Here is a 67783-nt window from a genome sequence, read left to right as displayed (position 1 = left end):
GCTGAGGGTTTCGGAGAAGGGTGTGGGCCTTGGAATGCCAGGGCCGGGTGACCACTCTGCCGTTGGAACGCCCTGGGGAGTTACCTTCCCTGAAGTTCTCTTAGCCCAAACAGCCGCCCTGTGATCTAAGAGATGTATGCATTGTCCCTTAGGCTATGTCTAGTAGAACACGCAGATGAGCATATTTTATCTTTCCCATAAATCCTCTCAATTTCAGTAAGACCCCTTGTCACACATCACGTGCTGAGGAACAGTGATAAGGGTATCCTGAAGGACCAATAAAAGCGGGAGCAAAGAAGAGCAAAGGGTCTTCATCTCTGAGCATTGACCCCCTTGCCTTCTCCTCTCTTTCACGGCAAAGTTTGGAGTAATCTTTCATCCGCCGGTACAGGGATTGCTGGCCATTCCTGGCAGAAGTGTTTTCTTTTATTATTTAAATTCAATTAGGCAACAGAAAGTACATCATTAGTTTCAGATGTAGAGTTCAATAATTTATCAGTTCCATATAACACCCAGTGCTCATTCACATCATGTACCCTCCTGCTACTGATTTTAATTATTTGCATTTCTCCCCCACCATTTCTTTTGGTATAACTAAGGTTTGTCAGTTTTGTTTAGCTTTTCAAGAAATTGGTTCCTAGCATTGTTAATCTTTCTTATTCATTTTCTCATTTATATATCATGTATGTATGCTCTGATATTTGTTATTTCTTTTCCTCTGCTGCTTGGGACTTAGTTTGTTCTTTATCTAGGTCTTTGAATCATAAAGTGAGGTCATTTAAGCTCTTTAATTTTTCTTAATGTAGGCATTTACTGCTATAAACTTCCCTCTTAGAGCTGCTTTTGCAACATCCCATAAGTTTTGATAGGCAGCGTTTCCACTATAATTTGATTCAAGATTTTTTTAATTTCCTTTTTGGTTTCTTCTTTCACCCACCAGCAGTTCATGAGTGCATGGTTTAATTCCCACATATTTGTAAATATCTCAGATATCTGTATCCTTACATTCATGCAGCATTATTTACAACAGCTAGGACATGGAAACAGCCCAGGATCCATTGTAAGATGAATTAATAATGTTGGCATATTCATACAATGGAATTCAACAAATAAAAAAAGGAAGACATCTTTCCTTTGCTAAAACATGGATCAATCCCAAAGGCACTATGCTAAATGAAATAATGAAACAGAGAAAGACAACTAGTGTGTGATATCACTTATATGTGAAATACAAAAATCTGAACTCAAAGAAAGAGAGAGTAGTTTGATGTTTGTCTGTGGTTGGAGTTTGGAGAAATGAGCAGATGCTGATATAAACCTACAAACATTCAGTTCTAAGACAAATGAGTTCTGAGCATAATGTACAACATGGTCATTATGGTTAACTATATTGTGTTGTAGACTTGCATGTCGCTAACAGAGTGCATAGTAAATGTTCTTACAACAAAAATAAATGGTAACTATGTGACGTGATGGATGTATTCACTAACCTATTGTGTGATCATTTCACAGTGTACATGTATATGAAATCACCAGTCATAATTTTATGTCAATTATATTTCAATAAAACTGGATACATGAAGAAAAAATATTCCTATGTCTCTGTATTCTATTCAAATTTCAAATGTCACTTCATTCCAGTAGAACGCTCCCCATAAAAAAAGTAATAAAATACAGTACCAGGATGAAAACCATTATGAATAATGCACTGGGAAGGTCAATCAATAGAAAAACAGTATCTACATGAGGATGCCATGAAGATGGCACCAGTGATACAACAGTTCTTAGCTCCATCAATCAGTGAGTTAGATACAAGCTTCCTAGTCTCTCTGAGTCACCTGGAAAGAATATCTTTTATTTTTTTGTTATTTTCTTAGACTAGGAATGTGATCTACAGGCAAGTGGTGGGGAGGATATATTTACATTTGGAGGAAAGCTTGACCTTGTGGAGTAGAATTTCCATAACTGCCCCATAGACACATAATTCAGTCTCACTGTTAGCTCTGAGATCATTCCACTGCTGAAGGTGGAAATGGAAACGAAACCTTCCAAATTGAAATTTACACTAGTGTAGACTGTTTGCAGAGATGGTCCCACATCCCCGTCTTTCTCCGTAGCCATGTCTTTGGAAATGTGTGCAGTACCTTCTAGGCTGGATTAGGATGTTTTATGTGCTGTGGCCAGCAAGATGTGATGGGAGTGACAGTGGACCTAAGAGCCTTGGTACATTTCTACTGCTCTATCTTGGAACTCTGCCTCCAAAAAGTGAATTAAACCAGGTGGGCTGCCAGAGCAAGTGAGGACATGTGGAGCAGAGCCCAGTTGTTCAAGCCAAAGCCACCCTGGATCAGCCACAGCTAAATAGCCAAGCCCCAATTATATTAGAATGCCCTGGTGAAAGCAGCAGAGCCCCCTCAGCTGACACACAACTGTCTGAAGACTCTTGAGATCAGCAGAGATTAGAACAACTCATAACCATACAAGTCCACTTGATACTAGAGACATTATACCAAGCCATTTGCTTTTAGGATGGCTTGTTATGCAGCAACATTCTTGATCATTCTGTTTTTGAAGTTTGCTTTGGATACCTGCTGAAAAGAGATTCTAGGGGAACCAGGGTGCTTCAGTTGGTTGAATGTCCAACTCATGGTTTCAACTAAGGTCATGAACTCAGGGTCAAGGGATGAAGCTCTACTTTAAGCTCCATGCTCTGCCAGCACTCTGTTCGAGATTCACTTCCTCTTTCTCCACCTCTGTCCCCCACTCATCTCTCTCTCTCTCTTAAATAAATAAGTAAATCTGAAGCCAAAAAAGTGACTCTAATGAGAATCCTGTTCAGGTATCAAGTAGAGTTTGGAAGGACATGCATTTTTGTGAAGAAAAATGGTGACCCAGAATCACATATCTAGGCAGGAATTCAAGGTCTCTGTGTCCTTCAGAGACATCTTGATTTTAGCCCAATGAGACTCGTTTTTGTCTTTGATCTCCAGGACTGAAAGACTGTAAATTTGTTTCTTTTAAACCCTCAGTGTGGTATTGATGATAGCAGCAATAGAAAAGTGACAAAGATTTCTCCAATAAAGTTTTCTTTGATGTAACTGAATTTAAGCCTCTAAATTCAGTCACTTAGCTTCCTTGGTTAAGGACATTTTGTGTTGAAACCCTACCTTAAGAAGAAGAAAGATCTAAAGTCAGTTTGGAGATATACAGCCCATTTAGCTGGTAGAGAGAAGTTCTCTTTGCATAGATGTCAATGTGGTTCTGTCTTTGAGGCCTCTGGGCATTAAGATAGGAAAAGCAATTCATTGTGAACATTAAGGCCACCTGTTCTACTCTAAATTTGTCTAAATTTCTACATTCCTAGAATTTCATGTGAATGCGAATGTTTGTACTTTTCATTTCTTTACCCTCCAAGTTTCTCTCAAGCTTTCTTTCAACACAAGAAATAGGTTACAATGAATTATAATGATGGTTTGAGTCTTATGCATGTACATATACACATCTGAGTGTATTTTCTTGAAATAAATATGTACATGAATACACATATATTTACATACACACAACCCTTAGCCTTGAACATTCTTTGGACCCAACAGAGTATTTCCACACATTTCATCATTCCTCACAACATCCCTTGAAGTTATGTTTATGATTCCATATTGTGTTCAGAAAGAAACAAAGGCTGGAGGGATTACACCCTAGCAATTGCATAATGAAGTAGTTAGAACTTACCGTGGGCCTTCTGGAAATGCAATCATGTAGTGTGTCCCCATGAGTTTTCAATGACTCTTTCAATTCCTGAAGTTGTGCACTTTAAATATGTATATACGTAAATATATATTTCACATGTAACAGTGCTCCAATAAAATACTTAAGACTACGTATGTTTTGGGCGCCTGGGTGGCTCAGTTGGTTAAGTGACTGCCTTCGGCTCAGGTCATGATCCTGGAGTCCCAGGATCGAGTCCCACATCGGGCTCCCTGCTCAGCAGGGAGTCTGCTTCTCCCACTGACCCTCTTCCCTCTCATGCTCTCTATCTCTCATTCTCTCTCTCTCAAATAAATAAATAAAAATCTTAAAAAAAAAGACTACGTATGTTTTATTTACTTTAAATATGTTTAGTTTATTGTATGTCATTGTATTTCAAGAAAGTGTTTAAGAGAAGAAAATCTGTGAAAACTACTCAATGAATTCAGCAGGATATAGAGTGAATATACAGAAATTGATTGCATTTATATACACTAATCACAAACTCTCAGAAAGAGAAATTAAGAAAACAATCCCATTTACAACTGCATCAACACGAATAAAATATCTAAGAATAAATTTAAACAAGATGGCTATCCTAAGACCCAGCAATTGCACTACTGGGTATTTACCCCAAAGATACAGATGTATTGAAAAGAAGGGCCACATGCACCCCAATGTTCATAGCAACAATGCCCACAATAGCCAAACTGTGGAAGGAGCTGAGATGTCTTTCAACAGATGAATGGTTGGATAAAGGAGATGTGGTTCATATATACAATGGAATATTACTCAGCCATCAGAAAGGATGAATCCTACCATTTACATCCAGGTGGATGGAACTGGAGGGTATTATGCTAAGTGAAATAAGTCAAGCAGAGAAAGACAATTATCATATGGTTTCACTCATATGTGGAATATAAGGAAGAGTGCAGAGGATCATAGGGACAGGGAGGGAAAACTGAATGGGAAGAAATCAGAAAGGGAGACAAATCATGAGAGACTCTGGACTCTAGGAAACAAACTGAGGGTTGCTGAAAGGGAGGTGGGTGGGGAGATGGGGGTAACTGGGTGATGGGCATTAAGGAGGGCATGTGATGTGATGAGCCCTGGGTGTTATATGCAACTAATGAATCATTGAACATTACATCAAAAACTAATGATGTACTATATGTTGGTTAATTGAATTTAAATAAAAAAAGAAAGGAAAAAAACCCAAGAAGGCCAAACACCCATACACTGAAAACTATAAGATACTGCTGAAAGAAAATGAAGTTGTCACAAATACATGGAAAAATATTCCATGCTCATTGATGGGAAGAATTAATACTGTTTAAATGTCTATACTACCCAAAGCAATCTGTGGATTCAGTGTAATTCCTGTCAAAATTCCAATGGCATTCTTTTACAAAAATAGAACAAATAATCCTACAACTTTTATGGAATCACAAAGACCCTGAATACCCAAAGCAATCATGAGAAAGAAGACCAAAACTGGAGACATCATGCACCCTGATTTCAAATTATATTATAAAATTATGGTAACTAAAACATCATGATATTGGCATAAAAAAACAAACAAACAGATGAATGGAACATAGTAAAGATCCCAGAAATAAACCCACAGATATGTGGTTCATTCATTTACGACAAAGGAGGCAGGATATACAATATGGAAAGAACAGTCTCTTCAATAAATGGTATTGAAATAAACAGGACAGTCACAAGCAAAAGAATGAAACCCGACCACTATCTTCAACACCATAGGCAAAAATTAACTCAAAATGGATTAAAGACTTGAACGTAAGACCCAAAGTCATAAAACTCCTAGAAGAAAACATACTGGTCTTGACACCGATTTTTAGGACTTGACACCAAAAGCAAGGGAACAAAAGCAAAAATACACAGGGTCATCTCAAACTAAAAACTGCACGGCAAAGGAAACCATCAACAAAATGAAAAGGCAACCTCCTGAATGGAAGAGAATATTTACAAATCATATATCTGATAAGGGGTAAATATATAAAGAACTCATACAATTCAATAGCAGCAAACAAACAAACAAACAATCTCATTAAAGAATGGGCAGGGTGTCTGAAGAGACATATTTTCCAGTGAAGACAAACGGATGACCAACAGGTTCATGAAAAGATTCTCAACATCACTACTCACCAGGGAAATGTAAATCCGAAACACAATGAGATATCACCTCACGCGTCTTGGAATGGTCAATATCAAAAAGACAAGAAACAATAAGTGTTGGTGAGGATGTGGAGAAAAGGGAACCCTGTGCACTGTTGGTGGGGATGTAAATTGGGGCAACCACTGTGGAAAACAATGTGGAGGTTCCTTGAAACATAAAAAATAGAACTACCATATGATCTATCAATTCCATGTCTGAGCATTTATCTGAGAAAACAATCACACACAAGACAGAAAACAACAAATGTTGGAGAGGTTGCAGAGAAAGGGGAACACTCTTACGCTGTTGGTGGGAATGCAAACTGGTAAATCCACTGTGGAAAACAGTATGGAAGTTCCTCGAAAAGTTGAAAATAGAGTTACCCTACAACCCAGCAACTCCACTACTGGCATTTACCCCAAAGATACAAATGCAGTGATCCAAAGGGGCATCTGCACCCCAAGGTTCATAGAAACAATGTCCACAATAGCCAAACTGTGGAAAGAGCCAAGATGTCCACTGAAAGATGAATAGATAAAGAAGATGTGAGATATATATATATATATATACATATATATATATATATATATATATATATACACGATAGAATATTACTCAGCCATCAGAAAGGGTGAATATTTACCATTTACATCCAGGTGGATGGAACTGGAGGGTATTTTACTGAGCAAAATAAGTCAATTAGAGAAAGACAATTATCATATAGTTTCACTCATATGTGGAATATAAGACACAACACAGAGGATCATAAGGGAAAGAGGGAAAACTCAACGGGAAGTCATCAAGGGGGGAGAAAAACCGAGAGACTCTTAACTATAGGAAACAAACTGAGGGCTGCTGGAAGGGAGGTTGGTGGGGGGAATGGGATAATTGGGTGATGGGCATTAAGGAAAGCACATGATGTGATGAGCCCTGGGTGTTATACACAATTGATTAATTGTTGAACACTACATCTGAGACTAATGATGTACTGTATGTTAGCTAATTGAATTTAAATTATAAAAAAAGAAACCTGAAAAGAAAAAGAAAACAAAAACACAAAATTGAAAAGATGTACACAGCCCCATTTCATTGTAGCATAATTACAATAACCAAGACATGGAAACAACCTATACGTTCATCAGTGGATGAATGGGTAAAGAAAGTGTGCTACACTGGGTGATGCATGGAAGTGTTGAATCACTATATTGTACACCTGAAAATAATGGAACACATTATGTTAACTATACTGGAATTAAAATAAAATAAACCAGAAAGTATCATATATCTACATAGGAATTCTAAGGATAAGAAGTCTAGTGAAATTATCCTTGTCATATATATCTACATAGTTATATATATAATGGAATATACTCAGCATAAAAGTGAATGAAGTTTTGGCATTTGTGACAGCATGGATGGACCTTGGGGGCATTATGCTCAGTGAAATAAGTCAGACAGAGGAAGATAAATACCATATACTGGTATTTATTTATGTGTGGAATCTTAAAATAGGAACAAAACCAAACCAAGCTTGTGGATATGCAGAACACATCGGCAGTAGTCTGAGCTAGAGCATGGGGAGTGGGTGAAATGGGTGAAAGTGTGAAAAGGTACAAATTTCCTGTTATAAATTGAGTAAGTCATGGGGATGTCATGTCCAGCATGGTGACTCTAGCTAACAAAACTGTATTGTACACTTCAAAGTAGCTAGGAGAGGGGATCTTGACAACTATCATCACGAGAGAAAGTTTGTAATTGTATATTGAGATGGATGATAGCTGAACTTGTTATGATCATCCTGCAATATCAACAGCTTCTGAGTCATTGGATTGTACAACTAAAACTAATGCAACATGATGTCAATTATATTTTAACAAAATCAACAACAAATAATAATAATAACAAGGGACAGTCCATCCACACATTGGCTCAGAGCTGAGTCACAAGTATCTTAGGCCCAGATGAGTGTCACAGGCATTCTTAGCCTATAGCATCGTTATCCATAAGCAGAGGCTTAAGGGGGATGATGATAAAATCTACATTATCCAGAAAAGCAGTTAAGGAGTAAAATAGAATGACAGCAGACCCACCCTGCAAACTGTGATTTCATATTTTCCTCTATGATGAAATTCTATAAATGGCTTTAGATGTGAAGAGTAGTTTTATTCATATGAGGAAAACAACTCATGGTTAATCCTTCAGGAAGTCTAGTGAAATTTTACTTCACATGATATATGTCAAAAAAAGTAATCATCTTTAAGAAATCAAAGTGGTCCTATAAAAGATATGGAAGTTTTCAAATATTTCTGATCCAAGGTTGGGAAGAACTGTGGGAACTTATGAAAATGGATAAAGGGAAAAACTGTATCTATATCAGACAGAGCAGAAAGCTTAGAAAATGGAGTTTTCTGAAATTGTAAAGAGAAGTTGAATTCTAAGAAATGGAAATTTTTGGAAATACATAGGAGTAAATTCTATTTCACAAAAATAAAAAATTGTGGCTTTGAGCCCTGCAGTCAAGGCACTTCTTCACCACCAGGACAACTGTGCCTTTTATAGTTGCCCTCCTCCTTTCAGAGCCTCCTTTATGTCTCTGTTCCTCAGGCTGTAGATGAAGGGGTTCAGCATGGGTGTCACCACCGTGTACATCACCGAGGCTACTGCACCTGAGTGGGAGCTCTGGGGAGCAGCAGAGCTAAGGTACACTCCTAGGCTCATACAATAAAATAAGGAGACAATGGAGACGTGAGATGCACAGGTGGAAAATGCTTTATGCTTTCCCTGAGCTGACGAGATTCTACAAATTAATAAAATTATGAGTGAAAGGGGACAGATCACGACTAACACCAAGGAAATAGAAACAATTATTAGACATTGTTATTAACAAATATATGCCAATAAATTAAGCAACCTGGAAGAAATGGATGCCTTCCTGGAAACCTATAAACTGCCAAGACTGAAACAGAAAGAAACTGACAACCTGAATAGACAATAACCAGTAACAAGATTGAAGCAGTGATCAAAAACCTCCCAAAACACAAGAGTCCAGGGCCTGATGGATTCCCTCGGGAATTCTACCAAACATTCAAAGAAGAAATAATACCTATTCTCCTGAAGCTGTTTCAAAAAATAGAAACAGAAGGAGAGCTTCCAGACTCATTCTATAAGGCCGGCATTATCTAGATCCCCAAACCAGGCAAAGACCCCATCAAAAACAGTAATTTCAGACCGATATCCCTGATGAATACGGACGCCAAAATCCTCAACAAAATCCTAGATAATAGCATTCAACAGTACATTATAAGGATCATCCACCACGACCAAGTGGGATTTATCCCTGGGATGCGAGGGTGGTTCAACATTCACAAATCAATCAGTGTGATAGAACACATTAATAAGAGGAGAGAGAAGAACCATATGGTCTTCTCAACTGATGCAGAAAAAGCATTTGACAAAATACAGCATTCTTTCCAGATTAAAACTCTTCAGAGTATAGGGATAGAGGGAACATTCTTCAAGCTCATAAAAACCATCTATGAAAAGCCCACAGCGAATATCATTCTCAATGGAGAAAAGCTGAGAGCTTTTCCCTTAAGATCAGGAACACGACAAGGAGGCCCACTCTCGCCACTATTGCTCAACATGGTACTAGAAGTCTTAGCATCAGCAATCAGACAACAAAAAGAAATAAGAGGTATTCAAACTGGCAAAGAAGAAGTAAAACTCTCTCTCTTTGCAGATGACATGATACTTTATGTGGAAAATCCAAAAGACTCCACCCCCAAATTACTAGAACTCATACAGCAATTCTGTAATGTGGCAGGATATAAAATCAATGCAAAGAACAATGTAAACGTAGAAAGAGAAATCAGGAAATCAATTCCATTTACAATAGCACAAAAAAACCATAAGATACCTAGGAATAAACCTAACCGAAGAGGTAAAAGGTCTGTACTCTAGAAACTACAGAACACTTATGAAAGAATTTGCAGAAGATGCAAAAAGATGGAAAAATATCCCATGCTCATGGATTAGAAAAATAAACATTGTTAAAATGTCTATGCTGCCCAGAGCAATCTACAGTTTCAACACCATCCCAATCAAAATACCAATGGCATTTTTCAAAGAGCTGGAACAAATAATGTTAAAATTTGTATGGAACCAGAAAAGACCCCGAATCATCAAGGAAATGTTGAAAAAGAAAAACAAAGCTGGGGGCATCACGTTGCCTGATTTCATGCTATATTACAAAGCTGTGATCACCAAGACAGCATGGTATTGGCACAAAAACAGACACATAGATCAATGGAACAGAATAGAGTGCCCAGCTATGGACCCTCAACTCTGTGGTCAACTAAATTTCGACAAAGCAGGAAAAACATGCAATGTAAAAAAGACAGCCTCTTCAATAAATGGTGCTAGGAAAATTGGACAGCTATATACAGAAGAATGAAATGCTACCATTTACTTACCCCATACCCAAAGATAAACTCTAAAGGGATGAAAGACCTCAGTGTGAGACAGGAATCCATGAAAATCTAGAGGATAACATAGACAGTAACCTTCTTGACATTGACTACAGCAACTTCTTTCAAAACACATCTCCAAAGGCAAGGGGAACAAAAGCAAAAATGAACTTTTGGGACTTCATCAAGGTAAAAAACTTCTGCACAGCAAAGCAAACAGTCAACACAACTAAAAGGCAACCCATAGAATGGAAGAAGATATTTGCAAATGACACTACAGACAAAGCATTGATTTCCAAGATTTATAAAGAACTTCTCAAACTCAACACCCAAAAAACAAATAATTAAGTCAAAAAATGGGCAGAAGGCATGAACAGACACTTCTCCAAAGAAGATATACAAATGGCTTACAAATACATGAAAAAAATTTCAACATCATTAGCCATCAGGGAAATTCAAATCAAAACCACTTTGAGATATGACCTTACACAAGTTAGAATGGCAAAAATGGACAAGGCAGAAAACAACAAATGTTGGAGAGGTTGTGGAAAAAGGGGAACCCTCTTACACTGTTGGTGGGAAAGCAAGTTGATATAGCCACTTTGGAAAACAGTATGGAGGTTCCTCAAAAAACTAAAAATAGGGCTACCCTATGACCCAGCAATTGCACTACTGGGTATTTACCCCAAAGACACAGATGTAGTGAAAAGAAGGGCCATATTCACCCCAATGTTCATAGCAGCAATGTCCGCAATAGCCAAACTGTGGAAAGAGCCGAGAAGCCCTTCCTCAGATGAATGGATAAAGAAGATGTGGTCCATATAGACAGTGGAATATTACTCAGCCGTCAGAAAGGATGAATAGCCACCATTTGCATTTACATGGATCAAACTGGAGGAGATGATGCTAAGTGAAATAAGTCAAGCAGAGAAAGTCAATTACCATATGGTTTCACTTATTTGTGGAACATAAGGAATAGCACAGAGGACATTAGGAGAAGGAAGGGAAAACTGAAGGGGGGGAATCAGCAGGGGAGACAAACCCTGAAAGACTATGGACTCAGGGAAACAATCTGTGGGTTTCAGAGGGGAGGGGGTGGGAGGATGGGTTAGCCCAGTGATGGGTATTAAGGAGGGCACGTACTGCATGGAGCACTGGGGGTTGTACGAAAACAATGAATCATGGATCACTGCATTGAAAACTGGTGATGATTGTATGGTGACTAACATAACATAATAAAATAAAATTTAAAAAAAGATTTATTTATTTATTTGATGGGGGGAGGGAACGGGCAGAGAGAGGGAGAGGGAAACTCAAGCAGACTCCACACTGAGCACAGGGCCTGACACAAGGTTGGATCTCATGACCCTGAGGTCGTGACCTGAGCCTAAACATAGAGTATGGCACTCAAAGGACTGTGCCACCCAGGCGCCCCACCCTAATTTTTTTTTTTACATTAAGTCACTCATTCTACTTTAAATTTTATTTTATATTATGTTCAACTAACTTGTGTCAAAATTACTAGATTCTGGGCGCCTGGGTGGCTCAGTTGGTTAAGCGACTGCCTTCGGCTCAGGTCATGATCCTGGAGTCCCGGGATCGAGTCCCACATCGGGCTCCCTGCTCGGCAGGGAGTCTGCTTCTCCCTCTGACCCTCTTCCCTCTCGTGCTCTCTCTCTCTCATTCTCTCTCTCTCAAATAAAAAAAAAATTACTAGATTCTTCCTATTTCACGTTCATGCAAACATTCCTTTTCATTTCAATATTCTGCAAATTTCTCTCAGATTTTCTTTCAACATAATAGATGGAATTATAAACCAGTGTGTGTATGTTTGCACACATTTGTGTAAGCATGTTTATTTGAAAGAAAGATGTGCATGAGTGCACACACTTACATACATACCCACACTCCACACCCTCAAATGTTTTCTTTGGACATGACAAAGTGTATCCAACCCTTTATTCCTCACAACATGCATTTCAATTTCCACATTACCTTCAGCAATAAGGAAACAGATGTCCAGGTGAATTACGTTTTTAACAACATAAAAATGCAGATTAAGTGCACGTGCGTTCCCGGGATTCGCGTTGCGGTAGCCATGGACGCTTTGGATCGAGTTGTAAAGCCCAAAACGAAAAGAGCCAAGAGATTCCTTGAGAAGAGAGAACTGAAACTCAGTGAAAATATTAAAAATGCTATGCTGATTAAAGGGGGAAATGCAAATTCCATGGTGACACAAGTACTTAAAGATGTGTATGCACTGAAAAAACCGTATGGAGTTCTGTATAAAAAGAAAAACATTACAAGACCATTTGAGGATGAGACATTGGAATTCTTTTCAAAGAAGTCAGATTGTTCTTTACTTATGTTTGGCTCCCATAATAAGACGCGGCCAAATAATCTAGTAATAGGTCGTATGTATGACTACCATGTGCTGGATATGATTGAGTTGGGTATCAAGAAGATTGTCTCTCTAAAAGATATTAAGAATAGTAAATGTCCCGAGGGAACAAAACCCATGTTAATCTTTGCTGGTGAGATTTTGATGTAACAGAAGACTACAGAAGGCTAAAAAGTCTTCTTAGTGATTTCTTCAGAGGCCCCACAGTACCAAATATCCGCCTGGCTGGTTTAGAGTATGTTCTGCACTTCACTGCATTGAATGGGAAGATTTACTTTCGAAGCTATAAGTTGCTGTTGAAGAAATCTGGTTGTAGAACACCAAGGATTGAATTGGAAGACATAGGGCCCTCATTGGATCTGGTTCTGAGGAGGACACATCTGGCATCAGATGATCTTTATAAATTATCTATGAAAATGCCAAAAGCGCTCAAGGCAAAGAAGAAGAAAAATGCCTCCCATGATACTTTTGGTACAACTTATGGAAGGATTCATATGAGGAAGCAAGACCTAAGCAAACTACAAACCAGGCAAATGAAGGGGTTGAAGAAGCGACCTGCAGAAAGGATAACAGAAGACCAAGAGAAAAAGTCAAAGAGAATTAAAAAAAATGATGGAACTTAGCCAGTGACTATAATGTTATTGTAGTCTGTTTACTTAAGAGAATTATCAATCATCAGTCATTTCTAAGTTTCTTAAAGATTTTATTAAATATTTTTGTAGCATGGTAATTTAAAAAAAATGCAGATTAGACTTCCTGTGCATCTTCTTGAGTTGTTACAAATGGTCCCATACAGTATATATGTTCAAGTATGATGCCTTTAATTCAGAAAACTGTACCTTTACCATACATGTAGCTTATTGTATGTAATTAAACTCCAATAGTTCAGTTAGAATTTAAAATTCTAATGGTGTATGTCTCACACCAGATCAAAAGCACCTGTAGCTGAGTCACACTTGACAGGGGTGGGAGAAATGTGTTATAACTGGGAAGAAGGCAAAGTGTCACATATGTATATAGAAATGGCAAAATTCAATTAAGACAATTTATATTTGGTAAATTACTTTTTGAATAAACTGTAAGACGAACCTACATATTTAAATGGCATAAATATCATGTAGCAGTTGAAGAAAGATGTGAACTACAGCTCCACAAAACATCGTGGATGACCTTTAGAAATACAAAGTAGAGACTGACTAGTACACAATACATCAGAACAACTCCCCACCAGACAATGTCATTCGATTATAAAAGCATTATATGAAGACACGTGTTTTCAGAATGGCTTTTTATACAGTCCTAGTGAACAGATACACTTATAAAAGCAATCAGAACTGAGAGAAATTATAAAAACCTGCTTCTTCCCATTCTAGGCATTTGTACTGATATTTGGGAACAGAATTCATGATTACGCTGCTATTGAAGTTTCTCAGAGCAGAAGATTAATAAAGTGAATTACTTAAATGTATGGAGAAGTTGAATTCAAACAAACGGAAATTCTAGGAAATAAATAGAAGGAGCAAATTTTACTTCCAATTTGATAGAAGAATAGCAGTTTCTGGCTCTGAGGCTCTGAGCCCTGCAATCATGGGCACTTCTTCTGCCCCAGCAAGATTGGCCCTCGCATCACTGGAACCCCAATGATTCCTTTCAGAGCCCTGTTTATGTCTCTGTTCCTCGGGCTGTAGATGAAGGGGTTCAGCATGGGCGTCACCACCATGTACATCACCGAGGCTACTGCACTTGAGTGGGAGCTCTGGGGAGCAGCAGAGCTAAGGTACACTCCTAGGCTCGTACAATAAAATAAGGAGACAACAAAGAGGTGAGATGCACAGGTGGAAAATGCATTATACTTGCCCTGAGCTGATGAGATCCCAAGTATGGAGGAAACTATCTTAGAATAAGAGTAAAGCAACCCAGCAAAAGGACCTCCACCCAGCAGGACAGCTGCAAAATACATCACCAAGTTATTTAGAAAGGTGTCAGAACAAGCAAGTTGGATCATCTGATGGAATTCACAAAAAAAGTGGGGGATCTGGAAGTGTGTAGAGAAGGAAAACCACAACAGCATTAAACTTTGTAATAAGGAATTCAGGATACACATGACCCAGGACACCAGAACCAGCAGTCCACAGAGCCCAGGGTTCATGATGATCGTGTAGTGCAGGGGGTGACAGATGGCCAAACCGGTCATAGGCCATCACACTCAGTAAAAAGACGTCCAACACAGCAAAGAGTATGAAGAAATAAATCTGAGTAATGCAGCCTGCATACATGATGACTTTGCTCTCTGTCTGTATATTCATCAGCATCTTGGGGATGGTGGTAGAGGTGAAGCAGATGTCTACAAAGGACAGGTTGGAGAGGAAGAAGTACATGGGCATGCGGAGATGGGAGTCTGAGCCAACAGCCAAGACGATGAGCAGGTTCCCAAACACAGTGATCAGGTACATGGAGAGAAAAAGCCCAAATATGAGGGGCTGCATTTGTGGTTCCTCTGAAAATCCCAGAAGAAGAAACTTTGAAATTTGTGTATCATTGCCTGGTCCCAGGTGGTGGAGGTGATTTCTGGGAAAGAGAGAAACAACATGACTGATTTTCACACAAAGTTGCATTACTCACAGATTTGAAATGTTACTTTGTATTTTGTAGTCTAGAAATTCATTTTAATATGTGGGGTATGCATCTGGTCTCCTTCAGGGAATCCCATGTACCACCATAGTGATGGAATTTTTGTTCCAACCATTTTTTTGCCCAAAAGGCCATGTGTTCTATAATTTTCATTTAAAAATGTTTCCAAATTTCCAAAATATAAATTGAGTGTGGGCCATGTTTTAGGCATTGGGACCTGAGGAAGGAAGGAAGGAAGGGAGAGATTGAGAGAGTGAAGGAAAGAGAGAGAAAGAAAGAAAAGAAAGGAAATAAAGAAAAGAAAGAAAGAAAAAGAAAGAGAAAGAAAGAAAAAGAAAGAAAGAAAAAGGACAGGAAAGGAAAGGAAAGAAAAAGAATTAAAAGGCAGTGGAAGGGGAGTAATATATGGGCATTTAATAATAATAAAGGCCAATCAAAGTGGTCATCACAAATATGAAGTTTGCTAATACTGAGATATAGTTCGAGAAAACAAAAAGAAATATCTCTTTCACCCAACAGCCTGGGGTACAAACTTAACGGTGCCTTTGAGTAAGGACAGGTGAGGTTAGGCAGGGAGCTACATGACTAGGGTCACCCAGGGGTCTATATAATCAGGCTCACAAAGATTCCCAGATGTGGAAAAATAGACTTGATATTTACAAAAGCACCTTGTTTGTTCTGATGATAGTTACAAGTCCACCATTTTGTTCTAAATAGAGACCCAATATTCTCAAATCCTCCATGATATTGACAAGAGATTTACCAAGTTCCCTGGTCAGTTCCCATACATCAAAGAGAGAGACAAATCATAAGACACTCTTAATTATAGGAAACAAACTGAGGGTTGCTGGAGGGGCAGTGGGTGGGGGGATGCCATAACCAGGTAATGGACATTAAGGAGGGCACATAGGGTGAGGAGCACTGGGTGTTACACAACTGATGAATTGTTGAACTCTGCATCTGAAACTAATGATGTACTCTATGTTGGCTAATTGAATCTAAATTAAAAAATTAAAATAAATAAAAATAAAGGCTATTCTAATTTTCATTTCTTTGATTACTAATGAGGTTAAACATTTTTATTAAATGTTAGTGGCCATATAGTCAACATATAAAATCCTTTAAATCGGATGTTGTTGGTAAGAAGTGAACTAAAAAGAATGCATCAGATTCATTTTCATTTTGCTTTCTGAAACGAGACTGTAAAACTATTGATATTGAAACTACATTCACAGGGAAAATAAGGGAGAGGGTCCCGATTTTCCCATTGACTGTATCCACCTTCAGCTTCTGTCTTCGTTTGACTGGGAAGAGCTGGCCTTTGAAAATTGGCCATGCAGTAATGCAGTGCACAAGAAGCCCCGTTCTACGCTTCATCTGAGGCTCTTTGAACCTTGGCCTCCTTTCCGTCCAGCTTTGAAGCTTCATTAAAATTTATTCTTCTCTGAAGGCATCTATCATATTTTGCTTCAAATAGATACTTATCTTTCCCTTCTACTAGGTTATGAGTTTATTGAGGTCCAGTTATTTTGTCATACTCATGTTATCTCCCATAAGGAAATGGAGATAAATGTAAAGGTTTAAAAAGTAAAAAAAAAAAAAAAAAAAAGGCATGTGTTGTAATGAGCACTGGGTGTTATATGCAACTAAACAATCAGGGAACACTACATCCAAAACTAATGATATACGGTGTGGTGGCTAACTTAACATAATAAAAAAAAATCATTAATTAAAAAATAATAAAAAAAGAACGACCATAAAAGCCCTCAGTGGCAACCCATTCAGAACCCCTTCACTCCTGAGAGCTCTTTCCTTTCCATTGTTCTCTCCTTCACTTAATAAACTTCCACTTCTCTTCACCCTTTTGTTCTTGAGATTCATTCTTAGACTCCATGAGACAAGAGCCCTGAGACAAGTTACATTCTTTGTTGTTGGAACTTTTAAACTCGTGGCCAAGGGGTTACTCTGAATTTGCTGGCAGCAAAGTAAGTGTTACAGGGTTGAAGGCAGAACCTGAAGGCAGCTGTGACCCAAATACTGATACTCTTTAACTCAGGGTTTCTCTGTCTCCTTACCATGGACATTCTGGTCACACCCTGGGGTGGTGGTGTCCTGTGCATTGTAGAGTGTTTAGAGCATCTGTGGCCTCCATGCACACCTCTCCAGTGTGATAGGCAAAGCTGGCTCCAGACTGTGATCAGTGACTCCCCAGGGGACAAAAATCACACCTGATTAGAACCACACATTGAGTGTCACAATCTCAACATACTTTTTCTAGCATTGCTATGATAACAATTTAATGATAAAGAATATGAAAGACCTTCAAGAGTGTGAATAGCAGTCACTCTGTGAAATTGACATTACCACTGATAGTACATTAATTACTTAAGCAAACAAACACAGTGATCACTTGTTCTGGGCTAAGTTGAATTGGCTCTCAGGTGGTGATGGGTCAATGTTCTTGGCTTCCATTTTCTCTGACCCTGTTTTCCACTGGGATGTTGGACTCACCTGCTGGGCTGTCTGACAGGAAGGTGTCCTTCTGGAAGTCTGAATTCCTCCATGGATGGCAGATGATAGGGACTCAAGCTCTGTCCTCAGCCAAGGCAGCAGGTAGGAGTGAAACATCGGCCTCCAGCCAGAATTAGGACTCAGAACAAACAGACAAAAATCATGGCCCTTCCCGTCCAAGGTCGTACAGGATGATGAGCTGGAGACAAGGAGGTCTTCACAGATCCCTGTATTTGTTCATTAGGTACACTTCCCTCTTGTGACTCCAACCTCTAAGCACATGATTCCCAAGTGGAAAAGTTCTCTGGGCAGAAAGGACACTTTCCCTAATGAATCTCAGTTCTCAGAAGACTAGGTGAGAATCCAGTTCTTTCGTTTGTTTTACTCCCTTTCCCTGAACTTGCCCCCTTCCTGATGTGTGAATTCTCTAGCACCTTATTTCAGCTGCGAGTTTTACTTTTCTCCAAGTCTAAGACCAAGGAATATGCCTGGATTAGGTCTCTTCATCTTCAAAACATTGACATGTGGTAGGGACCCGGCCCTGCTATCTCCAGTCAGGGTCTGTTCTTCTATTCAATAAGGCGGAGAAGTGGGTTCTTCTGATAATAAACATTGGTCACTACACACATTGGCTTCAAGACACATTTGCCATGACAATTAGGAATTTCTTACTTTATACAAGTTAAGAGCTTGGATTTAGTCCCTTATTATAAAATGGTTAATAATTATAACAGATGTGTTTAGATCACTTTATGTACTATAACATGAGCTTCACAAGTCATATGGATTGTTTGACTTAATTTTTCTAGACATCTTATTACTGAGAATGTACATCTATGAACTCCATTTTACATTGTAGAAATGGTGATTGGTGCTGTCCAGTGATCTGTTCACACTGAATAGCTGAGTATATGGTTGTCCTTGAGTATCATTCTGTCAGGATGCTTCTAGTTCTCAAGCTCTGGGGCAATGGTTCTTTTTTATTAAATTTTTTATTGTTATGTTAATCACCATATATTACATCATTTGTTTTGGTGTAGTGTTCCATGATTCATTGTTTGTTCATAACACCCAGTACTCCATGCAGAATGTACCCTCTTTAATACCCATCACCAGGCTAACCCATCCCCCTACGCTCCTCCCCTCTAGAAACCTCAGTTTGTTTTTCAGAGTCCATCATCTCTCCTGGTTCGTCTCCCCCTCTGACTTACTCCCCTTCATTCTTCCTCTCCTGCTATCTTCTTCTTTTTCTTTTTTCTTAAAATATGATGCATTATTTGTTTCAGACGTACAGATCTATGATTCAACAGTCTTACACAATTCACAGCGCTCACCGTAGCACATACCCTCCTCAATGTCTATCACCCAGCCACCCCCAACCCTCCCACCCCCGACCACTCCAGCAGCCCTCAGTTTGTTCTTGAGATTAAGAATTCCTCATATCAGTGAGGTCATATGATACATGTCTTTCTCTGATTGACTTATTTCACTCAGCATAAAACCCTCCAGTTCCAACCATGTCGCTGCAAATGGCAAAATCTCATTCCTTTTGATGGCTGCATAATACTCCATTGTATATATATACCACCTCTTCTTTATCCAGTCATCTGTTGATGGACATCTTGGCTCTTTCCACAGTTTGGCTATTATGGACATTGCTACTATACACATTGGGGTGCACGTACTCCTTCGGGTCCCTACATTTGTATCTTTGGGGTAAATACCCAGTAGTGCAATTGCTGGATCGAATGGTAGCTCTAATTTCAACTGTTTGAGGAACCTCCATACTGTTTTCCAGAGTGGATGCACCAGCTTGCATTCCCACCAACAGTGTAGGAGGGTTCCCCTTTCTCCACATCCCCGCCAACATCTGTCGTTCCCTGACTTGTTAATTTTAGCCATTCTGACGGGTGTGAGGTGGTATCTCATGGAGGTTTTGATTTGGATTTCCCTGATGCCGAGCAATGTTGAGCACTTTTTCATGTGCCTGTTGGCCATTTGGATGTCTTCTTTGGAAAAATGTCTGTTCATTTCTTCTGCCCATTTCTTGATTGGATTATTTGTTCTTTGGGTGTTGAGTTGGATAAGTTCTTTATAGATTTTGGATACTAGCCCTTTATCTGATCTGTCATTTGCAAATATTTTCTCCCATTCTGTCGGTTGTCTTTTGGTTTTGTGGACTGTTTCTTTTGCTGTGCAAAAGCTTTTTATCTTGATGAAATCCCAAAGTTCATTTTTGCCCTGGCTTCCCGTGCCTTTGGTGATGTTTCTAGGAAGAAGTTGCTGCGGCTGAGTTCGAAGAGTTTGCTACCTGTGTTCTCCTTTAGGATTTTGATGGACTCCTGTCTCACGTTTAGGTCTTTCAACCATTTGGAGTCTATCTTTGTGTGTGCTGTAAGGAAATGGTCCAGTTTCATTCTTCTGCATGTGGCTGTCCAATTTTCCCAACACCGTTTGTTGAAGAGACTGTCTTTTTGCCATTGGACATTCTTTCCTGCTTTGTCAAAGATAAGTTGACCATAGCGTTGAGGGTCCATTTCTGGGCTCTCGATTCTGTTCCATTGATCTATGTGTCTGTTTTTGTGCCAGTACCATGCTGTCTTGATGATGACAGCTTTGCAATAGAGCTGGAAGTCCGGAATTGTGATGCCGCCAGCTTTGCTTTTCTTTTTCAATATTCCTCTGGCTATTCGGGGTCTCTTCTGGTTCCATACAAATTTTAGGATTATTTTTCGGTTTCTTTGAAAAAAGTGGATGGTATTTTGATGGGGATTCCATTGAATGTGTACATTGCTCTAGGTAGCATTGAGATCTTCACAATGTTGGTTCTCCCAATCCATGAGCATGGAACGTTTTTCCATTTCTTTGTGTCTTCTTCAATTTCTTTCATGAGTATTTTATAGTTATCTGAGTACAGATCCTTTGCCTCTTTGGTTAAATTTATTCCTAGGTATCTTATAGTTTTGGGTGCAATTGTGAATGGGATCGACTCCTTGACTTGTCTCTCTTCTGTCTTGTTGTTGGTGTATAGGAATGCCACTGATTTCTGTGCATTGATTTTATAGCCTGCTACTTGAATGAATTCCTGAATGAGTTCTAGCAGTTTTGGGGTGGAGTCTTTTGGGTTTTCCACATACAGTATCATATCATCTGAAAAGAGTGAGAGTTTGACTTCCTCTTAGCCGATTTGGATGCCTTTGATTTCTTTTTGTTGTCTGATTGCTGTGGCTAGGACTTCTAATACTATGTTGAATAGCAGTGGTGAGAGTGGACATCCCTGCTGCGTTCCTGACCTTAGGAGAAAAGATCTCAGCCTTTCCCCATTGAGAATGATATTCGCTGTAGGTTTTTTGTAGATGGCTTTTATGATATTGAGGTATGTACCCTCTAACCCTATACTCTGAAGAGTTTTGATCAGGAAAGGATGCTCTACTTTGTCAAATGCTTTTTCTGCATCTATTGAGAGGATCATATGATTCTTGTTCTTTCTTTTGTTAATGTATTGTATCACGTTGATTGATTTGCGGATGTTGAACCAGCCTTGCAGCCCAGGGATAAATCCCTCTTGGTCGTGGTGAATAATCCTTTTAATGTACTGTTGGATCCTTTGGCTAGTATTTTGGTCAGAATTTTTGCATCCATGTTCATCAAGGATATTGGTCTGTAATTCTTTTTGATGGGATCTTTGTCTGGTTTTGGGATCAAGGTAATGGTGGCCACATAATATGAATTTGGAAATTTTCCTTCCATTTCTATTTTTTGGAAGTTTCAGGAGAATAGGTATTAATTCTTCTTTAAATGTCTAATAGAATTCCCCTGGGAAGCCATCTGGCCCTGGGCTTTTGTTTGTTGGGAGATTTTTGATGACTACCTTAATTTCCTTAGTGGTTATAGGTCTGTTCAGGTTTTCTATTTCTTCCTGGTTCAGTTTTGGTAGTTGATACATCTCTAGGAATGGATCCATTTCTTCCAGGTTATCTAATTTGCTGGCATAGAGTTGCTCCTAATATGTTCTTATAATTGTTTGTATTTCTTTGGTGTTGGTTGTGATTTCTCCTCTTTCATTCATGATTTTGTTGATTTAGGTCATTTCTCTTTTCTTTTTGATCAGTCTGGCCAGGGGTTTATCAATCTTGTTAATTCTTTCAAAGAACCAGCTCCTAGTTTCGTTGATCTGTTCTACTGTTCTTTTGGTTTCTAGTTCATTGATTTCTGCTCTGATCTTTATTATTTCTCTTCTCCTGCTGGGTTTAGGCTTTATTTGCTGTTCTTTCTCCAGCTCCTTTAGGTGTAGGGTTAGATTGTGTATTTGAGACCTTTCTTGCTTCTTGAGAAAGGCTTGTATTGCTATATACTTTCCTCTCAGGACTGCCTTTGCTGTATCCCAAAGATTGGACAGTTGTGTTTTCATTTTCATTGGTTTCCATGAATTTTTTTAATGTTCTTTAATTTCCTGGTTGACCCATTCATTCTTTAGTAGGATGCTCTTTAGCCTCCATGTATTTGAGTTCTTTCCGACTTTCCTCTTGTGGTTGAGTTCTAGTTTCAAAGCATTGTGGTCTGAAAATATGCAGGGAATGATCCCAATCTTTTGGTACCGGTTGAGACCTGATTTGTGACCTAGGATGTGATCAATTCTGGAGAATGGTCCATGGGCACTAGAGAAGAATGTTTATTCCGTTGCTTTGGGATGGAATGTTCTGAATATATCTGTGAAGTCCATTTGGTACAGTGTGTCATTTAAAGTCTTTATTTCCTTTTTGATCTTTTGCTTAGATGATCTGTCCATTTCAGTCAGGGGTTGTTAAAGTCCCCCACTATTATTGTATTGTTGTCAATGTGTTTCTTTGCTTTTGTTATTAATCGCCTTATATAATTGGCTGTTCCCATGTTCGGGGCATAGATATTTACAATTGTTAGATCTTCTTGTTGGATAGACCCTTTAAGTAGGATAGAGTGTCCTTCCTCATCTCTTATTACAGTCTTTGTTTTAAAATCTAGTTTGTCTGATATAAGGATTGCCACCCCAGCTTTCTTTTGGTGTCCATTAGCATGGTAAATGGTTTTCCACTGCCTTGCTTGCAATCTGGCGGTGTCTTTGGGTCTAAAATGAGTCTCTTGCAGACAGCATATGGATGGGTCTTGTTTTTTAATCCAATCTGATAGTCTGTGTCTTTTGATTGGGGCATTTAGCCCATTTACATTCAGGGTAACTATTGAAAGGTATGAATTTAGTGCCATTGTATTGCCTGTAAGGTGACTGTTACTGTATGTTGTCTGTGTTCCTTTCTGATCTTTGCTGCTTTTAGGCTCTCTCTCTTTGCTTAGAGGACCCCTTTCAATATTTCTTGGAGGGCTGCTTTCGTGTTTGCAAATTCCTTTAGTTTTTGTTTGTTCTGGAAGCTTTTGATCTCTCCTTCTATTTTCAATGACAGCCTAGCTGGATATAGTATTCTTGGCTGCATATTTTTCTCGTTTAGTGCTCTGAAGATATCTTGCCAGACCTTTCTGGCCTGCCAGGTCTCTGTGGATAGGTCTGTTGCCAATCTAATGTTTCTAGCATTATAGGTTACATATCTATTCTCCCAAGCTGCTTTCAGGATTTTCTCTTTGTCTCTGAGACTCGTAAGTTTTACTATTAGATGTCGGGGTGTTGACCTATTTTTATTGATTTTGAGAGGGGTTCTCTGTGCCTCCTGGATTTTGATGCCTGTTTTCTTCCTCACATTAGGGAAGTTCTCTGCTATTATTTGCTCCAATATACCTTCTGCCCCTCTCTCTCTTTCTTCTTCTTCTGGGATCCCAATTATTCTAATGTTGCTTCGTCTTATCGAATCACTTATCTCTCGAATTCTGCCCTCGTGATCCTGTAGTTGTTTCTCCCTTTTTTTCTCAGCCTCTTTATTTTCCATCATTTGGTCTTCTATATCACTGATTCTCTCTTCTGCTTCATTATCCTAGCATTTAGTGCCCTGATTTTTGATTGCACCTCCTCAATAGCCTTTTTGATTTCGACTTGGTTAGATTTTAGTTCTTTTATTTCTCCAGAAAGGGTTTCTCTAATAACTTCCACGCTTTTTTCAAGCCCAGCTAGTATCTTTAAAGTCATGATTCTGAACTCTAGGTCCGACATCGTACTAATGTCCGTATTGAGTAGGTCCCTGGCTGACGGTACTACCTCTTGTTCTTTTTGCTGAGGTGATTTTTTTCGTCTTGTCATTTTGTCCAGAGGAGAATAGATGAATGAGAGAACAAAATGCTAATAGGTTTACAACGTCCCCAGCAAATATACTGTATACATATCAGAAAAGACCCGAAACCAGGGGAAAAGAAAGGGGAAGAAAGAAAAAAGAAAGAGAAAAAAAAGAAAAAAAAAGATAAAAACAAAAACAGAACAATACAAAAAAAGCAGAATGTGATCAAATATGATCAGGCTAGTGCATAGATCAGTGCCACACACTAGATTTTGGGCGTATTTTGGTCTGTTTGAAAAAAGTGCCTCCTAAAATTTTACAGGAAGAAAGACATATATGTACAAAATAAGGGTTGATACAATGAAGGGAGAGAAGATGACTGTAAGGATGAAAATTATAAAAGATTTTATAAAAGGACTTGATAAGATAAGAAGTTGTTTGAAAAAAGAAAGATTTAAAAAAAAAAGGAAAAAGGGAGAGAATGTGATCAGGCAGGAGACTAGAACAGAACCATACACTATTGATTTAGGGTATATTTTTATCTGTTAGAAGAAACTGTATCTCAAAATTTTAAAGAGAGAACAACTTATATATATATGCCAAAAATAAGGGTAACTACCATGAAGGGATAAAATATGACTCTAAAAATGAAAAATAAAAAATGTTTTTTTTTTAAAGAAGAGATTGATAAGATGTTGGTTGAAAAATGGAAAAAGAAAAGGAAAAAAAAAACCGTTAACAAAAATTAACTTTGATGAACTAATGAATCATGGTAAAAAAAGCCATGAATTCTATGTGCAGTATTCCCCTAGCGCTGGAGTTCTCCCGTTCTCCTTGATCGGTAAACTTGGTCTTGGCTTGCTGGCTGTTCATGCTGATCTTCTGGGGGAGGGGCCTGTTGCCGTGGTTTCCAAACGTCTTTGCTGGAGGCGGAATTGCCCCGCCCTTGTCGGTCCGGTCTAAGCAAGCTGCTCGGGTTTGATCTCAGGAGCTTTTGTTCCCTGCAAGCTCTCCCTATAGCCTTGGAGGACCAGGGCAAAAATGGTGGCCTCCCAATCTCCACCCGGAGGAGCTGAGAACTCGGGGCCCCGCTCCTCAGTGCGCCCCAGAGAAAAGCAGTCACTCCCTTGTCCCTGGTCTCCGGCCGCTCTCCGTGCTCACCCGGTCTGTGATCGAGCGTTTGTATCTCTGGCAGCCGACCCCGTGTGGAGTCTCCAAACCCAGCAGATCCCTGCGGTGCGTTCCCGTCCCGCTCCTCCCCGGGAAGGAAGGGGAGTCTCCCCGGATTTGCCGCTTGTTGGGTCCCTGCTGCAGGAGCAGTGGCCCGACTGGGCCGCGGATCACAGTTTATGGCAACCCCAAGCTGAGAGCGCGCACTTCGGCTCCGTCTCTGCAGCCGGCTTCCCCGCTCCGATACCTGGGAGCTCTGCTGCACTCAGGCTCCCCTGGTCTTTCTGTGACCCCAAGGGTCCTGAGACCACACTGTCCCGGGAGGATTCCACCCCCTGCTTAGCCACTGCAGCGATGTCCCTCCGCGGAGCCAACTTCTAAAATTTCCAATGTTGTGCTCCGCGGCTCTAGCACTTGCCAGAAGCGGCCGGCAGAGGCCCCTCCCCCGCCGTCTATCCTCCCGAATATTGCCTCGGATTCACTTCTCCGCACGTCCTACCTTCCAGTAAGTGGTCGCTTCCTTGTTCAGATAGTTTTTGCTACTCTCCTCTTCGATCTCCTGTTGAGTTCGTAGGTGTTCAGAATGGTTTGATCCCTATTCAGCTGAATTCCTGAGACCAGACGAAATCTAGGTCTCCTACTCCTCCGCCATCTTGCTCCGCCTCTTGCCGCTTATATTGTTTCTTAAATCCATAATCTGAGTGAAGTCATAAAACATTTGTCTTTCTTTGACTGACTGATTTCACTTAGCATGATACCCTCTAGATCCATCCACGTTGTTGCAAATGGCAAGATTATATTCTTTTTTTTTATGGCTGAGCAATATTCCATTGTATATGTATACCACATCTTCTTTATCCATTCATCTGTCAATTATAGTGTCTTAGGCTTTCTAATAATTGTCTTCACATAAGTTCATCTTTTATTTATAGCCTTATCAAAATATAGTTGATTACAAAATATTGCACATATCTGATATATACATGTTGGTAAGTTTGTGCATATGCCTTCACCTGTGGTATCATTGCTATAATCAAGGTAACAAACATATCTGTCACCTCCCAAAGTTTCCTTGTATTGTTCTGAGTGTTTTTCTGTGTGTGTGTGTGTGTGTGTGTGTGTGTGTGTGTGTTAAGAATACTCACAATTTATCCTCCTAACATATTTTAAAGTGTACTATACCATATTATTAACTATATCTAGTATGTTATACACCAGATCTCTATATATTATTCAACCTGCACAACAGAAACTTTATACCCATTGAGCGAAAATTCCCTATTACCTCTCTTCCCAGCCACGGACAACCTACATCCTATTCTCTGCTTCTGTGAGTTTTATGATTTTACATACTTTAACCAAGTGGAATCATGCAGAATTTGTACTTCTGTGTCTGGCTTATTTCACTTAGCATAATGTCCTCCAATTTCATTCATGTTGTCCCAGATGGCAGGATTTCTATACAGTATTTTAATGTATTTTAGGTTTACTGTCATTAATAATGATATTCTCCCAAATTATATCTCTGATATTGCTATTAAAATAGGAAGGATTTTGATTTTTTTGTATTTATAAACTATGGGCATTTTTGGATTTTATTAATAATTTTAAGTTTTTCTATAATATTTACATACTTTCTCCAAATAATATCAATTTACAACACCTACTTATCTTTAGGTCTTTTTACATTGGTATGAAATTCAATACTGCTCAAATTTATAGTAAGAGTTCTTCATTTCTTTCAAAAGTATAATCCTGGAGTTTTGTAATTTTATAAGATGTTCACCATAATTTAGGATATATAAAAATATTTTTATCAACTTAACTTACTTTTTTTTATTCCTAATCTTATTCCTTTTTTTATTCCTAATCTTATTCCTTTTTTTATTCCTAATCTTATTCCTATCTTATTCCTAGATACCTTAGAAGGTCTTTTAAAGGCATAAGTGTTTCATGATTAACAGTTAAGAAAAAGGGGCACCCAGGTGGCTCAGTCGTTAAATGTCTGCCTTCGGCTCAGGTCATGATCCCAGGGTCCTGGGATCGAGCCCTGCATCGGGCTCCCTGCTCAGGGGAAAGCCTGCTTCTCCCTCTCCCACTCCCCCTACTTGTGTTCCCTATCTCACTGTGTCTCTTTCTGTCAAATAAATAAAATCTTTAAAAAAAACAATTCAGAAAAAATAATGTTAAATCGGATCTCTGTATTCCCTAATAAATTTCTTTTTATAAAAGTTTTAATTTAAATTTTAGTTACTTAACATACAATGTAATATTAGTTTTAGACGTACAATTTAGTGATTCTAATATTTGCTTTTTTTTTTAAAGTAAGCTCTACACCCAACATGAGGCTTGAACTCATGATCCCAAGATCAAGAGTCTCATGCTCTAGTAACTAAGCCAGCCAGGTACCTACATTCCCTAATAAATTTCAATGTTTAATGTTAGGTGTGGAGCAAGAGACCATACAATCTATCAGAATAAAATAAATAAAAAACATAGATGATATAAATTTATATATGAAGATATATAATCTTTGAAAGTAATTCTCTCCAAATAAAAAGTCTAGAAATAAGAGAAGAGAAGAGAAATAAGAGAAGAAAAGATCAATAACGGGGCCATAAATTGACAAAAATTGTTAATGATAAAATGTGCCACGCAGAAAATTAGAATAGAAAAAATAATAAAAAAGAATGAAATCTTGACTTTTGCAACAACATGGATGGAACTAGAGGGTATTATGCTAAGCAAAATAAGTCAGTTAGACAAAGAAAAATATCATGATTTCACTCATATGTGGAATTTAAGAAATGAAACCATGATGTATATGGGGGAAGGGAAGGAAAAATAAATAAGATGAAAATGGAGAGGAAGGCAAGCCATGAGAGACTCTTAACTCTACAGAACAAACTGAGGGTTGCTGGAGGGAGGTGGGTGGGGGATGGGCTAGATGAGTGATGGGCATTAAGGAGGGCACTTGATGGAATGAGCACTGGGTGTTATATGTAAGTGATGAATCACTAATTCTACTCCTGAAACCAATACTACACTATATATTAACTATCTTGAATTTAAATCAAATCTTGGAAGAAAAAAAATTTATGACAATTTGAAAGACTAAAAAAAAGAAAAAAGAAAGTCTATTTCGACTGTTGTTTATCAACACCTGGGAAATTACAACTAAAGCACTTCAAGGAGAAAAAGACATAAGGGACTTTAAGTATGGAAAACACAACTATTTTTCACCGAAGATAATGGATTGGCTGCAGGTAGTGAATTGGCAGCTGAAAACCTCTGAACTGAGTATGATTTTAGTAACGCGGTTGATATAAAACACATATGTAAAACCCAGGAGCCATTTTAAAGTAACATTCAGAGGCATGAAAGTACATTTGGTGTGTTTAGTAATCATTGCTTCTATTTCATTCCAAAATGTTTTCATTACCATGGGAACTCTGAACTATTTTTGTAACTTTTCTGTAAATGTAACATTATTCAAAAATAAAAATTAGCAAAAAGAAAAAAGTGGGCGCAAGAGAAAAAAACCCTAGCAGTGTTCATATGTGCAGTTATATTACTTAGAAAATAGATCACAGGGCCACCTGGGTGGCTCAGTCAGTTAAACACCCGACTCTTGATCTCAGTTCAGGTCTCCATCTGGGCGGGGGTCGTGAGTTCAAACCCCCTGTTGGTCCCCACGCTGGGCATGGAGCCTACTTAGAAAAAAAATAGATCACAATTGTTTCACATGTTAACACAAATATAAATCTGGAATAGGGACTGGAAACTTGCAAATACACAGTAAATGAGAATGATGCATTTGTTAAATTAGCTAAAATTTCTTGTGGACCTCCATGTGTCAAACACTTGTGCCTTAGCTTATTTTAACATCATTACTATATATATATTTTTTAAGATTTTTATTTATTTATTTGACAGAGAGAGACATAGCGAGGGAGGGAACACAAGCAGGGAGAGTGGGAGAGGGAGAAGCAGGCCTTCCACCGAGCAGGGAGCCGGATGCGGGGCTCGATCCCAGGATCCTGGGATCATGACCTGAGCCAAAGGCAGACGCTTAATGACTGAGCCACCCAGGCGCCCCTCATTACTATATTTTTATTTCACAAATGAATATGTGTTTGCAGTAACGCAGTGATAATAATAAACAGGGGTAGATGCTCACTAGGCGATAGAGACAATAAAAAACCCTGTCGAGCATCATCTCCCTTAATTTAATCCTCATGTTAACCTTCTGAAGTGGGTACTACTATTCTCCTAGTTTTACAAATGTGGAAGCTGAGGCACAGAACATTACGTAACTTAATAGATCAGAGCATGTATGAACGGACTCGTAAGCGCTAACAGCGTGGAATCCCAGGGAACGTTTCTCTCTTGAATGAGTAAGTGAAGATTTTCCAGATGAAAGAAGACAGGAGTGTCTTTGATAGAGGAGAACAAAGGTGTTTGTAATGGCTCCCAAAAAACTGAGAGGAGGAGAAAATTGAGAGACACGGGAATGGAATTGTGTAGACTGTTTTAAGTAAGTGGACTCTCACCAGCATCTTATTCCCATTTGTACTGCCCAAAATGCATCCTCTGAGAGCTTTGCCTGCCCCCATACCTTTTTCCCACAGCAGACACTCTGATGGCATTGGGGCATCTCTAGTTCTGTATGTCCTTTATTCCCTGGCGGATGGATATTCAACTCAGCTCCAGGGAAGGACAAGGAGGTGGTGTCAGGTACCTATTCTCCAAAAGGGTGCAGCTGAACTTCCTCCTTCCAGGAGAGTTGAGCTGTAGATGAGATGAGGACATTGCATATTTACTATTTATAGGCCCTCGGAGGTTGGATTCTGACAATTCTCATTAAATTAATTGTGCTGTTATTACTCTATTCTCTGAACAACTTGTTTCCCATGAGTGAGGGAACCAAAATGGAAAAGAACTTCTCTTCTGCTGGGTTTGTCCTCTTGGGAGTGTCTCGGATGTTGCATACATGTATACCACCCTATGGCCCCCCTAAGTCATGGTGTTCTTTTCTCCATGTGCCTGACCTTCATTGTCTTCTTTTGTGTCAACATTTGACATGGAACTTCTTTGTCTATCAAAGGCAGAAGCAGGTGTATTTTTCAAGACTCCATGAGTCCCAAGCACTTTGACTAGGGATTGTGAACAGGGATCTGAACCACATGTAACTCCCAACAAATGTTGGGTAGTTACACAGAGGAAAGGTGGAGATTGGCCCTTGTGTTGGGTGGAGGGTAATAAAAAAAAGCTCACTATTTGGCTGCACATGTAGAATTTTCTTTGCAAAAGTCCCCCAGGTCCACTTAGTTTTTTCATCTGGAGTAAACACATTCGTGTCTTTAAGCTTACATGGCAGAATTTTTCAGGCTATATACCCAGGTAGGTTATTCAGAGCATTCTTTCCCAGGAGGAAATATTAGAGCAGAGGTTGGCAAACATTTCTGTAAAGGGCCAGAGAGTAAATATTTGGGGCGTTGTGGGCTATATGTTCTCTGTGGCAATTACTTATGTACCATGGTGCATAAGCATGTATAGACCGTATGTGCACAGGCGGGCGTGGCTGTGGGTATGAATGTCCTGTGGTTGCTGTAACAATTTACCAAGAGCTGGGTGAATTAAAACAATAGGCATGTATTCTGTCACAGTTCTGGGAGGCCAGAATTCTGAAATCAGGGCTCAGAACGGCTGTGCTACGTCCTGAGGCTCTAAGGGGAAGTCTATTCCTTGCCTTTCCTGCTTTTAGTGACTCCAAGCATTTCTGGGCTTTGTGGATGCATCATTCCAATCTCCACCTCTGTAGCTGCATGGTCTCCTCATCTCTATGTACCTCTTGCCTTTGTGTCTCCTTATAAGCACATCCGTCACTGGATATAGGATCCATCTGGGTAATCCAGGGCGATTGCATCTCGAGATCCTCAATTATATCTGTAAAGACCCCTTTTCCAAATAAGGTCACATTCACAGGTACTGGAGTTGGGATGTGGCATATCGTTTTGGGGGCCACCATTCACCCCACTACACTGTGTTCCAGTAAAACATTTTCATAAAAAAAAATGCTGTGGTTTGCATTTTGTGTATGGGCAGTGGTTTGCTTCCCCTCTTAGTAGATTTAGACATATGGAACTGATAATCTTGGAGAACATTGTAAAATTAAAGAAAAATGAAATATGGCTTATTTTATGCTAGCGGGGTTCACCTACTAGACATCAGTGATGTCTACATCATTCAGACCGTGGCTTATTTAACTCTCTCCAGACTGTGGCTTACCTAACTGTCAGACCCATCCACTCTCCTGACCCTCTTTCCAACAGAGCTGCCGCCTATGCCAATGTACCCCATTAAAGTCAACATAAAGAACTTCAAATCTTAGCTCTCAGAGAGGGCAGAGTGGAGACCCTGCCAGGAGCTGTCCTTTGGTTCTTGTGCTGATGACGCCAACAGCCTGACAAGCAATTCTCTTACTAAAGATGCCTGAGAGTAGCCCTTCTGGACCACCGGAGCCTAGAGCAAAGAACACAGATTTCCTGGGTTAAATTGTGGCAGCCTTGACCAGAGTGTGGGAGGAGAGAGGAGGGACTAGGCTGTGTAAGCCTGGTCCCTTCTACCTAACTGGTAAGATGAGTCATTCTCCATTACTGGGTAAGTGGGAGGCCAGAGAGTAATGAGTAAGAGACCCGCATGCGGTAATTTCGTCTCTGGCCTTTGACTGGAAGGTGCCCAGGTGTGCCAGAGACTGCTCAACGCGCGGGTCTGAATCAGGAGTGAATTTTGCCGTGCTTAGTGCTCAGGAATGGGTTCCTCTTTGTTTTTCCCGGGAAGACCAGGTGAGCACTATTTTCTTGGGTGCACTCTGTAATTTCCCAGTGGTTCAGCTTGTCTTTCCTCTCTGATGCCTTAGGTTTCCAGAAGCTCAGAAGCAAACCAATTTCCCCTCTATTTCCCCATGCGTTCATTTTAGCTCAGGGATGGCCCCATGCAGCGCGGGATGAGGATTAGGAAAGCAGTGTTCTGGAAGTACAAAATGTAAGTGGTGTCTCCTTGTGTTGTCCTGGGCTCCTTCCCTTAGTCCGGGCCCCTCAGCACCGATTCTTGGCCGGAAGCCCTTTCCTTGGTAGCCAGATTTTTCCTTTTTGGCTTTTCCTGAAGTTCAGAGGTGTCCCTGCAGGTGGAGTGCGCTCCCCTTCCTCTGGCGTCCTGTGTTTCCTCCAGGTTCAGGTGTAGCATCTCCAGTGGCTGCATCTTCCTCTGGGTGGAGGCGTGCATCTTTCCCTGGTCGCTTTCCTTTGCTTCTCTCTTGTTTCAGCCATACTCGGTGTCCCCAGGCCTCTCGCCGGCTCAGCCACACACCTTCAACTTTGTTTCTTTTCCTGGTCTCCCCTCGGCATAGCGCTGCACTGTTCCCCTGCAGGGGGGGAGCAGTTCAGCCTCTGGCTGAACACCTGCAGATTTCCTCCAGCCCCCAGGTGACCCGGCTGGGCCTGTCCTTTCAGTGGTGCTGGATTCCTCTTGGCTCTGCAGCATGTGGCAAAGTCCGAGCATCCCACCAAGCGCTGCTTCCCCTCCGTGCAGGACACGCACATTTGCACATTTGTGCTGCATCCTCAAGGTGTTTACCCCCCAGAGAGAGACCTGGGCATGTTTCCCCACAAATTCCTCCGCAGATCTGTGTTTCCTACTTGGGTTCCCTGCGGCACAACCCGGCGCTCTTTCCTCTGGCATTCCATTTGACAGGAGTATCTTAAACCAAAATTCTCCATTTCTGTCCCTCCTCCCATCTGCCCCCCATCAAGCCTCTATTCCTGACTCCCAACTTGGCCTTAGCTTATGTAGGAAATATCAAAAGCCTTAATGATTTCCACATCCCTCTGAATGTGGTATATCTGCTAAAAACACTAGCAATCACAGATTATGTTACCCAAGAATTTGTCCCAGACAAAATTTTTTTTCAAAGATTTTATTTATTTATTCATGAAAGACAGAGAGAGAGAGAGAGAGAGAGAGAGGCATAGGGAGAAGCAGGCTCCCAAGGAGCAGGGAGCCCGATGCGGGACTCGATCCCAGGACCCTGGGATCATGACCTGAGCTGAAGGCAGACGCTTAACCATCTGAGCCACCCAGGCACCCTCCCAGACAAAATTTTTAAAAGATTTCATTTTTAGGGCTCCTGGGTGGCTCAGTCGGTTAAGTGTCTGCTTTCTGCTGAGGTCACAATCCCAGGGTTCTGGGATCGAGTCCCATATCTGGCTCCCTGCTCAGTGGAGAGTCATCTTCTCCCTCTATCCCTGCCCCTCTATCCCCTGCTTGTGATCTCTGTCTCTCTCTCTCTCACACTCACTCTCCCCAATAAATAAAAAATAAAAGCTTAAAAAAAATATTTTAATTTTAAGTAATCTCTATACCCAAGATGGGGCTCAAAGTCACAATCCCGAGATCAAGAGTTGCATGCTCTTCCAGCTGAGCCAGCCAGACTCCCCCTGGACAACTTACAGTGTACTTTTACTATCTCATATCTAAAATATGGATTTCAGTCCATAAATCATTCATATAGTCATTGTTATTCCTTACAAATAAATGTTTAGACATTATTGAGGAACAAATTACTACAATATTATAAAATACGTTCTGTGATGAGTTTACAGATTTTTTTTAAATTTTATTATGTTATGTTAGTCAACTGGTGATGGCACCAGGTTTTTAATTTTTCATTTTAGAGACATAATCCAGGCCCTGCTTTAATACTCTGTGGCAGAAGGGAATATTCTCACCAGGAATTGCTATGCTCTCTTGCACATTGGGGAATTATGAGGGAATTCTCCCACTTGAGAGCTAAGTTCTTTCCATCTTTAGGCTACGTTAAGTCAGCATATTTATTTACACTGTCTTGGGTTGTGTACTCCATTTTTGTGAAGACCAGCTCTATTCCTGCAGACCTACCAAACATTGCAAAAGGACTTGGCTGATGGGAAGGTGTGCACCATTGCGGGCACATCAGGGCAGTGGGGAGTGAACCAGAGGGGGTGGGGGTAGACTGACGTAGTGGGCCTCATCTCTCCTCTCAGCCAAAGCATCTGAGCAAACTCCCAAGGAGATACTTCCATCCTGGGAATTGAACATCCCTTATGTTTTAGCAGAACTAATCCAGAAAATGATGACATATTAATCATGGAAAAGGAAGATTTCTGAGAATCCTATGGGTTATCTGAGATACTGGAGATTTCCTTGTATTAGTTTTCTCTTGATGCATAAAGTGGCTCAGTTGGTTAAGTGACCAATTCTTGATTTTGGCTCAGGTCATGATCTCAGGGTTGTGAGATTGAGCCTTGCATTGGGGTTGGTGCTGAGCATGGAGTCTGCTTAAGATTCTCTCTCATGGGGTGCCTGGGTGGCTCAGTTGGTTAAGTGCCTGCCTTCGGCTTGGGTCATGATCCTGGGGTCCTGGGATCCAGCCCCGTGTCAGGCTCCCTGCTCAGTGGGGAATCTGCTTCTCCCTTTCCTATCTCTCCCTCTGTCACCAGTTCTCATGCTCTCTCTCTCTCAAATAAATAAAATCTTTTTTTAAAAAAAGATTCTCTCTCTCTCTCCCTCTGCCCCTCCACCACTTTCTCTCTCCTGGGCTCTCTCTCATAATATATATATAAACAGTTCCCAAAGTAAGTGACTTAAAACACCAATGATCATTTATTATTCAACACTGTTTCTTTGCGTCAGGTTTTCAGGAGTGATTTCACTGGGAGTTCTGGTCTGAAGTTAGTCATGGCCTTGCAGTTCAAATGTTGGCTGGTGCTGCCAACACTGGAAACCCCAGCGTGGGCAGGAGGATCTGCTTTTAGCTGTTGGCAGGAAGCCTCAGCTCCTGACCATGTGCACTTCTCCAGGGCTGATTGAGTGTCCACACAACAGGGCTGTTAACATCCCCCAGAGACAGCAAGGCAGTGGAGGGTAAAGGGCAAACCTTTCATGTCATTTGTAATCTATCCTTGGAGGTCACACTGCCGTTTCTGTCATATCCTATTGGTTTCAAAGGTCAGCCCTATTCAGTGTGGGAGGAAAATCCATGGGTGTGTGTGTGAATATCAGGTGGTGGGAATCACTGGAGACCATCCTGGATTTGGCTCCCCTGAGTACACCCCTGCAGATCTAATTATGGGAATGATGGATGTCAAAATGGAAAGAGAGATCAGAACTGCCTGGACCGTGCAGAGGCAGGATTGTCTACAAAAATGTCTTTGGGGAGCGATTGGTTAAAATGAATAAAAACAAATCATTTTCAAGGTCATCCCAGGCTTTGAGGGAATAGAACAGAGTTTTCTCTGGTATATGAAAGTCTGATCCTATCGTATGAATACAGCACATTTAGTTACTCATTCATCAGCCACGAAGAAGAATGAAGCACTGGCTCAAGCTACAACATGGATGAATCTTGCCAACATCATGCTGAGTGAAAGAATCCAGACAGAAAAGGCATATACTATGTGATTCCACTTCTATGAAACATCCAGGACATGCAAAGCACAGAGACAGAAAGCCGATTTGTGGTTTCTGAGGACTGGGGTGGTGGGGGGACAGAAATGGGGCATAGCTGCTTATGGTTGAAGGGTCTTTCTTGGGGTGATAAAAATGTCCTGAAACTAGGGCAGTGGAGATGGTGGCACAAGATTGTCAATATATGTAATGCACCTGATGATACACTTTAAACTGATTAAAATAGTAAATTTATGCTGTGTTTATTTTGTAAAAAATGCCTGGCCCCTCTGATGTCACACAATAATTATAATGGTGATAACAACTGGAAAATGCGAGTCATTGAACTGCCACCTGAATTGACTGCCATAGACGGTGGCAGACCACACTGGTCCTCTCGTGGCAAATGTTGCCAATGTCAGGGTCAGTGGTGCATGGCTGTGCTCTCTTGGTGTGGACCACCTCTGTGGTCCTCTCCTCCTGATTCAGCCCCATCTTAGCCCCTTCCAGCCCTGCAGAAACTTCATCATCATGAGTCCTCCATCTGTCCTTTGACATAGGTTGTCCGCAGAAGACATTATGTGGTATTATCTGACCTCTCACCCCAGGGGCTAGCTTCCAACCCGAGGATGTTCAGGTCAGCCTTCTTTGCCTCTCTTTGGGTCTTCGGAAACCTTGTGACTCTTTTATGTGACCATTGGAGCCCCCATATGAGCCAAGGAGGCTGAGATTGAAACCTAGTGTCCCTCTCAGGTTGATCACACTGCACAGACATTCCACCCCTACTATAGTAACCCCATTTTATGCAGGGCCAAACTATGCAACCATAATTCCCAAGATTCCTGAACAAGAGATGAGAGACATAAGCCCCCATTTATTTCTTTCCAGCCTTTAGGACACTTCCTTGGGATCTTGCACCTGGAAATTTTTCATATGTTCTCTTCCGCTTTGGAAGACATTCTCCTTGAAAGACCTAAATGTGAGACAGGAAACCATCAAAATCCTATAGAAGAGCACAGGCAGCAGCCACTTTGACCTCGGCTGGTGCAACTCCTTACTTGACACGTCACTGGAAGCAAGGGAAACAAAACACAAATGAACTATTGGGACGTCATCAAGGTAAAAAGCTTCTGCACAGCAAAGGAAACAATCAACCAAACTAAAAAACAGCCTACGGAATGGGAGAAGATATTTGCAAATGATACAGCTGTTAAAGGGTTAGTATCCAAAATCTATAAAGAACTTATCAAACTCAACACCCCAAACCCAAATGATCCAGTTAAGAAATGGACAGAAGACATGAATGGACATTTTTCCAAAGAAGACATCCAGATGGCTAGCAGACACATGAAAAGATGCTCAACATCACTCATCATCAGGGAAGTTCAAATCAAAACCATGATAACATTTCACCTCACATCTGTCAGAATGGTTAAAATCATCAACACAAGAAATAACAGGTGTTGGTGAGGATGCAGAGAAAGGTGAACCCTCTTGCTCTGTTGGTGGGAATGCAAACTGGTACAGCCACTCTGGAAAACAGTATGGGGGTTCCTCAGAAAGTTAAAAATATTAGGTATTTACCCAAAAGATACAAATGTAGTGATCCAAGGGGGCACCTGCAAACTAATGTTTATAGCAGCGATGTCCACAATACGCAAACTATGGAAAGAGCCCAGATGTACATTGACAGATGAATGGATAAAGAAGATGTGGCGTGTATGTATGTATATGTATATATATATATACACACACAAACACATATACGCACAGTGGAATACTACTCAGCCAACAGAAAATGAAATCTTGCCATTTGCAATGATGTGGATGGAACTAGAGGGTCTTATGCTAAGCAAAGTAAGTTAATCAATTATCATATATCTCACTGATATGTGGAATTTAAGAAAAAAGGCAGAAGACCATAGGGAAAGAGAAGGAAAAAATGAAACAAGAAACCAGAGAGGGAGATAATCCATAAGAGACTCTTATTTTATTTTATTTTATTATGGTATGTTAATCACCATACATTACATCATTAGTTTTTGATATATTGTTCCATGATTTATTGTTTGCGTTTAACACCCAGTGCTCCACGCAGAACGTGCCCTCTTTAATACCCATCACCAGGCTAACCCATCCTCCCAACCCCCTCCCCTCTAGAACCCTCAGTTTGTTTTTCAGAGTCCATCGTCTCTCATGGTTCATCTCCCCTTCCGATTTCCCCCCCTTCATTCTTCAACTCCTGCTATCTTCTTCTTTTTTTTTCCTTAACATATATCGCATTACTCGTTTCAGAAGTAAAGACCTGTGATTCAACAGTCTTACACAATTCACAGCGCTCACCATAGCACATACCCTCCCCAATGTCTATCACCCAGCCACCCCATCCCTCCCACCCCCCACCACTCAGCAACCCTCAGTTTGTTTCCTGAGATTAAGAATTCCTCATATCAGTGAGGTCATATGATACATGTCTTTCTCTGATTGACTTATTTTGCTCAGCATAACACCCTCCAGTTCTATCCATGTCGTTGGAAATGGCAAGATCTCATTCGTTTTGATGGCTACGTAATATTCCATTGTGTATATATACCACTTCTTTGTCCATTCATCTGTCAAAGGACATCTTGGCTCTTTCCACACTTTGGCTATTGTGGACATTGCTGCTATGAACATTGGGGTGCATGTCCCCCTTTGAATCCCTACATTTGTATCTTCGGGGTAAATACTCAGTAGTGCAATTGCTGGATCGTATGGTAGCTCTATTTTCAACTTTTTGAGGAACCTCCATACTGTTTTCCAGAGTGGTTGCACCAGCTTGCATTCCTACCAACAGTGTAGGAGGGTTCCCCTTTCTCCACATCCCCGTCAACATCTGTCGTTCCCTGACTTGTTAATTTTAGCCATTGAGGTTTTGATTTGGATTTCCCTGATGTCGAGCAATGTTGAGCACTTTTTTATGTGTCTTTTGGTCATTTGGATGTCTTCTTTGGAAAAATGTTCGTTCATGTCTTCTGCCCATTTCTTGATTGGATCATTTGCTCTTCGGGTGTTGAGTTTAAGAAGTTCTTTACAGATTTTGGATACTAGCCCTTTATCTGATATGTCATTTGCAAATATCTTCTCCCATTCTGTCGGTTGTCTTTTGGTTTTGTGGACTGTTTCTTTTGCCGTGCAAAAGATTTTTATCTTGATGAGGTCCCAATAGTCCATTTTTGCCCTTGCTTCCCTTGCCTTTGGCGATGTTTCTAGGAAGAAACTGCTGTGGCTGAGATCAAAGAGGTTGCTGCCTGTGTTCTCCTTTAGGATTTTGATGGACTCCTGTCTCACATTTAGGTCTTTCAACCATTTGGAGTCTATTTTTGTGTGTGGTGTAAGGAAATGGTCCAGTTTCATTCTTCTGCGTCTGTCCAATTTTCCCAACACCACTTGTTGAAGAGACTGTCTTTTTTCCATTGGACATTCTTTCCTTCTTTGTCGAAGATTAGTTGACCATAGAGTTGAGGGTCCATTTCTGGGCTCTCTATTCTGTTCCATTGATCTATGTGTCTGTTTTTGTGCCAGTATCATACTATCTTGATGATGACAGCTTTGTAATAGAGCCGGAAGTCCAGAATTGTGATACGACCAGCTTTTCTTTTCTTTCTTTCTTTTTTTAAAGATTTTGTTTATTTATTTGACAGAGAGAGACACAGCGAGAGAGGGTACATAAGCAGGGGGAGTGGGAGAGGGAGAAGCAGGCTTCCCGCGGAACATGGAGTCCGATGCGGGGCTTGATCCCAGGACTCTGGGATCATGACCTGAGCCGAAGGCAGATGCCTAACAACTGAGCCACCCAGGCAACCCAGCTTTTCTTTTCTTTTTCAACATACCTCTGGCTGTTTGGGGTCTTTTCTGGTTCCATACAAATTTTAGGATTATTTGTTCTATTTCTTTGAAAAAAGTAGATGGTGTTTTGATGGGGATTGCATTGAATGTGTAGATTGCTCTAGGTAGTATTGACATCTTCACAATGTTTGTTCTCCCAATCCATGAGCATGGAATTTTTTCCATTTCTTTGTGTCTTCCTCAATTTCTTTCATGAGTATTTCATAGTTTTGTGAGTACAGATCCTTTGCTTCTTTGGTTAGATTTATTCCTAGGTATCTTCTTGTTTTGGGTGCCATTGTAAATGGGATAGACTCCTTAATTTCTCTTTCTTCTGTCTTGTTGTTGGTGTATAGGGATGCCACTGATTTCTGTGCATCAATTTTATATCCTGCCACTTTACTGAATTCCAGCATGAGTTCTAGCAGTTTGGGGGTGGAGTCCTTTGGGTTTTCCAGATAAAGTATCATATCATCTGCAAAGAGTGAGAGTTTGACTTCTTTGCCGATTTGGATGCCTTTGATTTCTTTATGTTGTCTGATTGCTGTGGCTAGGACTTCTAATACTATGTTGAATAGCAGTGGTGAGAGTGGACATCCCTGCCGTGTTCCTGACCTTAGGGGGAAAGCTCTCAGTTTTTCCCCATTGAGAATGAATTTCGCTGTGGGTTTTTCATAGATGGCTTTTATGATATTGAGGTATGTACCCTTTATGCCTATAGTCTGAAGAGCTTTGATCAAGAAAGGATGTTGTATTTTGTCAAATGCTTTTTCTGCATGTACTGAGAACATCATCTGGCTCTTGTTCTTTCTTTTATTAATGTATTCTATCACATTGCTTTGTGGATGTTGAACCAACCTTGCAGCCCAAGGATAAATCCCACTTGGTCGTGGTGAATAACACTTTTAATGTACTGTTGGATCCTATTGCCTAGTATTTTGGTGAGAATTTTTACATCCATGTTCATCAAGGATATTGGTCTGTTATTCTCCTTTTTGATGGCATCTTTGTCTGGTTTGGGGATCAAGGTAATGCCGGCCTCATAAAATGAGTTCAGAAGTTTTCCTTCCATTTCTATTTTTTGGAACAGTTTCAGAACAATAGGTATTAATTCTTCTTTAAATGTTTGGTAGTATTCCCCTGGGACGCCATGTGGCCCTGGGCTCTTTTTGTTGGGAGATTTTTGAGTACTGCTTCATTCTTTACTGGTTACGGTCTGTTCAGGTTTTCTAGTTCTTCCTGGTTCAGTTTTGGTAGTTTATACGTCTCCAGGAATGCATCCATTTCTTCCAGATTATCTAATTTGCTGGCATAGAGTTGCTCATAATATGTTCTTATAATTGTTTGTATTTCTTTGGTGTTGGTTGTGATCTCTCCTCTTTCATTCATGATTTTATTTATTTGCGTCCTTTCTCTTTTCTTTTTTATAAGTCTGGCCAGGGGTTTATTAATCTTATGAATTCTTTCAAAGAACCAGCTCCTAGTTTCGTCGATCTGTTCTATGGTCCTTTTGGTTTCTGTTTCATTCATTTCTGCTCTGACCTTTATTATTTTTCTTCTCCTGCGTGGTTTAGGCTTTATTTGCTGTTCTTTCCCCTGCTCCTTTAGGTGTAGGGTTAGGTTGTGTTTTTGAGACCTTTCTTGTTTCTTGAGAAAGGCTTGTATTGCTATATACTCTCCTCTTAGGACTGCCTTTGCTGTATCCCAAAGATTTTGAACAGTTGTGTTTTTATTTTCCTTTGATTCCATGAAATTTTTTAATTCTTCTTTAATTTCCTGGGTGACCCATTCATTCTTTAGTAGGATGCTCTTTAGCCTCCATGTATTTGAGTTCTTTTCAACTTTCCTCTTGTGATTGAGTTCTAGTTTCAAAGCATTGTGGTCCAAAAATATTCAGGGAATGATCCCAGTCTTTTGGTACCAGTTGAGACCTGATTTGTGACCTAGGATGTGGTTTATTCCAGAGAATGTTCCATGGGCACTAGAGAAGAATGTGTATTCCATTGCTTTGGGATGGAATGTTCTGAATATGTCTGTGAAGTCCATTTGGTACAGTGTGTCATTTAAAGTCTTTATTTCCTTGTTGATCTTTTGCTTAGATGATCTGTCCATTTCAGTTAGGGGGTTGTTAAAGTCCCCTACTATTTTTGTATTGTTGTTGATATGTTTCTTTGCCTTTGTTATTAATTGGCTAATATAATTGGCTGCTCCCATGTTAGGGGCCTAGATATTTACAATTGTTAGATCTTCTTGTTGGATAGACCCTTTAAGTAGGATATAGTGTCCTTCCTCATCTCTTATTACAGTCTTTGTTTTAAAATCTAGTTTGTCTGATATAAGGATTTCCACCCCAGCTTTCTTTTGGTGTCCATTAGCATGTAAATGGTTTTCCACCCCCTCGCTTTCAATGTGGGGGTGTCTTTGGGTCTAAAATGAGTCTCTTGCAGACAGCATATCGATGGGCCTTGTTTTTTTATTCCAATTTGATACCCTGTGTCTTTTGATTGGGGTATTTAGCCCATTTACATTCAAGGTAACTATTGAAAGATATGAATTTAGTGCCATTGTATTGCCTGTAAGGTGACTGTTACTGTATATTTTCTCTGTTCCTTTCTGGTCTATGTTACTTTTAGGCTCTCTCTTTGCTTAGAGGACCCCTTTCAGTATTTCTTGTGTGGCTGGTTTTGTGTTTGCAAATTCCTTTAATTTTTTTTGTTCTGGAAGTTTTTACCTCTCCTTCTATTTTCAGTGACAACCTAGCTGGATATAGTATTCTTGGCTGCATATTTTTCTCACTTAGTGCTCTGAATAAATCATGCCAGTCCTTTCTGGCTTGCCAGGACTCTGTGAATAGGTCTGCTGCCAATCTAATGTTTCTACCTTTGTAGGTTACAGATCTCTTGTCCCAAGCTGCTTTCAGGATTTTCTCTTTGTCTCTGAGACTCGTAAGTTTTACTATTAGATGTCGGGGGGTTGACCTATTTTTATATTTCGAGGGGTTTCTCTGTGCCTCTTGGATTTTGATGTCTGTTTCCTTCCTCACATTAAGGAAGTTCTCTGCTATAATTTGCTCCAATATAACTTCTGCCCCCTCTCTCTCTTTCTTCTTCTTCTGGGGCCCCAATTATTCTAATATTGTTTCATCCTATGGTATCACTTATCTCTCGAATTCTGCCCTCGTGATCCAGTAGTTGTTTCTCTCTCTTTTTCTCAGCCTCTTTATTTTCCATCATTTGGTCTTCTATATCACTAATTCTCTCTTCTGCCTCATTTATCGTAGCAGTTAGAGCCTCCCTTTTTGATTGCACCTCATTAATAGCCTTTTTTATTTCAACTTTGTTAGATTTTAGTTCTTTTATTTGTCCAGAAAGGGTTTCTCTAATATCTTCCATGCTTTTTTCAAGACCAGCTAATATCTTTATAATCATCATTCTGAACTCTAGTACCAAAATCTTACTAATGTCCGTATTGATTAGGTCCCTGGCAGTTGGTACTGCGTCTTGTTCTTTTTTTTGAGGTGATTTTTTTCCATCTTGTCATTTTGTCCAGAGGAGAATAGATGAATGAGAGAACAAAATGCTAACAGGGTAACAACGACCCCAGAAAAATATACACCAAACATATCAGAAGAGACCTGCAACTGGGGAAAAAGAAAGGGAAAGAAAGAAAAAAGAAAAAAAAGAAAAAGATAAAAAAAAGAATATGATCAAATATGATCAGATTGGTGAATAAATCAGTGCCACACACTAAATTTAGGGCATATTTTGGTCTGTTAGAAGAAAGTGCCTCCCAAAATTTTAAAGAAAGAAAAGCTTATATACGTACAAAAATAAGGGTAAATACGATGAAGGGATGGAATATGACTGTAAAGATGAAAAGTATAAAAGTTTTTATAAAAGGACTTGATAAGATAAGAAGTTGGTTGAAAAAAGACAGAAGAGAAATTAAAAAAAAAAAAGGGAGAGAATGTGATCAGGCAGGAGACTAGAACAAAGCCATACACTAGAGATTTAGGGTATATTTTGGTCTTTTAGAAGAAACTGTATCCCATAATTTTAAAGAGAGAACAACTTATATATATATATATACATATGTATATATATATACTAAAATAAGATTAAATACGATGAAGGGATAGAATATGACTCTAAAAATGAAAAATAAAAGATATTTTTTCTCTAAAATTTTTTATTGTTATGTTAATTACCATAGATTACATCATTAGTTTTTGATGTATTGTTCCATGATTCATTGTTTGTGCATAACACCCAGTGCTCCACGAAGAATGTGTCCTCTTTAATACCCATCACCAGGCTAACCCATCCTCCCACACCCCTCCCCTCTAGAACCCTCAGTTTGTTTTTCAGAGTCCATCGTCTCTCATGGTTTGTCTCCCCCTCCCATTCCCCCCGCTTCATTCTCCCCCTCCTGCTATCTTCTTCTTCTTCTTTTTTTTTCCTTAACATATATTGCATTATTTCAGAGGTACAGATCTGTGATTCAACAGTCTTGCACAATTCACAGCACTCACCATAACACATACCCTCCCCAATAAAAAAGATTTTTATAAAAGGGATTGATAAGATGTTGGTTGAAAAAGGGAAAAAGAAAAATTCAGAAAAAAAAAGAAAATTAAAAATATTAACTTTGAAAGACTAAAGAATTAGGGGGGAAAAGGCCATGAATTCTATGTGCTGTATTCCCCTAGCGCTGGAGTTCTGCCGTTCTCATTGATCGGTAAACTTGGTCTTGGCAGGCTATTTTTGCTGATCTCCTGGGGGAGGGGCCTGTTGCCCTGGTTCCCAAATGTCTTTGCGGAGGCAGAATTGCCCAACCCTTGGTGGGGGGCGGGCTAAATAATCTGCTTGGGTTTGCTCTCGGAGCTTTTGTTCCCTGCAAGCTTTCCGTGCAGCTTTGGAGGACAAGAGTGAAATGGCAGCCTTCCAATCTCCACCCTGGAGGAGTCGAGAACTCGGGGCCCCACTCCTCAGTGCGCCCCCAGAGAAAAGCAGTCAGTCACTCCCGTCTCCCCGGTCTCCAGCCGCTCTCTGTGCTCACCTGGCCTGTGACCGAGCTCTATCTCTGGCACCCGACTTGGTGTGGAGTCTCCAAACCCAGCAGATCCCTGTGGTGCACTCCCGTGCCACTCCTCCTGGGGGAGGTTGGGGTGTCTCCCTAGACCTGCCACTTGTTGGGTCCCTGCTGGAGAGCAGTGGCCTGTGCCTCGGATCACAGTTTACGGCAACCCCGAGCTGAGAGCCGGCTCCTTGGTCCATCTCTGCAGCCAGATTGCCTGCTCTGATACCTGGGAGCTCCCCCGCACTCAGGCATCCCCGTCTTTCTGTGATCCTGAAGGTCCTGGGACCACACTGTCCCAGAGAGGGTTCCACCCCCCACTTGGCCACTGGAGCGATGTCCCTCAGAGGAGCTGACTTCTAAAAGTTCCAGTTTTGTGCTCCGCTGCTCTAGTACTTGACGGTAGTGACTGACGGAGGCCCCTTCCCCCGCCGTCTATCTTCCCGAATATTGCCTCAGATTCACTTCTCCGCATGTCCTACCTTCCAGAAAGTGGTTGCTTTTCTGTTCAGAGAGTTGTTGCTATTCTTTTTTCCATCTCCTGTTGAGTTCGTAGGTGTTCAAAATGGTTTGATCCCTATCCAGCTGAATTCCTGGGACCAGAGGAAATCCGGGTCTCTGACTCCTCCACCATCTTGCTCCTCCTCCCCTCCATAAGAGACTCTTAATCATAGGAAACAAATGGACGGTTGCTGTAGGGAGGAGGGTGGGGGGATGGGGTAACTAGGTGGTGGACATTAAGGGGGGCACCTGATGTAATGAGCACTGGGTATTATATAAGACTGATGACTCACTGGACTCTACCTGTGAAATTAATAATACATTATATGTTAATTAATTGAATTTATTCTTTCTGATGGCTGGGTGGTTATGCTAAGTGAAATAAGTCAAACAGAGAAAGCCAATTATCATATGTTTTCACTCATATGTGGAACACAAGGAATAGAGCGGAGAACCACAGGGGAAGGGAGGGAAAACTGAATGGGAAGAAATCAGAGAGGGAGACAAACCATGAGAGATTCTGGACCCTGGGAAATAAACAGGGTTATAGAAGGGCAGGGTTTGGGATGGGGTAACCAGGTGATGGGTATTAAGGTGGGCATGTGTTGTGATGAGGACTGGGTGTTATATGCAACTAATGAATCATTGAACACTGCATCACAAACTAATGGTGTACTATATGTTGGCTAATTGGACATAATAATAAAAAATAAAAAATTAATTGAATTTAAATAAAAAGAAGAAAAAAAAAAGTTAAAAATAGAACTATCTTATGATCCAGGAAATGCACCACTAGTCATTTACCCAAAGGATACAAAAATATAGATTCAAAGGGGTACATGCATCCTGATGTTTACAGCAGCATTATCAACAATGGCCAAACTATGGGGAGAGCCCAAATGTCCATCGACTGATGAATGGATAAAGAAGATGTGGTATATATAACAAATGGAATATTAGTCAACCATCCATAAAAATGTAATCTTGCCATTTGCAATGACATGGATGGAGCTAGAGAGTATTATGCTAAGCAAAATAAATCAGTCGAAGAAAAACTAATACTGCAGGATTTCACTCATATGTGGAAGTTAAGAAACAAAACAGATGAACATATGGGGGGGAAAAAGAGAAAAGAGAGAGGGAAAGAAACCATACTTTTTTTTTAAGATTTTATTTATTTATTTGACAGAGAGAGACACAGCGAGAGAGGGAACACAAGCAGGGGGTGTGGGGGAGGGAGAAGCAAGCTTCCTGCGGAGCAAGGAGCCCAGTGTGGGGCTCGATCCCAGGACCCTGGGACCATGACCTGAGCCGAAGGCGGCTGCTTAATGACTGAGCCACCGAGGCGCCCCGAAACCATAGAGACTCTTAAAGATAGAGAACAGGGGCACCTAGGTGGCTCAGTCAGTTGAGTGTTCTACTCTTGGTTTCTTTTTTTTTATTATTATGTTATGTTAGTCACCATACAGTACATCATTGGTTTTTGATGCAGTGATCCATGATTCATTGTTTGCATATAACACCCAGTGCTCCATGCAATACGTGCCCTCCTTAATACCCATCACTGGGCTAACCCTTGGTTTCTGCTTGGGCCTTGATCTCAGGATCATGAGATCAAGCTCCACACCAGGCCCCGTGCTTGGTGCGGAGTTTGCTTGAGATTCTCTCCCTCTCCCTCTGCCTATCCCCCTGCTCATGTGCTCTCTCTTTCTAAAATAAATAAATAAAATCTTATAAAAAAGAACAAACTGAGGGTTGATGGAGGCATGGGGTGGGGGATGGGCTAGATGGGTGATGGGTATTTAGGAGGGCACGTGTGATGAGCCCTGGGTGTGGTATGTAAGTGATGAATCACTGAATTTTACTCCTGGAACCAATATTGCATTGTATGTTAACTAACTAGAATTTATATTAAAAAATTGAAAAGTAAAAAGAAAAGGAAGACAGTCCCCTGTGGTTCTCAAGTGGGGGTGATTTGGCCCCCATGGAGCATTTGGTTATATCTGGAAGCATTTTCAGTTGTTGCAACTTGGCTGACAATGCTACTGGTCCCAGTGTTTAGAGGCTTGAGATACTGCTAAACATCCTACAATGCACAGGACAACTCCCACAGCAAGGAATGATCAGCCCCAAATATCAATAATGCCAAGGTTGAGAAATTCTGCCCTACATCAAAGTCTCTTTCTTCCTGGGGGCACTGAGCTTTATGACTTAGCCATAATGGAAGAGAAACTAGGTTAATAGTATGGAAACAAAAAACTGGAGCATCATAAAAAATTAGCTCCTTTTTTTTGGTAAGAATAGCTGAAATTTACTTAGGACTTGCTACTTGCATTCCCTGTGCTGAAGCTTTACCATATTATTCCATTTAAGCCTTTTGTCACCCTGATGAGGCATGCATTGTTATAGGTCCATGGAGAAATAGAGGTGTGTGAAGGTTGAGCATTTTTCTCAAGATTATTATCTATTGAAGGTAGCACCACCATTTGAACTCAGTCAGGGAAATTTCAGGGTCCACACCATTAAGCACTCTATTCTGTTGTCCTTGATCACACTTGTCTAGGGTCACTGTTGTCATTGGGAGGACAATATGCTACAGAGAAGCTTTCTCAGGGTCCTCTTCATGTCCCTGTTCCTCAGGCTGTAGATGAAAGAGTTCATCATGGGAGTGACCACAGTGTACAGCACTGAGGCGAACACCCCTCTCTGAGAGGCATGTGTCCAGGTGGAACTGAGGTAGACCCCCAGGCAGGTTCCATGAAACAAAGAGACCACAGAGAGGTGAGACCCGCAGGTGGAGAATGCTTTATACTTTCCTCCCACTGTTGAGATCTTCAGTACAGAAGAGACAATTCGGGAATAAGAGAAAAGGATCCCAGCGAGAGGAAAAAGGCCCATAACACCTGTCACAATATATAATACAACATTATTTTTGAAGGTGTCAGAGCAGGCAAGGTGCAGGACCTCAGGGAGTTCACAGAAATAGTGTGGGACTTCAATGACTGCACAGAAGGAGAGCCGCAACATAGATAAACTCTCAGGAAGGGCCCCCAGAATACTGATGAGCCAGGTCAGGATGAGTAACTGGGCACAGAGCTGGGGGTTCATGATGACTGTGTAGTGCAGGGGATGACAGACAGCCACAAAGCGGTCATAGGCCATTGCAGTCAGGAGTAAATTGTCCAAAAGTCCAAACACTGTGAAAAAATACATCTGCGTGATGCAGCCTGCATAGGTAATGACTTTGCTCTGAGTCTGGATGTTCAGCAGCATCTTTGGGATGGTGGTGGAGGTGAAACAGATGTCAGAGAAGGACAGGTTGGAGAGGAAGAAGTACATGGGGGTGTGGAGGTGAGAGTCTGAGCTGATGGCCAGGATGATGAGCAGGTTCCCAAAGACAGTGACCAGGTACAAAGACAGGAACAGCCCAAAGAGAACAGACGGAATCTCTGGCTTCTCAGAAAGTCCCAGAAGGAGAAACACTGGAAGCCCTGAGTGGTTTCTTGGTTCCATGTAAAGGAGTGTCTGCCAAGAACACAAGAAGCAAGACTAAATCAATGACCAACAGGCATCTCAGAAACATAATCACCTTTACCTTGAACCTGATATCGAGGAGACAATTATTTAATTAATGGTCTCTTCTCTCTTGCTTGTCAATTTGGGGTTTCCAAATGTTGTCAAATTCCCCTGTGTTGCCACCACCAGCTGGAAAACCTACATGCAAAAACAATTTTGCCCTCAAAACTGACCTCATGGTTCAATTGTATTGACACCTGATCACCCAGCATTAGCCTTCTCATATATCTTTGATTTAATTCATATTTTACTTCTAAATATAATAAAAGAACATTTTCTTTATAATAAAAGTATAATTTTTGTTATCATTTTAATAATACAAAATTAAAAGGGTTTGGGTCTATATATAATTTCCATAAGCTATGATAACATCATGATATTTGCTAGTCACTTGACCATTCAAAATACATAATGGACTGGGGTGCCTGGGTGGCTCAGTCAGTTAAGCACCCAACTCTTGATTTCAGCTTGGGTCATGATCTCAGGATCGTGAGGTCGAGCCCCGTGTTGGGGCTCAGCACGGAGCCTGCTTAAGATTCTCACTCTCCTTCAGCCCCTCCAACTCCCCTCCCCCACTGCTCTCTCTCTCTCTCTCAAAATAAAATAAAATAAAATGTATAATGGACAAATCATCAAAGAAGAAATTGAGCCATCAACCAACTTTACCTCCCAGAAAGGCATGATGCCAAATCACTGACTTTGAAATCTCACAAAAGGTATTTGCAATAAATAAAAATTATTTGGAAGCATGTGAAAATAAATGTCCCAGTGAGTTTTCTGAAATCATTTCAATCATGATACAAAAACCAACAGCCCTCAATGATAGGAGCAACATAACAAAAATCACAGATTAATCTCTTTAGTATATTAGGAAAAAGCTCAAAGACAATAGCAATAAAATACATCCAGCAATTGATCAAGCAAACCCAAATGCCATGACCAGGTATCATTCAACCCTTGAAAGCAACCAGGATTTCATATTGGTAATTTATCTATTGTAGTAGAGCAAATGAGTAGAAAAAAATCATCCAAATATAAGAGGGTCTTTTTAAATGCTAGAGATACTGCATGAGAACAGTTCTGAGGACACTGTAAACAGGATATTTCTTAACTATGATAAAATGGCTCCCTTGATCATCAACTAACATCAACCCTGATATGAAAATATTTGAGGAATCCCCACAAAGATCACAGAGAAGACAAGTATGCCTGCCACTGCCACTATGCAGCACTGCTCTGAAATTTCAAACCAATACAACCAGAGAAAAAGCAATGATATTTGAATTTAAAGAAAAAAAAGAAAACAAAAAAATCAGTAGAAAAGAAAAAAGAAAAAAGAAAAAACAATGATAGGTTTATGTCTTAAGTAAATTGATCACATTTTTCAGATGATATAATCGGTTACATAAAATCAGTTGGAAAGCTGTTACAGCTAAGAACTCACTCTGACCAGGCTAGATTTAAAAACAAACGTATCCGGAGGGGCGGAGCAAGATGGCGGAGGAGTAGGAGACCTAGATTTCGTCTGGTCTCAGGAATTCAGCTGAATACGGATCAAAACCATTCTGAACACCTACGAACTCAACAGGAGATCGAACAGGAGAGTAGCAACAACTCTCTGAACAGAGAAGCGACCACTTACTGGAAGGTAGGGCGTGCGGAGAAGTGAATCCGAGGCGATATTCGGGAGGATAGATGGCAGGGGAGGGGCCTCCGCCGGCCGCTTCTGGCAAGTGATAGAGCCGCGGAGCACAAAATCGGACCTTTTAGAAGTTGGCTTGGCGGAGGGACGTTGCTGCAGTGGTTAAGCGGGGGGTGGAATCCTCCCGGGACAGTGTGGTCTCAGGACCCTTGGGGTCACAGAGAGACCAGGGGTGCCTGAGTGCGCCAGAGCTCCCAGGTATCGGAGCGGGGAAGCCGGCTGCAGAGACAGAGCAGAGTCGCGGGCTCTCAGCTCGGGGTTGCCATAAACTGTGATCTGCGGCCCAGTCGGGGCACAGCTCCTCCAGCAGGGACCCAACAAGCAGCAGATCTGGGGAGACTCCCCTTTCTTCCCTGGGAGGAGCGGTGCGGGAACGCACTGCAGGGATCTGCTGGGTTTGGAGACTCCGCGCGGGGTCGGGTGCCAGAGATAGCAACGCTCGATCACAGGCCGGGTGAGCACAGAGTGCGGCCGGAGACCAGGGACATGGAAGTGACTGCTTTTCTCTGGGGGCACACTGAGGAGCGGGGCCCCAAGTTCTCAGCTCCTCCAGGTGGAGATTGGGAGGCCACCATTTCTGCCCTGGTCCTCAAAGCTGTACCAAGAGCTTGCAGGGAACAAAAGCTCCTGAGAGCAAACCGGAGCAGCTTCCTTAGCCCAGACCGACAAGGGCGGGGCAATTCTGCCTCGGCAAAGACATTTGGAAACCACAGGAACAGGCCCCTCCCCCAGAAGATCAGCACAAACAGCCAGCAAGCCAAGACGAAGTTGATCGATCAGGGAGAATGGGAGAACTCCAGCGCTAGGGGAATACTGCACATAGATTCATGGCTTTTTTTTTTTTTTTTACCATGATTCATTAGTTCATCAAAGTTAATTTTTGTTGACTGTTTTTTTTTTTATTTTTCTTTTTCCCTTTTTCAACCAACATCTTATCAATCCCCTTTTAAAAAAAAAAAACATTTTTTATTTTTCATTTTTAGAGTCATATTTTATCCCTTCATAGTAGTTACCCTTATTTTTGGCATATATATATATAAGTTGTTCTCTCTTTAAAATTTTGAGGTACAGGTTCTTCTAACAGATCAAAATATACCCTAAATCACTAGTGTATGGCTTTTTTCTACTCTCCTAACTGATCACATACTCTCCCTTTTTTTTTTTCTTAAATCTTCTTTCCTTTTTCAAACAACTTATCTTACCAAGTCCTTTTATAAAATCTTTTATAATTTTCATTTTACAGTCATCTTCCATCACTTCATTGTATCAACCCTTATTTTGTACATATATGTCTTTCTTCCTTTAAAATTTTAGGAGGCACTTTTTTCTAACAGACCAAAATACGCCCAAAATCTAGTGTGTGGCACAGATCTATGCACTAGCCTGATCATATTTGATCATATTCTGCTTTTTTTGTATTGTTCTGTTTTTGTTTTTATCTTTTTTTCTTTTTTTTTTCTCTTTCTTTTTTCTTTCTTTCCATTTCTTTTCCCCTGGTTTCAGGTCTTTTCTGATTTCTATACAGTATATTTCCTGGGGACATTGTAAACCTGTTAGCATTTTGTTCTCTCATTCATCTATTCTCCTCTGGACAAAATGACAAGACGAAAGAAATCACCTCAGCACAAAGAACAAGACGTAGTACCGTCAGCCAGGGACCTACTCAATACGGACATTAGTACGATGTCAGACCTAGAGTTCAGAATCATGACTTTAAAGATACTAGCTGGGCTTGAAAAAAGCGTGGAAGTTATTAGAGAAACCTTTTCTGGAGAAATAAAAGAACTAAAATCTAACCAAACCGAAATCAAAAAGGCTATTGATGAGGTGCAATCAAAAATGGGGGCACTAAATGCTAGGATAAATGAGGCAGAAGAGAGAATCAGTGATATAGAAGACCAAATGATGGAAAATAAAGAGGCTGAGAAAAAGAGAGAGAAACAACTACAAGATCACGAGGGCAGAATTCGAGAGATAAGTGATATGATAAGACGAAACAACATTAGAATAATTGGGATCCCAGAAGAAGAAGAGAAAGAGAGAGGGGCAGAAGGTATATTGGAGCAAATTATAGCAGAGAACTTCCCTAATGTGAGGAAGGAAACAGGCATTAAAATCCAGGAGGCACAGAGAACCCCTCTCAAAATCAATAATAATAGGTCAACACCCCGACATCTAATAGTAAAACTTACGAGTCTCAGAGACAAAGAGAAAATCCTGAAAGCAGCTCGGGAGAAGAGATATGTAACCTACAATGGTAAAAATATTAGATTGGCAACCGACCTATCCACAGAGACCTGGCAGGCCAGAAAGGACTGGCAAGAGATCTTCAGAGCACTAAACGAGAAAAATATGCAGCCAAGAATACTATATCCAGCTAGGCTATCATTGAAAACAGAAGGAGAGATAAAAAGCTTCCAGAACAAACAAAAACTAAAGGAATTTGCAAACACGAAACCAGCCCTCCAAGAAATATTGAGAGGGGTCCTCTAAGCAAAGAGAGAGCCTAAAAGCAGCAAAGAGCAGAAACGAACACAGACAACAGACAGTTAACAGTCACCTTACAGGTAATACAATGGCACTAAATTCAACCTTTCCATAGTTACCCTGAATGTAAATGGGCTAAATGCCCCAATCAAAAGACACAGGCTATCAGATTGGATTAAAAAACAAGACCCATCCATATGCTGTCTGCAAGAGACTCATTTTAGACCCAAAGACACCGCCAGATTGAAAGCAAGGCGGTGGAAAACCATTTACCATGCTAATGGACACCAAAAGAAAGCTGGGGTGGCAATCCTTCTATCAGACAAACTAGACTTTAAAACAAAGACTGTAATAAGAGATGAGGAAGGACACTATATCCTACTTAAAGGGTCTATCCAACAAGAAGATCTAACAATTGTAAATATCGATGCCCCGAACATGGGAGCAGCCAATTACATAAGGCGATTAATAACAAAAGCAAAGAAACACATTGACAACAATACAATAATAGTGGGGGACTTTAACACCCCCCTGACTGAAATGGACAGATCATCTAAGCAAAAGATCAACAAGGAAATAAAGACTTTAAATGACACACTGGACCAAATGGACTTCACAGACATATTCAGAACATTCCATCCCAAAGCAACGGAATACACATTCTTCTCTAGTGCCCATGGAACATTCTCCAGAATTGATCACATCCTAGGTCACAAATCAGGTCTCAATCGGTACCAAAAGATTGGGATCATTCCCTGCATATTTTCAGAGCACAATGCTTTGAAACTAGAACTCAACCACAAGAGGAAAGTCGGAAAGAACTCAAATACATGGAGGCTAAAGAGCATCCTACTAAAGAATGAATGGGTCAACCAGGAAATTAAAGAAGAATTAAAAAAATTCATGGAAACCAATGAAAATGAAAACACAACTGTTCAAAATCTTTGGGATACAGCAAAGGCAGTCCTGAGAGGAAAGTATATAGCAATACAACAAGCCTTTCTCAAGAAACAAGAAAGGTTTCAAATACACAACCTAACCCTACACCTAAAGGAGCTGGAGAAAGAACAGCAAATAAAGCCTAAACCCAGCAGTAGAAGAGAAATAATAAAGATCAGAGCAGAAATCAATGAACTAGAAACCAAAAGAACAGTAGAACAGATCAACGAAACTAGGAGCTGGTTCTTTGAAAGAATGAACAAGATTGATAAACCCCTGGCCAGACTGATCAAAAAGAAAAGAGAAATGACCCAAAGCAACAAAATCATGAATGAAAGAGGAGAGATCACAACCAACACCAAAGAAATACAAACAATTATGAGAACATATTATGAGCAACTCTATGCCAGCAAATTAGATAACCTGGAAGAAATGGGTGCATTCCTAGAGATGTCTCAACTACCAAAATTAAACTAGGAAGAAATAGAAAACCTGAACAGACCTATAACCACTAAGGAAATTGAAACAGTCATCAAAAATCTCCCAAGAAACAAAAGCCCAGGGCCAGATGGCTTCCCAGGGGAATTCTATCAGACATTTAAAGAAGAATTAATACCGATTCTCCTGAAACTGTTCCAAAAAATAGAAATGGAAGGGAAACTTCCAAACTCATTTTATGAGGCCAGCATTACCTTGATCCCAAAACCAGACAAAGACCCCATCAAAAAAGAGCATTACAGACCAATATCCTTGATGAACATGGATGCAAAAATTCTCACCAAAATACTAGCCAATAGGATCCAACAGTACATTAAAAGGATTATTCACCATGACCAAGTGGGATTTATTCCTGGGCTGCAAGGCTGGTTCAACATCCGCAAATCAATCAACGTGATACAATACATTAACAAAAGAAAGAACAAGAATCATATGATCCTCTCAATAGATGCAGAAAAAGCATTTGACAAAGTACAACATCCTTTCTTGATCAAAACTCTTCAGAGTATAGGGATAGAGGGTACATACCTCAATATCATAAAAGCCATCTATGAAAAACCTACAGTGAATATCATTCTCAATGGGGAAAGGCTGAGAGCTTTTCACCTAAGGTCAGGAACGCGGCAGGGATGTCCACTCTCACCACTGCTAGTCAACGTAGTATTAGAAGTCCTAGCCACAGCAATCAGACAACAAAAAGAAATCAAAGGCATCCAAATCGGCAAAGAGGAAGTCAAACTCTCACTCTTTGCAGATGATATGATACTGTATGTGGAAAACCCAAAAGACTCCACCCCAAAACTGCTAGAACTCATACAGGAATTCAGTCAAGTAGCAGGCTATAAAATCAATGCACAGAAATCAGTGGCATTCCTCTACACCAACAACAAGACAGAAGAGAGACAAGTCAAAGGAGTCGATCCCATTTACAATTGCTCCGAAAACCATTAGATACCTAGGAATAAATTTAACCGAAGAGGCAAAGGATCTGTACTCAGAAAACTATAAAATACTCAGAAAGAAATTAAAGAAGACACAAAGAAAAGGAAAAACGTTCCATGCTCATGGATTGGGAGAATCAACATTGTGAAGATCTCAATGCTACCTAGAGCAATCTACACATTCAATGCAATCCCCATCAAAATACCATCCACTTTTTTCAAAGAAATGGAACAAATAATCCTACAATTTGTATGGAACCAGAAGAGACCCAGAATAGCCAGAGGAATATTGAAAAAGAAAAGCAAAGCTGGCGGCATCACAATTCCGGACTTCCATCTCTATTACAAAGCTGTCATCATCAAGACAGTATGGTACTGGCACAAAAACAGACACATAGATCAACGGAACAGAATCGAGAGCCCAGAAATGGACCCTCAACTCTATGGTCAACTTATTTTTGACAAAGCAGGAAAGAATGTCCAATGGCAAAAAGACAGTCTCTTCAACAAATGGTGTTGGGAAAATTGGACAGCCACATGCAGGAGAATGAATCTGGACCATTTTCTTACACCACACACAAAAATCGACTCCAAATGGTTGAAAGACCTAAACGTGAGACAGGAGTCCATCCAAATCCTAAAGGAGAACACAGGTAGCAACCTTTTCGACCTTAGCCGCAGCAACTTCTTCCTAGAAACATCGCCAAAGGCACGGGAAGCCAGGGCAAAAATGAACTATTGGGATTTCATCAAGATAAAAAGCTTTTGCACAGCAAAAGAAACAGTCCACAAAACCAAAAGACAACCGACAGAATGGGAGAAAATATTTGCAAATGACATATCAGATAAAGGGCTAGTATCCAAAATCTATAAAGAACTTATCCAACTCAACACCCAAAGAACAAATAATCCAATCAAGAAATGGGCAGAAGACATGAACAGACATTTCTCCAAAGAAGACATCCAAATGGCCAACAGGCACATGAAAAATTGCTCAACATCGTTCGGCATCAGGGAAATGCAAATCAAAACCTCCATGAGATACCACCTCACACCCGTCAGAATGGCTAAAATTAACAAGTCAGGGAATGACAGATGTTGGCGGGGATGTGGAGAAAGGGGAACCCTCCTACACTGTTGGTGGGAATGCAAGCTGGTGCAACCCCTCTGGAAAACAGTATGGAGGTTCCTCAAACAGTTGAAATTAGAGCTACCGTTCGATCCAGCAATTGCACTACTGGGTATTTACCACAAAGATACAAATGTAGGAATCCGAAGGGGTACGTGTACCCCAATGTTTATAGCAGCAATGTCCACAATAGCCAAACTGTGGAAAGAGCCAAGATGCCCATCGATAGATGAATGGATAAAGAAGAAGTGGTATATATACACAATGGAATATTATGCAGCCATCAAAAGGAATGAGATCTTGCCATTTGCAACGACGTGGATGGAACTGGAGGGTGTTATTCCTGAGTGAAATAAGTCAATCAGAGAAAGACATGTATCACATGACCTCACTGATATGAGGAATTCTTAATCTCAGGAAACAAACTGAGTGTTACTGGAGTGGTTGGGGGTGGGAGGGATGGGGTGGCTGGGTGATAGACATTGGGGAGGGTATGTGCTACGGTGAGCGCTGTGAATTGTGCAAGACTGTTGAATCTCAGATCTGTACTTCTGAAACAAATAATGCAACATATTTTAAGAAAAAGGAAAAAGAAGAAGATAACAGGAGAGGAAGAAAAGGGGAGTATGTCAGAGGGGGAGATGAACCATGAGAGATAATGGACTCTGAAAAACAAACTGAGGGTTCTAGAGGGGAGGGGGGTAGGGGGATGGGTTAGCCTGGTGATGGGTATTGAGGAGGGCACGTTCTGCATGGAGCACTGGGTGTTATGAACAAACAATGAATCATGGAACACTGCATCAAAAACTAATGATGTAATATATGGTGATTAACATAACAATAAAAAATTTAAAAAAAAACAAACGTATCCTTTTCTTCTCTAGTTCCAGCAATAAGCCCATACACAACGGGTAAAATAGCCTCCATCTGCCTTCGGCTCAGGTCATGATCCCAGGGTCCTGGGATCGAGTCCCGCATCGGGCTCCCTGCTCTGCGGGGAGCCTGCTTCTCCCTCTCTCACTCCCGCTGCTTGTGTTCCTGCTGTCTCTGTCTCTCTCTCTGTCAAATAAATAAATAAAATCTTTAAAAAAAAAGTATGCAAATGTAACATGCACAGACCAGGGGCTGGCTTATTGGAGGTGCCTGGAAAATGATACAAATAGTAATCAATATTTTTGGGGGGGTGCTTTTTAGGACATATTAAAGCTTATATATTTTATATCAAGTACAATGGAAGCCATTGAAGAGTTTTAGGTAATACAAGAGTAACTAATATTTATTAACACTTACAAGGTGCTGGAACCATGATAACATTTAGTGAATGGTCTTATTTCATCTCTTTATTTTATTTTAAAGATTTTATTTATTTATTTATTTATTTGAGAGAGAGAGAGAGAAACAGCATGAGAGGGGAGAGGGTCAGAGGAAGAAGCAGGCTCCCCGCTGAGCCGGGAGCCCGATATGGGACTCGATCGCAGGACTCCGGGATCACGACCTGAGCCGAAAGCAGTCGCTTAACCAACTGAGCCACCCAGGCGCCCCATCATTTCATCTCTTTAGAAACAGGTGGAATGAGAGGGTTGCCATCATTCATGCACATGGCAGAGACAACTGAGTGGGTGTGAATGCTTGTTGGGTGTGTGAGTCCGTGAGGAGTGTAGTCCCTCTGTTGCGCAAGTGCCAGTAGGGTGAACGGGGGGAGACTGGGTGCTGGGTGAGATGTTAGGGGAAACCCCAGGCCACTCGGGGGGGTGGGCAGGAACTAGGAGAAGGACAATTCCCGTGAGGATGGGGAAGACTGTGGAAATGTTGGAACAAGCACAAGATGAAGTACATGCTAATAGAGAAGAGGCTGCAGTCAAACCTGAGGCATCCTGCTTGGTTAGCCAGTTGGGCACTTCAACGTTATTGAATCATTTCGAATGTATAGACTTTCCCAGTCTCCTTACCCAGGGCTGTGCAACTAGGGAAACTGCTTCTCCTCCCTCTTATTTCATTTCCCAAGAATGTGCTGTGCTGTTCTTCCTACTTGACCTCAGATGGAGTCATCTACAGAATGTGTTTTGTTAATCCAGTCTTCCCAGGCAGGTGAAGGGTGGAGGCAGCAGCTGTGCCCTCCACATCAGGGAGTTGGCATCAGGCGTGGATCCCTGGACCAGGGTAGGGTGATGGTTCTGGGAGGCATGAGAGGGTTTCTTTCTTTCCTCAGATTTATGGACTGAAGGTGAGGGGCAAAGTTTGTTGAACTCCATGCTGAATTCTCATAGCTTCCTCTTAAATAAAATTTTCTGTTGTTGTAATGTTAGGGCAGTATAACTGCTAGGAATCTGGGGATTGTAATCAAAATGGAAAATTTTCAGTCAATTGTGTCTCTTGGGGGTGTCTCTGATGTCAGAAGAATGTGTCCCCTCCCACTGGGACCATTAAAAATCTTTTTAATTATGGAAAACCCAAACATATACAGAAGGAGAGAGATTTTTTTTTTAAAGATTTTATTTATCTGTCAGACAGAGAGAGAACACAAGCAGGGGGGAGCAGCAGGCAGAGGGAGAAGCAGGCTCCCCGCCGAGCAAGGAGCCTGATGTGGGTCTCGATCCCAGGGTCCTGGGATCATGAACTGAGCTGAAAGCAGATGTCCAACTGACTGAGCCACCCAGGCATCCTGAGAGAGAAGATTCTAATCAACTCTCATCCATGTACTCATTACTGAGCTTCAACAATTATTAACCCATGGCCCGTCTTATTTCATCAGTAACCAGGCCACTCTATTTCTAGTCACCACAAGAGGATTATTTTAAGCAATTCCCAGATAAAATATAATTTATCCATAAATAATCAGGCAACTTTAGCATGTATCTCTTAAGGAGGATGATTAAAAAACCAAACGAATAGGTGTGCCTAGCTTGCTTAGTCAGAAGAGCATGCGACTCTTGATCTTGGGGTTGTGAGGTCGAGCCCCACATTGGGCGCAGACATTACTTAAAAATAAAATCTTGACAACAAACAAATAACCCCTTACTATCCAGATCTACTTAGTTTTTGAATTTTGAGTGGCAAGAACAATTTGATTTCAGATAGCAAGTTGTCCATGTAGTTATTTTGATTATTATTCTTACAATCTTATTCAGTTGTCACAAAAAAAAAAAAAAAAATGTGTGGAGACTAGCACAGAAGAAATTTGGTTACATTTAGAATAACTAACTGGAATTTAAATAAAAAATTAAAAAATATACTCGTTAAACAGATTTAACAAAAGATTATTTTCCATGTCTCATGTTTCTAATTTTGTTTGTGAATTTTAAAATTCCCAAATACAAGTTATCTGGAGTTTCAGATTTTTAAACAACCACTCTAGATTTCTGTATTATAACAATCAAAATTTTCTATCTATTCTAGATTTACACAGGAAAAAGGGTCTGTGTTTGACTTATTCTTCCTTCAATTTTAAATTTTCATAAATTACTCATAATAAAATTAGCCATCTCATCCATTTTTAAGTGTACACTTCTGTGGTAGTCAGTACATTCACACTGTTGTGCAATCATCAGCAACATCCAACCACAGTACAATTTTGTCTTGCAAAACTGAAACTCTGTCCCCATTAAAAAACAAGTCCCCATTCCCTCTGCCCACAGCCCCTGGCACTTGCTATTCTACTTCCTGTCTCTATGAATTGGACTGCTCTAGTTACTTCATATAATTGGGATAATACAGTAGTTTTTGTTCAGGTTATCTGCCCAATTTTAATTGGATTGTTTGTTTTTTGGTGTTGAGTTGTATAAATTCTTTATATATTTTGGACACTAACCCCTTATCAGATATATCACTTGCAAAAATCTTCTCCCATTCAGCAGGTTGTCTTTTTGTAACAGCAATGTATTGGGATAGATGGCAGCTACATTTGTGGTGAACACAACATAACGTATAAACTTGTCAAATCACCAAGTTGTACACCTGAAACTAATGTAACATTGTGTATCAATGTCAAAGTCCAATTATCAAAAAAAATACAGCATTTTTTGTGACTGTCTTATTTCACTTAGCACAATGTCTTTGAGGTTTATCCATGTTATAGCAGTATGAGAATTTCCTTCCTTTCAAGGCTGAAAGATTTTTAAAAACTTTTTATTTAAATTCAATTTAATTAACATGTACTGTATTATTAGTTTCAGAGGTAGAATTTAGTGATTCTTCAGTTGCCTACAACACCCAGGGCTCATTACTTCAGGTGCTCTCCTTAATGACCATCAACCAATTACCCCCAATTACCCACCCAATTACACATCACATTTTCTTTATCCATTCACTTGTCCATGAATGTTTGGGTTGCTTCCATGTTTTAGCTGTTGTGAATAACATTGTTATAAAAATGCATGTACAAATCTCTTTGAGACCCTACTTTTAATTCTTTAATTCTTTTAATTCTTTCAATCTCTTCAGCTGTGAGTTTAATCTTTTCAGTAGAACATTTTATTTTTATTAGAAGGGCCCTGAGTTTTCTTTTCTGAACATGTGAAAATACAAACTAAGATATTACAAGAATTACCTCTACAGTGTTAACATCCAGCTAGAAACAGTCTATGCCCAAAGTGAATATTTGGGAAAGATTCCCACTCCGGCTCACACTTTATTCTTGAACAAATTTTTATTGAAATATAATTAACGTATAACATTGTATAAATTTAAGGTATGAAATGAGTTGATTGCAGTATGATTACCACTATAGCATTAGCTAATCCTCTGTCATGTTACTTAATTATAACTACTTTTTTGTGGTGAGAACATTTAAGATATAGTCTCTTAGCAACTTTGAAGTTTATAATATGGTCTTGTTGACTATGATCACCGTACTGTGCATTACATCTCCATAACTTATTCATCTTGGCAGCTGCAAGTTTATACCCTTTAAAAACATCTCCCCAATTTCTCCACCCTCCATCCCCTGGTAACCACCGTTCTACTCTCTGTTTCTATGAGTTCAGCTTTTTTTTTAGATTCCACAGAGAAGTGAGATCGTACAGTATTTGTCTTTTTCTGTCTAGTTTATTTCACTTAGCATAGTGCCCCCAAAGTCCATTTATGTCTTTCAAATGGCAGGATTTCTTTTTCCTTTTTCTTTTTCTTTTTTACATTAAAAAATTTTGCATCTATTTTTTAAAATTTAGATTCAGTTTAATTAACATATAGAGTACTATTAGCTTCAGAGGTAGAATTCAACAATTCTTCAGTTGCATATAACACCCAGTGCTCATTCCATCAAGTGCCCTCCTTAATGCCCATCACCCAGTTACCCCACTCCCCCACGTATCTCCCCTCCAGCAACCCCTAGTTGTTTCCAATCTTTAAGAGTCTCTTATGGTTTGCCTCCCTCTCTGTTTTCCTCTTACTTTTCCTTCCCTTACCCTGTGTTTATCTGTTTTGTTTATTAAATTCCACATATGAGTGAAATAATATGATATTTGACTTTCTCTGACTTATTTCACTTAGCATAATACCCTCTAGTTCCATCCATGTCATTACAATGGATGGCAAGATTTCATTCTTTTTGATGGCCGAGTAATATTCCATTGTATATATGAACCACATCTTCTTTTTCCATTCATCGGTTGCAGGACATCTCAGCTCCTTCCACAGTTTGGCTATTGTGGACATTGCTGGTATGAACGTTAGGGTGCATGGACTCCTTCTTTTCACTACATCTGTATCTTTGGGGTAAATACCCAATAGTGCAATTGCTGGGTCATAGGGTAGCTCTATTTTTAACTTTTTGGGGAACATGCTTACTATCTTCCAGAGTGGCTGCACCAGTTTGCATTCCCATCAACAGTGTAAGAGGGTTCCCCTTTCTCTGCATGCTTGTCATGCTGTTTCCTGAGTTGTTAATTTCAGGCAAATGGCAGGATTTCTTTAGTTACCACAACTGAATAATGTTCCATTGAACATATACCACATCTTCTTTATCCATTCACCCTTTGACAGACACTTAGGTTGTTTCCATATCTTGATTATTGTTAATAATGTTGCAATAAGTATGAGAATACAGATATCTTTTCCATAACCTGTTTTCATTTCCTTTGGATATATATCTAGATGCCGGATTATTGGATCATATGGTAGTTCTATTTTTTCATTTTTTTAGGAACCTTCACACAGTCTTCCATACTGCCTAAACCAATTTACATTTCTTCCAGCAGTACATAAGGGTTTCCTTTTCTCATGTTCTCACTAATATTTGTCATCTCTTGCCTTTTTGATGACAGTGATCCTAATAAGTGTGAGGTGATATATCACTGTGGGTTTTTGGTATGCATTTCCCTGGTGATGAGTGATGTTGGGCATTTTTTCATGTACCTATTGGCCATTTGGGTGTTTTCTCATTGGAAAAATGCCTCTTCAGTTCCTCTGTGCATTTTAAAATCAGATTTTTTTATTTGTTTTTGTTACTGAGTTGTATGGACCATAGCCCTGATACTTAAAGAGTGGTCTGTAGACCAGGACCTGTGGCATCAAAACCTGGGAGCTAAATATAAATGCAGAATTGCTAGGCCCATGTTGGCCCTGCCCAGTCAGAATCTGCATTTGGGGAAGATGACCAAATGATTCATCTATATATTGAATTTAGAGATGTACAGGTCTATAATATTGTTTCTCAACCTTCTCACTGTTGACATTTGTGATGAATAATTCTTTGTGATGAAGGCTTTCCTGGTCATGGCAAATGTGCAGCATTTCTGGCCTCAGCTGATTAGGGGGAAGTTGTACCTGCCCAATTAGGCCAACCAAACACTTCACTAGATACTTCCAAGTGTCTCCAGGAGATAAAATCTCCCCTAGTTGAGAATGAGTAGCTGAAAGCATGAGGACTAGAAACATCTTGGAGGAGTTCCATTCAAAGCCCATCCCTTACTCAGTTCACAACATTGGGCAGATCACTTAAACCTTCTGAACTCCATTTCTGCAAATGTAGAGTGAGACTCATAATACCACTGATGTCAGAGAACAGATTTTTGTAAAAATTAAGTGAGATAATTCATAGAAGGTGCTAATCTCAAGGCAAGGTGCATAAAAGATCTAAATATATGTAATTTTAAAGATTTTTTTATTGTGTTAAAATACACATTACATAGGATACACTATTTTAACCATTCTTTCTCTTCACTCTCTATACTTTTATTACTTTACTTTATTTTTTATTTTAATTCCAGTATACTTAACACACAGGATTATATTAGTTTCAGGTGTTTAATATAGTGATTCAACACTTCCATACCTCACCCGGTGCTCATCACAGCAAGTGTGCTCCTCAATACCATCGCTTATTTCATGCACAACTTCATAGCTCAGTGGTATTAAATACATTCACTATATAGTGGAAAGAATCCAAGATGGCAGAGACCTTAATTTTGTCTGGTCCCAGGAATTCAGCTAGATAGCTAAGAAATCATTCTGAACACCTGTGAACTCAACTGGAAATTAAAGAAAAGAATAGCTGCAACTCTACGAATAGAAAAGGGACCACTTCCTGCAAGGTAGGATGTGTGAAGAAGTGACTCCCAGGTGATACATGGGAAGATAGACCTTGGGGAAAGGAAGCGTCCATCAGTCAGCTACTGGCAAGTGATACAGAAGTGGAGCACAAAAATGGAAATTTGAGAACTCTGCTCTGGTGAGGGACATTGCTCAGACTGCTAAACAGGGACTGAACCCTAGCTGGGGCCATGTGATCTCAGGATCCTTGGGGTCTCAGGAAGACCGCAGGTTCCTGAGTGTGGCAGAGCTCCCAGGCATCAGAGCAGAAAAGCCAGCTGTAAAGAGTGAGACCAGGAGTAGGCTCTCAGCTCAGGGTTACCATAAGCCTTGAACTGGGGCACAGTCTGGCGACTGCTCTGAGCAGGGACCCAGCAACCAGCAGAACCGGGGAGAGTTCCCTTCCTCCCCGGGGGGAAGCGGTGCAGAAGTGTGCCACAGGAGTCTGCAGGGCTTGGGACTCAAAACGGGGTCATGCGCCTGAGGTAGAAATGCTCGGTCATAGGCCGGGTGAGCACAGAATGCGGCCCGAGACCAGGGAGACTGTAGTGATTGACTGCTTTACTCTGAGGGCTCACTGAGGAAGGGGGCCCAGAACTTTCAGCTCTGGGGCAAGAGACTGAGAGGCCACCATTTTCGTTCTCATCCTCTAAAGCTGTATGGAAAGACTTCAGGGCAAACTGGAGCAGATTACTTAGCCTGGCCCCCTGGCAAGAGCGGTACAATTCCACCTGGGACAAATACATTTGAGAATCAATGCAACAGGCCCCTCCCCCAGAAGATCAGCAAGAACATCCAGCCAAGACCAAGTTTACCAATCAATGAGAACTGCAAAACTCCAGTGCTAGCGGAATACAGCACATAGAACTCATGGCTCTTTTCCCATGATTCTTTAGCCTTTCAACTTTAATTTTTAAAATTTTCTTTATTTTGTTTCTTTTTTTAACATTTTATTTTTCTTCTTTTTCAATCTATTTCCTATTTTATCAGCTCCTTTTTAAAATCTTTTTTAATTTTCATTTTTACAGTTATATGCTATCCCTTAATCGTATTTAATCTTATTTTTGTATATATATATAAGTTTTTCTTCCTTTAACATTTTGGGATGCAGTTTCTTCTAACAGAACCAAAATACACCCAAAATCTGGTGTATGGCTCTGTTCTATTCACCCATCTGATCATATTCTCTTTTTTTTCCTTCTTCTTCCTTTTTTGTTTTGTTTTGTTTTTTGTTTTGTCAGTCTTTTTTAATTTTCATTTTCACAGTTACATTCTATCTTTTCAATGTATTTAATTTTATTTTTGTATATATGAGTTTTTCTTTCTTTACAATTTTGAGATGTAGTTTCCTCTAACAAACTGACCAAAATACACTCAGAGATAATGTATTGCTCTGTTCTGCTCACCTGTCTGTTTATACCATGTCCTTTTTTTGGTTGTTGTTGTTTTTGTTCTTTCTCTTTCGTTTTTTTCTTGTCTTTTAATTTCCATTTATACAGTTACATTCTATCCTTTCATTGTATTTAATATTATTTTTGTACATATATAAGTTTTTCTTTCTTTCAATTTTGGGATGTAGTTTTCTGAAAAACAGACCAAAATACACACAGAATCCAGTGTATTTTTAATCTATTCTGCTCATCTGTATGATTGTATTACCTTTTTTTCCTTCTCCACCCCCCCCCCAATTTCGGGTTTCTTCTGATTTGTTTAATGTATATTTCTCTGGGGTGGTTGTTTCCATTTTAGTATTTTGTTCTTTCATTCATGTATTCTTCTCTAGATAGAATGACAAGATGGAAAAACTCACCGCTAAAAAGAGAACAAGAGGCAGTACTGACTGCCAGGGACCTAATCAATATGGACATAAGTAATATGTTGGAATTGGAGTTCAGAATAACAACTATAAAGATACTAGCTGGGCTTGAAAAAAGCATAGAAGACACTAAAGAATCCCTTTCTGGAGAAAGAAAGGAACTAAAATCTAACCATGTTAAAATCAAAGAGGCTATTAATGAGATAAAATAAAAAATGGAGGCTCTGACTGCTAGGATAAATGAGGCAGAACAGAGAATTAGTGACATAGAAGACCAAACAATGGAGAATAAAGAGAAATGTGAAAAAGAGAGATAAACTACTGGACAACGAGGGGAGAATTCAAGAGATAAGTGATACTATAAAGCAGAACAATATTAGAATAATTGGGATCCCAGAACAAGAGGAAAGAGGGGGGCAGAAGGTATATTGGAGCAAATTATAGCAGAGAACTTCCCTGATCTAGGGACAGAAACAGGCATCAAAATCTTACCTACAAGGGTAGAAATATTAGATTGGCAGCAGAACTATCCATGGAGACCTAGCAAGCCAGAAAGAACTGGAATGATATATTCAGGGTGCTAAATGAGAAAAATGTGCAGCCAAGAATACTTTATCCAGTTAGGATGTCATTCAGAATAGAAGGAGTGATAAAAAGCTTCCAGGACAAACAGAAACTAAAAGAATTTGTGATCACCAAACGAGCCCTACAAGAAATATTAAAAGGGGTCCTCTAAACAAAAAGAAAGGCCAAAAGTAACATAGACCAGAAAGGAACAGAGACAATATACAGTAACAGTCACTTTACAGGCAACACAATGGCACTAAATTAATATTTTTCAATAGTAGCCCTGAATGTAAATGAGCTAAATGCCCCAATCAAAAGACACAGGGTATCAGATTGGATAAAAAAGCAAGAGCCATAGATATACTGTCTGCAAGAGGCTCATTTTAGAGCCAAAGACAGCTCCAGATTTAAAGTGAGGGGGGTGGAAAACCATTTATCATGCTATTGGACATCAAAAGAAATCTGCAGTGGCAATCCTTATATCAGGAATAGTAGATTTAAACCAAAGACTCTGATAATGGATGAGGAGGGACACGATATAATAATTAAAGGGTCTATCCAACAAGAAGATCTAACAATTATAAATATCTATGCCCCGAAGATGGGTGCAGCCTTTATATAAGCCAATTAATAATAAAATCAAAGAATCGCATAGATAATAATACAGTAATAGTAGGGGACTTTAGCACCCTCCTCACTGCAATGGACAGATTATCTAAGCAGAAGATCAACAAAGAAATCAGGGCTTTGAATGAAACACTAGACCCGATGCACTTCACAGATATATTCAGAACATTCTATCCCAGAGCAACAGAATACACATTCTTCTCCAGGGCACATGGAACATTCTCCAGAATAGATCACATCCTGGGTCACAACTCAGGTCTCAACTAGTCCCAAAAGACTGGGATCATTCCCTACATATTTTCAGACAAAAATGCTTTGAAACTGGAACTCAACCACAAGGAAAAATTTGGAAGGAATGCAAACACTTGGAGGTTAAAAAGTATCCTGCTAAAGAATGAATGGGTCAACCACAAAATTAAAGAGAAACTTAAACAATTCATGCAAACCAATGAAAATGAAAACACAAAATGAAAATGAAAATGAAAATGAAAACTGTTCAAAATCCTTGGGATGCAGCAAAGGGGGTCCTAAGAGGGAAGTATATACCAATATAAGCCTTTCTCAAGAAACAAGAAAGGTCTCAAATACACAACCTAATCCTACACCTAAAGGAGCAGAAGAAAGAACAACAAATAGAGCCTAAACCAAGCAGGAGAAGAGAAATAATAAAGATCAGAGCAGAAATCAAGGAACTAGAAACCAAAAGAACAGTTGAACAGATCAAGGAAACTAGGAGCTGGTTC

General features: G+C 40.2%; 1 protein-coding gene and 2 pseudogenes across 1 annotated transcript; 1 reads left to right on the top strand and 2 right to left on the bottom strand.

Moving 5' to 3' along the window:
* Positions 1-8482: 8482 nt before the first annotated feature.
* On the bottom strand, positions 8483-17991 carry LOC114203271 (olfactory receptor-like protein OLF4; annotated as a pseudogene).
* On the top strand, positions 12463-13419 carry LOC114203269 (ribosome production factor 2 homolog pseudogene; annotated as a pseudogene).
* A 29814-nt stretch (positions 17992-47805) lies between the features above and the next one.
* Positions 47806-48744, bottom strand: LOC114202855 (olfactory receptor 7C1-like). Its single transcript, XM_028096244.2, has one exon. It carries the CDS (start codon positions 48742-48744, stop codon positions 47806-47808), a length of 939 nt encoding a protein of 312 aa, XP_027952045.2.
* Positions 48745-67783: the final 19039 nt, after the last annotated feature.

This window comes from Eumetopias jubatus, unplaced genomic scaffold, assembly GCF_037043125.1.
Source record: "Eumetopias jubatus isolate StellerSeaLion01/CBP00866 unplaced genomic scaffold, mEumJub1_p1.0 scaffold_1, whole genome shotgun sequence".
NCBI classification, from domain to species: Eukaryota; Metazoa; Chordata; class Mammalia; order Carnivora; family Otariidae; genus Eumetopias; species Eumetopias jubatus.
The sequence above is the reverse complement of the archived record's forward strand: the minus strand, read 5'-3'. Positions and strand labels throughout refer to the sequence as shown.

What these genes read in the sequence shown, in the direction of transcription:
- LOC114202855 (XM_028096244.2), bottom strand. Translation starts at nt 48,744, where the DNA reads ATGGAACCAAGAAACCACTCAGGGCTTCCAGTGTTTCTCCTTCTGGGA.